Source organism: Sarcophilus harrisii, chromosome 3 (genome assembly GCF_902635505.1).
Source record: "Sarcophilus harrisii chromosome 3, mSarHar1.11, whole genome shotgun sequence".
Classification (NCBI taxonomy): domain Eukaryota; kingdom Metazoa; phylum Chordata; class Mammalia; order Dasyuromorphia; family Dasyuridae; genus Sarcophilus; species Sarcophilus harrisii.
In genome coordinates, this window is record NC_045428.1 from 285359894 (window position 1) to 285431982 (window position 72089).

Here is a 72089-nt window from a genome sequence, read left to right on the forward strand (position 1 = left end):
TTTAGATGTGTTTCTTGTAAACAACATATTGTAGGTTCTGACTTTTGATCCAGTCTGCTATCTGCCTCCTCTTTATGGGGGAGTTCATCCCATTTACATTTACGGTTAGAATTACTAAATCTGTATTTCCTGCCATCCTAATAACTCCAGATTGTGCTTTACTTATTCTTCCCCCCAACCCTCTTTCCCCTTTTAAACTTATGTACCCCTCTTGTATCACGATACTTATCCTCTTTATAATCCCTCCCTCCCCCTTTGAGTCTTTCCCTTCCTTCCCTTATTACTCTTTTCTTTTCCTTTTCCTCTCCCCTGTTTTAATGGTAGAGAGATTTTCTCTAAAACAAATGTCAATTATTTTTCTTTGAGCCAACTCTGATGAGAGTAAGATTCACACAATGTTCCTCCCCCTCTAAATTCCCCTCAGATATGATAAGTTTCCTTAGCCTCTTTGTGGGATGTGGTTTCCCTCTTTATCCCTCCTTCCCACCTTATTCTGCCATCATCCCTTTCCATATCTACTTCCCTTTTTATGTTATATCAGTACATCCAAATTATACATGCATTCTTTTTGTATATCCACAACAGAAATACATTTCTCAAGAGTTATTTTTACCTTTTCTGCATCTCTTGAGTTCTATTCTTGGAGATCAAATTTTTGTTTAGTTCTGGTTTTTCTTCAGAAACAAATGGAATTCATTTGTTTCATTAAATGTCCATCTTCTTCCCTGAAGAAAATGCTCAGCTTAGCTGGGTAGTTTATTCTTGGCTGCATCTCAAGTTCTTGTGCCTTTCGAATATCATATTCCAGGCCCTTCTTTCCTTTAATGTAGAGGCAGCCAGATCTTGGGTGATCCTTATTGTGGCACCTCGGTATTTAAATGGTTTTTTTGGCTGCTTGTAAAATTTTTTTCCTTAATCTTATAGTTCTGAAATTTTGCCACAATATTCCTTGGGGTTTTATTTTAGGGTTTCTTTCAGAAGGTGTTCGTGAATTCTTTCAATGCCTATTTTACCTTCTGATTCTATTACATCTGGGCAGTTCTCTTTGATGATTTCTTGTAAAATAATCTAGGCTCTTTTTTCATCATAGTTTTGCAGAAAGTCCAATAATCCTCAGATTATCTCTCTAGATCTATTTTCCAAGTCTGTTTTGGAGTAGATAATTCGTGGTTTTTCCAGTTTGTCATTTTTTGTTTTGCTTGACTGATTCTTGCTGTCTCAATGAATCATTAGTTTCAATTTGTTCAGTTCTAATTTTTAAAAAGAATTATTTTCTTCATTAGCTTTTTTACTTCTTTCTGTATATGTCCAATTGAGTTTTGAATGTATTGTTTTGGTCTGTGGAATTTTTTCCATTTCACTAATTTTTCTTTAGTGATTATTTTCTTTTCCAATTCACAGATCCTACTTTCTGGTGTTCTTTGTCTTTTCCAATTCACGGATCCTACTTTCTTTGAGTTCTTTGTCTTTTCCAATTCACAAATCCTACTTTCTAGTGAATTCTTTATTTTTTCAATTCACAATTCTTACTTTCCTGAGATTTTTTACTTTTTCCAATTCAGTATTTCAGGAAGTTGTTTGCCTCTTAGGCTTCTCTTCCTTTCCCCATTTATCTTCTAACTCTCTTTTGAGACTTTTAATGGTCTCTCTATGAGAGCATTATGTAAAGGAGGACAGTCTGATGCATTTTGCTGTTTGAGGTCTCTTCAGGTTTGCTGACCTGCTCTTTTCTGCATAGAAGCTGTCGATTATTCTTTTCATCTTTTATTCATGTTTGAAAGCCTTTAGGTGAGGTCTCCTAGGCAAGGGGTTACCAGCTTCCTCTGCAGAGCAGGGAAAGATGTAAACCGATTTCTGGCTCGAGGTATGGGAGTGCTCTGGGTGAGAGTTTTCCCTTCCCCCAACAGGAAGTGGATTCAGCACTGGCCGAGCTATTAAACTGCTTAGTAGGGCTGAGTGGATTATTGATTGCCCTTGGCTAGAGACTAAGTGGTGAAAGTGTCACAGCCCCAGGCCGGAGCCTCTTGTGGGACTGTGAGTATTAGCAGCTGACCGCAGAATGCAGACCGCCACAAACTCTGCCTAGCGTCTCTGCCTGATGCAAATCGGCCCTGGAAAAGCTCTATGGCCCCAAGCTGAGCTCCCCACTGAGCAGACTGGAGGCTAACCCGGGCTGCGTCCTCCTGCCGTGCAGGATCACAACTGCCCCAAGGAGAAGCCCCGTACTGCGGGTTGGGGCTGCGCGCTTGTGCTGAGATCTGTGCCTTCCCCCTCGGTTTGAGACTCTCCTCGGAACCTAATTTCTCTCCCCGTCTGCGCTGATCTCCCCCCTGGCCCCGGAACCAACCTTTTTTGGTGAGACTGCAGATTTTCTTCGGCCGGTGAGTTGTTCTACTTCTTATCTTTACGGATTGTAGCAGTCAAGACTATTTTTGAGGCTCGATATAATATTGATAAAGAGGGTAAGAGAAGAGCTTAGAAAGTCGCGTGTGACTTCGCCATCTTGGCTGCCCCCGAGTTGCTGTTTTAGAAGCATAAACCTCAGTCTCCTGATCCTGAGATTATTTTCTCCATATAGAAGGGACTTGGGGAAGCAGAAGTAGGTAAGAGAAGGGTGATTATACTTTGTTGCTTAATTTAAAACACAAAGTTGTTGCCTGAGATGTACTCTGACTTGTTTGAAGTTTAAGCATGACTTCTTGGAACTTCCATAAATATTCACTTTATTATATATTGAAGGGCAAAAAAAGACCAAAAATTCTTTGTATTTAAAAAATTCCCATTTTACATGTTAACATAAACAATCAGAGATACCATTCTATACTTATGAATTTGTTTCTGTGGAGAAGCTATGACTTTCATTGAGGATATTTAAGACAGTTATTCTGTCCTTTACATTGGGACATAATTCCATGGTAATCCTTTGTAATCCTCTATTATTTCAAATTCTATCAGCTAGCATATTCATATCAAGTTTCTGCTCTCTTTGACCTTCAGTTGTCCAAAGAGTTGGAAAAAAGTTGTCCAAAAAGAAACAAATTTCTTTTCAAACTGTAAATAAGGAAGATAAAAATAATCTCTGAGAAAATTACATTTTTCTTCATCTCAGATTTTTCATATAGTTGTCTTTCCATTGGTCATGTAAATAAGGAGAGATTTAGGAAGAAAATAGAAAGTTTTCTCACTTCTCCAAGCATGAGAAAATACATAAGTGGGACATAGAAAAGAGAAGAGAACTCTAGAACAGTGGTTCTCAAACCTTTGTTCTCAGTATCTTCATGTTTTTAAAAAAAACTATCGAGGATCTGTTCAAAGAGTTTTTGTTCACATAGGTTATATTTATAGCTATTTACTATATTAGAAATAAAAATAATTTTGAATTTGTAGACCCTCTGAAAGGGTTTCAGAGACCCCAACAATTCTTTGGACTATACTTTGAGGACCACTGCTCCATAACAATCTACTCAAGGCTCACTAAAAGATTGAATTCATCTTCACCAACAGTACCAAACTCAGTACATTTTCTGCCTTATCCATGGAAATCTAGCTACCACAGAATCACAGAATTTTATTATTGGAAGGAACCTCATCTGTCATCTAATCCAAACAACACCTGAATTTTGTGTTTCATTTTCGAAAAATGAATTTCATCCACAACATACCGGACAACCAGTCATTTGATGATAGATCTCCAATGAGGCAAAACCTGCCACATCTGGAAACAGCCCATTGCAGTTTTGGATAGCAATAATTATCAGGAAGTTTGTTTGTTTTTTCTGATGATAAACCTTAACTTGCCTCTTTGATACTGTTTCTCTTCTGCCCTTTAGGGTGAAATAAAAGTCTAATCCATCTTCTACCTGAAAGTCCCTGAGATGCTTGAAGAAAGATTATCAGTATGATTTATTTTATCACAGCTTTCTTTTACAGAAGGAAGTGGTCTTTCTCCTACTCTCCCAATTGTATGTTTCTTTTAGTCCCTGATCAGCTGATTATTTTTTCAACTGCTGTAACTGTCCAGGTATTATGAAATAACACCAGTAAGTAAATATCACTGTGTCTATACCTTTAAATGATAACGCCCCAAAGATATGAATGAAAAATATTAAATGTCAAAATCTTGCCATTAACAGGCAGCAGGTGTAAAAAGTGAAAAGTGTATGAATCACATCAATTGTCATCTCAAAAAACAGCTTGGTGCCAAAGTGGCTGAAATGGGAGCTTTGATTATCTTTGGCTTCCCTGAAGACTGATAAATCGGATTGAGACTGCTATTGTTCCATATATAGCTCAAACCTTCCTTAGGATTTTAATCATCACCAGCATTATGTAGCACATGGGAGCTATTTGGCTGCAGGGAGACTCCAATTGTCATTGGCACATCCACACTAGCTTAAAAGCAAAATAATAATATCTAATAGTATTGCATTCTTATCTTCTGAGAATTATCCCTTAAGAAACCATAGTTTTGGACATTTTCGTAGAATTCTATTGGTTGCATCATAGAAGTGCTTTAATTTTTTTTCTGAATATTCATTTGCTACTAGCACATGTTATTCACCTAGCTTCCTTGAAATCTTTTCTTGCTTCCTACCCATAATACTATTTGCAATCAAGTGGAATGAGGAGATATGGTTAATTCCTTATTCTCCAGCTCAAAGAGGTAAAGGTATGTAATTTAAAAAGTAACTTAGTCATTCTGTAGATCTTCTAGGTGAAAACCTATTATTTCAGGTCTTGAACTCTAATTTAATCTCAGCCCTTCTTGGGAGTTATTTGTTACTTCGAGATTTTTAGTATCCACTATATTGCAAAAATAAGCTTCTCTCAACAAAGCTCTGAATATTTGTTTTATGCAAGCTATTATGATCTGTGACATTGTGATTTGAAAAGCCCATAGCTCTGCTTCTCTAGTTTTAGATTCACAAGTTTCTTTCCTCCACATCAAGTAAAGGCACTGTGGAGGGTAATCAAGCCTCCCACTCAACAGCATGGAGAAAAATAGAACATGTCTCCAAACACAACCTCCATCCATTTTCTATTTTCCCCCTTTTTCACTCTTCCCTTTAAACTACTCTTGCACACCAATACATCTCTGAACCCTTCAATTTTCCTCCCTTTTCCATCATTAACTCTAAATCCTCCTGTAGGCAAAGGCAGAGATTTATAGAGTAGAACCAACTATTCATCAACACCTGGTTCCAATTCACAGCCCCACTAGCTGCTCTTCTCCTTTATTATTCCAATAGGTCATAGGATTAAAAGCTGAGAGAATGTAGAGATCAACAATTCAAAAAATCCTCAAACTTTTAGGTCTCAGTCCCCCTTTCTATGATTAAATTATTCAAATCTATCCGCAAAACTTTTTGTTTTTTTGTGGACGATATCTACTGGTTATTTACTGTATTAGGAATTAATATTTCAGTATCATTTTGAAAATATTTTTGGACCTATATACTTCTAAAAGGATCTTGGGAACACCATTGTTCCATGGTACCATACTATGATAACTACTGATCTAATAAAATTATGTGATTCTCAAAACTGTTGAGACCTAGAGAAGTAAAATGGCTTGCAAAATATTACATAACTAGTAGATAGTCACAGAATTACAGTCTGACTCAAATACAAGATAGCTCTCTCTCTCTCTTTCAAAGTTATTAGCTTAACAAAGATTTCTTAAGCCTCAATTATTTGCAATGCATTTGACTAGGTGCACAGTATACAGTAGTGGAAATCAACATGATGTTTTTAGGGTAATTTTTTATTTTATTTTTAATGTACCTTTCTTTATGAATCATTTTGGAGAGAAAAATCAAAACAAAAGGGAAAAACAACCACAGGAGAAAAAAAAAAAAAAAAAACAAGTGAACATAGCATGTTTTAATTTACATTAAATATCTATTTTCTGGATGCAGATGGCATTTTCTATTCAGAATTTATTGGAAATGGCTTAGATCCCTAAACCAGTGAGAAGAACCAACTCTTTCATAGTTGTTCTTCACACATTCTTGTTGTTATTGTTCACAGTGCATTCCTGTCTCTGCTAATCAACACAATATTTACATTGAAAGAGTTCATAATCTATTGGAAAAATGAAATAAGGTGTACCGAAAATAAGTGTGATAGAAAACAGAACTGGAAAAGGAGCAGAAAAGAATAAAAAGTACTCTAAGAAATCTGAATAGGTAAAAAGCAAGGGAAAATTCAAGGTTATTAGCATAGGTGACTGGAAGAATGATGATGCTTTATAAAAAATATAGAAGTTTGAAGAGGGATTTTACATTGTGAAGAATTTGGAGAAGAAAAAGGCTAAGTAATTTCAGTGTTATATGGGTTGGTTTTCAGTTACTAATAGGACACCAACGTGGAACTATCTATCAAGCAAGGGAAAAGAATGGGGAAAAGTAAAGAGACATAAAATTCAGAATAATAATAATAGATATTTATGTTGGGCCTAAAGGTTTTTCAAAGCATTTTCCATTCAGTGGATTCTCATTTTTTCATAACAACTCAGGGAGATAAATACTACAGGTATTGTTTTCCATAGTTTACAGAGAAAAATAAAAGAGACTTAGATTAAGTGATTTTCCCACTATTGCATAATTAATAAGCATGAAGGATGAAATTTGAAGCCAGGTCTCCCCTGAATTTCCTGAAAGAGTCTAGGACTCATTTCTCTACAGGAAAAAAATATTTTGCCATAGTAACGAATGATATCATGCAGATGAAGAAAGGAGAGCCAAAGATAAATCATATAGAAACCATATCCAGTGAAATTGTCCAAAGACTGAAGGAGAAGGACTTTTTTTCTTTTATTTGTTATTATTTTAACAACCATCATTTAACACAAAGATTTATTTTTTAATTAATTAATTAATTGTAATAGGCATTGCTTTATGAGTCATGTTGGGAGAGAAAAATCAGAACAAAAAGGAAAATAAATGGGAGAGAAAAGAAAAAAAAAACTGGAAAAAAAAGTGAATGTAGCATATGTTGATTTACATCTCCATAGTTCTTTATCTAGATGCAGAAAGTATTTTCTACCCGAAGTCTATTGGAATTCCTTTGGATCACTGAACCACTGAGGAGGACAGTCTTTCCTATTTGATTATCTCATATTCTTGCTATTACTGTGTACAATATATTCCTGGTTCTGCTTATTTTGCAAAGATCAATTCATACAGATCACTCCAGGCCTGTCTAAAATCAGCTTGTTCATCACTTTTATAGAACAATAATATTCCATTACCTTCATATACCATAGCTTATTCAACCATTCCCCAACTGATGGGGATCTACTCATTTTCAAATTCTTTATTACCACAAAAAGAGCTGCTACAAACATTTTAGCACATATGGGTCCTTTTCCCTCCTTTATTATTTACTTGGGATACCAACCTAGTAGTAACACTGCTGAATCAAAGGGTATACACAGTTTTATAGCCTTTTGGACAATGTTCCAGATTGCTCTCCAGAGTGGTTGGATCATTTCACAACTCCACCTACAATGCATTAATAATATGTACAGTTTTTCCACATCCATTCAATATTTATCATTATTTTCCTCTCATCTTAGCAAATCTAGAGGTGTGACATGGTACTTCAAAATTGTTTTAATTTGCATTTCTCTGATCAATAATGATTTAGAGAATTTTTTCATATGACTATAGATGGCTTTAATTTTGTCATCTGAAAATTGTTTGTATCTATGATCATTTATCAACTGGTAAATGACTCATATTCTTATAAATTTGGCACAGTTCTTTATATATTTTGGAAATGAAACCTTTATCAGAAACATGGGCTGTAAAGATTTTTTCCAGTTTAATACTTCCCTCTTAAACTGGGTTCTGTTGGTTTTGTTTGGGCAAAAACTTTTCATTTTAATGTAATCAAAGTTGTTCATTTTGCCTTTCATAATATTCTCTGGTTCTTCTTTGGTTGTAACCTCCTCCTTTCTTCCAAGATCTGATAGATAAATTATTCCTTGCTTTCCTAATTTGTTTATAGTATCATCCTTTATGCCAAAATCATGTACCTGTTTTGAGCTTATTTTAGTATGGGGTGTAAAATGTAGGTCTATCCTGAGTTTCTGACATATTATTTTCTAGTTTTCCCAGAAATTTTTGTCAAATAGGGAGTTCTTATTCCAGAAAGTGAGCTTGGGGAGTTAGTTTCCTGTAGACTTTAATTTTTGTGTTGTGTGTATCTAATCTATTCCACTGATTTACCTCTCCATTTCTTAGCCAGTGCCAAATGGTTTTGCTGACTGCTGCCTTATAATATAATTTTAGATTTACTACTGCTAAGCCACCATCCTTTCTAATTTTTTTTATTACTTCCCTTGATATTATTGACCTTTTCTTCTTCTAGATGAATTTAGTTATTATTTTTTTTAGTTCTATAAAGTGGCTTTTTGGTAGTTTCATTGGTATGGCACTGAACAATTAGATCGTTTAGGCAAGAATTATCATATTTATTATATTAGTTTAGCCTATCCATGAACAACTGATATTTTCTAGTTGGTTAGATCTAACTCTTTGTTTGAGAAGTATTTTGTAATTCTATCCATTTCTTGGGTTTGTCTTGGCAGGTAAGAGACACAAATATATTATTTTATCTATAGTTTGTTTTAAATAGAATTTCTCTTTATCTCTCTTGCTAATGGACTTTGTCAGTAATGTATAGAAATGTTAAAAATTTGTGCGGGTTTATTTTACATCTTTCATCTGTGCTAAAGCTGTGAATTGTTTTAAACAAGCTTTTGGATGATTTTCTAGGATTCTCTAAGTAAATCATCATATCATCTTCAAAGAGTGATAATATTATTTTGTCATAACCTATTCTAATTCATTTAATTTCTTTTTCTTTTCTTATTACTAAAGACAATATTTCTAGTACAATGTTGAATAATAGTGGTAATAAGGTGCATGCTTGTTTCACCCCTGATCTTATTGGAAATGCATCCACCTTTACTCCATTAAAAATAATACTTGCTATTGTTTTTAAATAGATACTGCTCTGTTAAGATAAAGCTCTGTTTGTCCCTATGTTCTCTAGTGTTTTTTAATAGAAATGGGTACTGCATTTTTCAAAAGCTTTTTCTGCATCTATTGAAATTATCATATGATTTCTGTTGGTTTTGTTATTGATTACGGTTATAATTTTCCTGATATTTAACCAATCCTGGGCTCAAAGAGTGAATAATTTAATAATTCAATTGGGTAAAGAAATTTACTTAACTCGGTGAAGAAGTAGGAGAAGAAAAACAAAAGAAAAGGGGAAGATCTGGATAGAAGAGAGGGCAGAAACACCAGCAAAAAAAGTTAAGAAAAGGGAGGAAGATGATAAAAGATAAGGTAATGGGTAGAGTAAGTTAAAAAACACTACTAAGAGATGTTAGGAGGTTAGAAGATAGGGTTGGTGGCTGAGATCGGTAAAAAAAAAATACTAATAAGGACAGGGTGAAAAGAGAGAACAAAAGTATATACAAGGGAGAAAATGAAGTGGAGGGAAATACAGAACTGGTAATCATAAATGTGAAGGTAAATGGGATGAACTCTTCCATAAAACAGAAGCAAACAGCAGAGTGCATTTAAAAACAGAATCATACAATATGTTGTTTAGAAGAACATATTTGACACAGAGAGACACATATAGAATAAAGAAAAAAGGCTGTAACAGAATTTACTATGCTTCAGCTAAAGTAAACAAAGCAGGGGTAGCAATTCTGATCTCAGATAAAGCAAAAGTAAAAATATATCTTTTTAAAAGAGATAAAGAAGGAAAGTACATCTTTATAAAGAGTGCCTTACCAATGAAGTAACAATACTAAATGTATGTGCACCAGATGATAAGAGCAGCCAAATTCCTAGAGAAGATTTTAAGCCAGTTAAGAGAAAGAAAAAGATAGCAAACCTATGTAGTGGGAACTTCAAGCTTCTCTCAGAATCAGACAAATCTAACCACAAAATAAACAAGACAGGAACTAGAGAAGTTAATAGAATCCTAGAAAACCTAGATATGATAGACCTCTGGAGAAAATTGAATAGAGATAGAAAGGAATGCACTTTTTTTCTTGGCAGTACATGCCACCTACACAAAAATTGATCAGTTATTAGGGAATAACAACCTTACAATCAAATGCAGAAAGGCAGAAAGAATAGATGCTTCCTCTTCAGAGCACAATGCAATAAAATTATATACATTAAAATAAAATATTACAAATCAATTTGAAATTAAATAATCTAAATGTAAAAAATGAGTGGATCAAACAACAAATCACAGAAATAATCCATAATTACACCCAGGAGAATAGCAATACTTAGATAACATAGTAAAACCTATGGGATGCAGCCAACTCAGTTCTCAGAGGAAATTTTATATCTCTATAGTCTAAATACATGAATAAAAAGTAAAAGAGGAGATCAATGAATTGGGTATAAAGGGGAGGGACTATAAGGGGAGAGGGCTGTTTGAGGGAGGTGGTGGTCAGAAGCAAAATACTGGGGATGAGGAAAATGAGGAAAAGAAAAGCAAAAACATAACTTGGGGTAAATAAGATGACCGGAAATACAGAATTAGTCATATTAACTCTGAATGTGAATGGTATAAACTCTCCCATAAAACAGAAGCAGATAGCAGACTGGATCTGCCAAAATCCTACAATATGTTGTTTACAAGAAACATATTAAAGCAGAGGCATACATACAGAGTAAAAGTAAAAGGCTAGAAAAGACTTTATTATGCTTCAGGTGAAGTGGAAAAAAAAAAAACAAAGGAGGGGTAACAATCCTGATCTCAGATCAAACAAAAGCAAAAATAGATCTAATTAAAAGAGATAAGGAAGGAAACTGCATCTTGCTAAAGAGTACCTAGATAATGAAATAATATCAATATTAAACATATATACACCTAGAGGAGAAGGTAAGAGAGCTACAAGAAGAGTTGCAAAGGAAAAAATATACAAATGGGGGATCTCTATCTTGCTCTCTCAGAACTAGGCAAATTGAACCACAAAATAAATAAGAAACAAAATGAGAAGGTAAATACAATTTTTAAAAATTAGATATGATAGACCTTTGAAGAAAATTGAATGGAGATGGATAGGAATATTCTTTTTTCTCAGCAGTATGTGCAATCTATACTAAAATCAATCATGTATTAGGGCATAAAACCTGAAAAGCAAATGCAGAAGAAAGGCAGAAATAGTAAATGCACTTTTTCAGAGCATGAGGCAATAAAAATTACATATAATAAGAGGCCATTGAAAAATAAGCCAAAAATTAATCAAAAACTAAATAATTTAATCCAAAAGAATGAGTGGTTAATATAACAAATCATAGATACAATCAATAATTTCATCCAAGAGAATGACAATGAGACAACATACCAAAATTTATGGCATGCAACCCAAAATAGTTCATAGGGGAAGTTTTATATCGTTAGATGTTTACTTGCATAAAATAGGGAAAGAAAAGATCAATGAATTGAGCATTGCAACTAAAACAGCTAGGAAAAAACAATGAAAAACCCCAATTAAATATAAAATTTTAATTTGTGAAAGTAAAATGGGAGATTAATAAAACTGAAAGAAAGAAAACTATATAACAATAAAATCTAAAAGTTGGTTTTATGAAAAAAATAGAGAAATTTTTATTTAATTTGATTAGAAAAAGGAAAGAAAAATCAAACTTATTATTAAAAATGAAAGGGAAAAAATTTCTGCCAATGAAGAGAAAATTAAAGCAATAATTAGGACTTATTTTGCCCAACTATATTTGCTGAATAGATCTGATAATTTAAGTGAAATGGAGGAATGCCTAAAAAATAATTTCCCAAATTAACAACAGAGGAAATAAATTACTTAAATAATCCTCTTTTAGAAAAAGAAATTGAACAAATTATTAATCAACTTCTTAAGAAAAATTTATATAAAAAAGTTTTGGAGCTAACCAGATTTTTTTACGATTTAGAGATGCCAGTTTGACATCAAAGTAAAATTGCCTTGGTGCTAGCTAGGGATCTAAAGTTCAGAAGAGAGAAAAGAAATGAAGAAATAGATTAGGGAACTATTTACAGAGAGTTAACGTTTGAAGTCAAGAAAGTGAATTTAGATCCCTGCAGAAGAAAATAAAGAGAATTTTGAAGACTGGGACTGAAGGAACAGCCATTTTGATGGATCCAGAAGTGTATCCAGAAGTGTATGAGCAGTAAAAGAAAAAAATCCATTTTTCTCTTCAAGACACCTTCATGAAGCTTCCCAAACTAAAACAAATAGTCAGCTGATATCCTTTGCCTTCCCTGATCCAGTTTTTACCTCTTCCCCAGAAAGAGTATCCATAATAATTCTCATTTTCCATCTGGTTACCTTGACTACACAATCTAAGAATTTTCCAGACATGGTAACCTACTAAAGAAACTGTTTGCCCTGGTGGTCAATTCTATTAACAAATTTGAAAAAAAGAAAAAATAAACCACTATCTTCAAACAAAGATGTCTTCTTGGTAATTCTCCCAAAATATTTACCCATGAAAATGAGAGGGAAGGAAGACACATTCTCACATTCACCATGTGCAAAGACATATGTCTTATTTTGTATCCTGAATCTATCTCTTCTCTATCAAGATGTGACTAACATGCTTGATCTTCAGTGCTTTGGAATTGTGATTGATTATTGTGCTGACGAGGCTTATTATTCAATATCTGTCCTTGCAATGTTTTTGATATTGTATTTTGCTTGATTTTGCACATTTGCAAAAGGCTTTTCTCTTTTTTTTTTTTCTCACTGGAGAGGTTGGAGGAAGAGCAAATATATTTTTGTAAAAATAAGATAATTTATGTTAATGAAAGGGAAGGACAATGAAGTGGTAATCCATGCAAGAAATCCCATGGTAGCTTTTATAATAACAGCAACAACCATTAGGAAGCATTTTTCCCTAGAATCAGTAAGAAGGTATTGTGTTATTATCATTGAGAAGCAGCTTGCAATCTCTGGGCCCTTTGAATTCAACTTGAAGAATGAGATCCTAATCACAGTACCTTGAACATAGTAGGCTCTTTTTTAAAAAATGTCTTTAAATCACATTAAAAAAACAACCGAGGCTTGGGGCCTTTATCTGAGATAATGAAGTAGATGAGAAATTATGTCCTCCAGGAGAAATATGATATAATTGATATTATCAAAAATTCTATAGCAAGATCACATTTTTTTCACAGAAACTTTGATTATAAGATTCTGCTATATCCAGGTATGAAGAACTTGAGAAGATACATAATTCAGCTTGGGGCTATTAGTCATAAATACCTGGTAATCACAATTAATACATATTCTGGTTAGGTGTGGGTGCTTTACAATGGTAATCCTGCTGATCCATAATTTTCACGTTAAAGATATAGTAGCAGTGAGTTGGGGTCACTGAGCAATACATAATTAGCTGTTTCTTTGTGTATGCTACAATTAGAAGAGAATATGGTACAAAGAGGTAGCAAGAGAGGTTCTATTGTTTTTCTCTTCACTACTTATTCTTCATAATGGTTCAGTTCAAATTTTATAAGACACTATGCCTACAAAATCTTTAGCCCCTTAGAGGAGCTGAAAAACAAGTTATACTCTACCTGCCTCTCACATATAACAACTATTAACTATTATTAAAATTTGGTTGAAGATATGAAATGTTGCCATTTTGTACTAACACTGGGAGTCTTAGTGATATTTATCAAAGAGTAGACCTTCATATAAACAATATTCCACATCCCCCAAATATATATTATGTGCATATATATATATATATATATATATATAATATAGTATATAAACACACACACAGCTTCCCCCATCCCACTACTATCACTACTTCACATGGATACTAGAAATTTTGGATAAAATAATATATGGAAAAATAATAAAGAAGAGTAGAAAGATAGATGGGAAAATACTATATGGAAATCATTTAGGGTTAGAGTCGGGAGTCGGGAGGCAAATTTTTCTTTACAAAAAGGCAATGGGGTAGATAGTGCAAGTATTCCCCCCATCTTACAGAAAGGGAAACTGAGATTAATGGAGTTTAAAAGACTTGTCAAGGGTCATACCAGTAGTAACTATCAGGCCAAGATTCATACTTAAATTTCCTCCATCTAAATCTAACACTCTGTCCATTATCCCATTTTTGACTACCATCCACAGGCATTTCTCAAGCAGTATATTCTGGACTAAAAAAAAAACTGTACTATAATTGATACCAAAAAACTAGAAGATATTGTATCTGCTTTCAAAAAACTCTGATTTTCTTAATCAACTTAAGTAATTTTTATTGCCTTGAGGAAAAAATATAAACTCTCTTGTTTGTATTTTAAAATCCTTATAATTATTAGATAGGAAAGTACTTCCAAGAGGTAAGTTGAAAAGTGGATAACTACAATTCTCCCATATTAACCTCTGAGAATAGAATGCCGAAACAAGTCCTAGAACAGTGTGACCAGCAAAATAATGGGGAAAATAATGGGGAAATAGTCTTGTAGTTGAAGAACTTGGAAGATCACCAAAAAGGATCTATCTCACTCAGGTGAAGCAGGAGCACAGCCCAGGATAGGAAGTAGTCCAGCAGGCTACCAGCAAACCAGGGGATATCCTGAGCCCTAGTGAAGTGAAGAAGGCAAATACCAACACCAGAAAACCCATGTGCCTCAGCATAGTCAAGAGCAAAGAGGCAATCTCCAGCAGCCAGAACTCCATTTGCTTTAGTGGAGCCCCTGGGAAATGCAGAAACACTCCACCGACCTCAGCTCATCACAGACACCAGCACAAGGACTCCTGGCTCAGGACCAAGAAAGTCACCAGACCCCTCCGCTCTCAAGAATTACCACTCAACCTTCACCTCACTCCCTCAGCATACCAGCAGTACAAGATGGTACCCTGTGAACTTCCGGGCAACATCAGTGTAGCACTTGATAAATAGCTAGCGCATGCAGTCCCTGGCCTAGAAGCCTAAGACAAGATTCTTTTCATTCCAGGAGCAGAATTCAATTTTTTTAAAAAAGCAAAAATTCCCAAAGAAAATTTAGACAAAAAATGAACAAAAATGAATGTGATCATAGAGAGTTATTATGGTAAAAGGGAAGATCTAGGTAACAAATTCAAATAAGAAGAGTGGTGTCAAAACCCCAAAGAAAAAATGTGAAGTGCTCTCAAGCCCAGAAAAAACTCATGGAAGAGCTCAAAAATCATATGAGAGTTCAAAGAAAAATTGCAAAAAGAACCAAGAACTATAAAAGAGAAATTATGGGGAAAAACTAATAGTTTGGAAAATGAAAACAACTGCTTAACAAGTATAATTGCCCAAATGGAAAAAGAGATTAAAAAATCCACTGAAAGAAAACAACTCATAAAAAAGTACAATTGGCCAAATGGAAAAGAAAGTATAAAAGCTAATTCAGGAAAACAACACATTAAAAGTTATAACTGAGCAAATATAAGCTAATGACTTTATGAGACATTAAGAATCAAACAAAATCAAAACAATGAAGAAAATGGAAGAAAATATAAAATATTTCATAGGAAAAACAATTGACATGGAAAATAGATCCAGGAGAGACAATAGCAGAATCACTGGACTACCTAAAAAACATAATAAAAAGGAGAACCTGGATAGCAACTTTCAAGAAAGTATGAAGGAAAACTGCCCTAGTGACTGGAAGATATGGCATTGAAAGAATCCATTAATTTCCTTAGGAAGAGTCCCCAAAATAAAAACTCCCAAGAAACTCTGTAGCCAAATTTAAGAACTCTCAGGCCAATGAAAAAGCTCTATAAGTGACTAGGGGGAAAATTAAATATTAGGGCCTCACAATCAGTTTTAAACAGGACTTGGCATCTACAAAATTTAAAGCTCAGAGGTCATAGAGCATAATATTCTGGAAAACAAAGAAGCTAGGACTAAAAACAAGTAAACCCTATGAAATTAAACATAACCCACTGAGAGAAAAATGATTATCGAATGAAATAGAGAATTTTATTCCTTCACAAGGAGAAGACCAAAATGAAACCAAAAATTTGATCTCCAAAGTCAAGAACTAAGAGAAATATAAACAGATAAAAGGGGAACAGAAAGCATAAGGGATTCAATAGAGCTAAACTATTTACATCTCTTCAGGGGAAGATGATATTTGTTTTAAGTAAAAATTGTATCACATACTACAGCTAGAGGGAATATACATAGACAGAGGGTATAAGTATAATATGAATTTAAGGGAATAACAAAAAATTAAGAGATGAGAAACAGGAGTATACTGAGTACAAAAGGAAAGGAGAGAGAGAAAATGGGATATTATTTCAAATGAAGAGGCACAAAAGATGGATTACATAGGAGAAAATTGAAGGGTTGGAGATGAGCATCACTTGAACCTTACTCTTAACAACATTAGCAGATAGAAGAAATCATATACACAATCAGTTGGAAATAAAAATTTTACAGGGAAATAGGAGAGGAGGATATTAAATAAAGAATGGAGGGTGGGAGGGATTGACAGAAGGGAGGACAGATCAGGGGAGGTGGTAGACAGAAGCAAAATACTGGTGATATGGGATAAAGTGAAAGAAGAGAGAGAGAGAGAGAGAAGACAAATAGGAGGAAGAATAGGATGGAGGGAAATATACAGGTAATAATCAGAAAAGTGAAAGTGATTGAAATGAACTCTCATAAAATGGAAGAAGATAGCAAAGTGAATGAAAAAAGAGCAGAATCCTACAATTTGTTGTTTACAAGAAACACTTGAAGCAGAGAGACACATACAAAGTAAAGGTACAAGACTGGAGCAGACTATAATGCTTCAGTTGAAGTAAAAAAAAAGTATAACATACAGTTTATATGTAGAAGCTATATCAAATTGCCTACCATTTTTGGAAGAGGAGAGGGAAGGGAGAGAGGAAGAAAAATGTGGAACTCAAAACCTTGTAAAAATGAATGCTAAAAATTGTCTTGACATGTAATTGAGAAGAGGGATACTATTAAGGGGTGGTGGGGCGTTCTTTATAACCTAGACCCAACATATCTTTTTAGCTTCATTGGACATTAACTCCTCCTGTATTCTGTTATCTAACAAAATTGGCCTTCTCTCTATTCCTCACTCATGATAGACTACCTCTCCTCCTCAGAATTGCAATGCATTCCCTCCTATCCTTCATCTTAGAAGTTTTATCTTCTTTCAGATAGAGTAAAATCATCATCTCCTTTGTGAAGTTTTTTCTCATTCTCCATATGTTAGGGCCATTCCTCCCAAGCAATTTAAAATTTCACTACTTTGTATATATTTGTTTTGATTTCATCTTCTAAGATTTGTAAAGAAATTTTCCTTAGTTAAGTATGGCATAATAGAGTTCTGAACTTAAGGGTCAGGAGACCTGGCTTTGAAACCCAGTTCTGCTATTTTCACTATGTGATGCTGAGCAAATCAGTTAGTACCTTTGAAACTTGGTTTCCACATCAGTAGATTAAGGAACAAAAATTAAATGATCATCTTTTCAGCTTGAATATTCTCAAAAGTAAGACAAAAGAATAATAAAAGAAAAATATAGTGTTAAGAAGATTCATCCAATAGACTAGATATCCATTACAATTTTACTCCAATGTTCCATTATGGCATAACTAATCCTGAGCTCTCAAAGACCATTCTAGAATAGCTATTTAACTAGTCACCCTGTATTGAAAAGATTCCAGTATTGGGCTTGATACTGTATTGTGTGCATACAGTCCCAAGGATTAAAAATAGTTCTTGCAACCTAAACTACAGATTAGTCTACATGGTAATGGATATTTCAGTCACAGTTGTTCTCAGAAATACTTTACTAAGTCACAGTGTTTTCAGTCTGTATAAGTGGAGAGAAGAACTTTATACCAAAGAAATATAGACTTTTAAAGTATATAAGCAATTTAGTAGCAATGTACATAATGGATTGGAATAGGGAAAATCTATGGGTTTAGTAATTAGTCATTGTCCTGTTTTAATATTCTCCCATGAAAGTATAACTTGTATTGAAAATTCTTCTCCTACAGGATTTAGACTAAATGATCTCCAAGATACCTTCTAATATTCAAATCTTCTGATTCTGTGTGAGATAATGGAGACTTGGAGAAAGACATTGTGGTAGAGGGGAAAAAATGAATTTGCATCATTTTGAAGGAAGCACAAATGAAAAGGGCTTGCCAAGATCCAAGGAAAAGGAGAAAAGTCAAAGAAAATCCTGAGGCCTCAAGTCCATTACCAATAAGAGAAATGGGAACAGTGGGTAACTAGCTGATATTTTACAGCATTTCTGAATGGAATTTTTGGTTTCCTTTCTATCATAGAGCAATGAAGGTTTCTTTGTATATCCTTTCCTTTGGTAGTAGGATTTGGGTGAGTGAATGAAATAGTGACAGATGGCATAAAAGACTGCAGTAGAGAGATACTATAGGGAGAGATGTCAGCTGAGAGGATTGGGTTATTCAGAACCATGGAAGAATAAAAGAAAGAAGACAAATAAAAAAATGTTCAGATAATTGTCTGATACCTTACAGATTTGGAGACAATTATCGGGGAATGATGTGTTGCTATTTTGCAAAATAAAAATCATCCCTTCAATATTCAGGCATAAATTTAGGCATCAACAGCATGAAAAACATTGTTCTATGTTATGGAATTACAAATATGGATTAAACAAAGTTTGTATTCTCAAGAATCTTATATTTTAGCAGAGAGGGTAAAATGCATATGAAAATAAGCATAATAAAAGAATGGACTGCTTAAGGGACTTGCAATGTGGAAAGAGAGGAAACGGGGGAGATGAAATTGAAAGAAACCTTTATGGAATATGGAGCATTTGAACAGGTTGTGACACAGAGCTGAGGCACAGAGGTAACATATAATAACTGTATTAAAGTATAAACAGGGATAATATGAGACAAATCTAGAAAGATAAACTCAGACCAGATCATAGAAGACTTTCAAATGTCAGGATATAGAATATGACAGTGGGTAGTGGAGAACTACTAGAAGTTTTTGAGTGTGGAAGTAGTATGATGAGCACCAACGCTTAGAAAATGACAGAATGGCATAATTGGTAGAGAGCTATTTTCAGAGTCCCAAAGATAGGATTCCAATCCTGCCTCTTGACACATGCAGATTGTGTATAAGCTGGCCAACTCACTTAATTTTTCAGAGCCCCAAGCAACTATCTCTCAGATGTTCCCATGTAGAGATATCAACATTGTTGGAAGAATTCCCTCAAGAGAGTTATCAATGAAATCACCAATATAGACAAAAAAAATATGGCATTAGTATAAAGGATGGATTCTAGTGACAATAATAATAACAATAGTTAGCATTTATATGGGGCTTAAAAGGTCATAATATGCCTTAAAAGTAATTTTGATCCTCACAATAACCCTATGAGGAAGTTGCTATTATTATCCCCATTTTGCACATGAGGAAATTGAGGCTAAGAGAAATGAAACGATTTGTCCAGAATCACATGACTAGTAAGTATTTAAGGCAAGATTCAAACTGAAAATTCAAAGTCTAAAACTAACTACTATTCCAAGAATGATTTGGGTAAGAGATAAAAATCTAAACTAGAATGGTGATAGAGATAATAAAAAGCAAAAAGCATCAAAAGAAGAATTGCTTAAGTGGAATAAAAGAACAAAATTGTCTCCTAGACTTGTTTGTCACTAGCCATACTAATAGCAGCTAAAACTGTTGAACTATTAAAACTTAGGTAAAATAAGCTGGAAAAATATGCTACTTTGAACTATCAAAGCTAGATTCAAATATGTGCTTGGAGTGATTTTGTAAAGATGCGATCTGCAGTCATTAGAACAGAAAATTATGTCATCTGTCTCCAACAACACCTATAACAACTAGACATATTATTCAAAAGAAGCCTAACCTTAGTCATCATTTTGATCTCATATTATAGCATTTAACTACTTGTTATTCAGTAAATTTCAAATGTTCAACATGAATGAAATTAGTTATATAAAGAAAGGTACCATTATACATTAAAAAATGCTCATTATGCATTAAAACATTCCTGTAGCATACCTTACCTTCATAGATGAGAAATTACACAGTGGACCTTTGGAAATCACTGCTCAAACCAGATCAAACTGAACTCCTTGATGATAACCTTAGCTGAATGCAAATAGGCAACATAATCTCAAATATGTCACCACCTTTGCCTTCTGTTTTGGAGTGGAGGTAAATTGTTAAGAGTATTTAGGGAATGCATGTTCTCTCCATACTGTGCCATTCCTGCAGGGGAAAACAGGCAATTTTCAGTCTCTGGGCAGTCATTCTAACATTCTACCAGAACTAAATTCACATTAAAGAGGAAAAATAAATCTATATCCTCCAGCTACATTGCTTGGTCCAAACTTTACTGAGTTACTCTCAGCCAGGCATGCTGTCTCCAAGCAACAGACAGATTTTCAATTAATTTTTCATTAATTTCTCAATAAAAACAATCATACTCTATCCTCAATGTACAAGTGAATGATGAAAATGAACTCTGTATACTGAAATTCCATTTTCTAAAGAGAGAATATAGATTGTATAAATATGAACACACACAAATTTAATATTCTCAAATTTCAAAAAAAAGTACTAATGGTTTGATGGAGCAATATGTAGCAGAAACATCCCATTATAGAAGGCTATTTCATAAATATGGAGTAATTCCTGTTTAATGAAATGTCTAGTATATACAATATGATTTACTATTTATCAGTAAACTAGCATTTATTAAAAGTCTACTGTGTCAAACACTATGCCAAACAATGCACTTCCAATGTTCCAAGCATGCCAGACTCATGTAAATCACCATCATTCTTTTTGTTACTATCATTACAAATCAGCTACAAACATTAAATGACACGAATCTCTCCCATCATATTAACCCCTTCATTGCCTCCCCCAATTTCAATCCACATACCCCGCTAAAAGTGAGTGAAAGGAAAGTGGAAAAATGGGAAGAAAAGATGAAGCAACAGAGAAGGGATAAAAAGAGAGGCTAAAAAATGGTGAGTAAAAATAAGATGGAGGGAAATTCACAAATAGTAATTATAGGGTTGAGTGTGAATAGGGGTTTTTTCATGGTGACAAAGAACTGGAAATTATGGGATCCCCATAAGTTGGAGAAAGGCTGAACTTGAAATTTTTGATGTCTTGAGATGTGACATGTTTTTCTTCAATTTTATTTCATTTATCACATAAAAACAAGGTGCCAATACTACCGCCTCACACTCCAGAATTATTCATGAAAGACATAAGAATCAGAAGAAAAGGATTCTCCAAATGTCAGGAACAAAGGAAGAAAAAGTAGCACTGAGAGTTTGCCAACCAAAAATGAGACAAGAGAAATTTCAAAGACGAAAAGAAAAATATATAAGGAAAATCTAGGTGCCAATACTGTAGATAAAGTATGATCCAATGAAAAGCGATTCAACTTGGTTGCCCCCATGGGTAGGATTTACATATGTTAAGGCTAAACCAACCCAGAGGGCTTTCCCTACTCTCCTACCACATCCACTACCAGTCATTTGTTTATTGTGACACAGAATTAAATGCATAATCTGACTCCCTGACCCTCATTCCTCATTCTGTATTAGGCAAGTCAAGACTATCCTCATCCCAATGGTCTACATTGCTCTACTGCCTTGTTTTTTGTTGTTTTTGTTGTGTTTTTTGTTGTTTTTTTTTTTTAGTAACAGTGCTTTCTCCCATTAAGTATCACATCAGCTCTCTGACTAAAAATTCTGCATGAAGTTTGAACTTCAAGTTGCTTTGGTCTTCAATTGCAGTACACATCCAATTACACAACACAGCCCTTAAGTTGTCTGAGGGCAATGGGAGTGACACACTAACACCACAGTCCATTGCCATCTATTCTCACATCTTTGTGAGTAATAATAAAGCTTTATTAACTCATATTCTTTTGTGACATTAATTCTTCATTAGAAACCTTCCCTAGCCTTCTGTCCTCTTAAAGAAATAAAGACAAAAGACAGAAAGGAATATCTAAAATTAATTAAATGGTTATAATTGGCTCAGACTCTTACACAAGCAAAGTGACTATGGAAGTTAGAGTTAATAAACCTCACAGCTACAGTTCTTAGGCAAAAAAGTTATGATTTTAGGGTCCCAGAACTGGAAAAGTTATCCCAGAGATCAACCACATTGTCTGGGCCAGGAAAATAATTTCTAATTTGCTTAACAGTTATCATAGTTGAAGAAAGACTAATCAGAGTGGTAAAAGGGACATTTAAAGTGTTAATAAAGTATTAGGGTGTCCAATAAACATCTGTAGGTGATTTGTGATGATAATTCCAAAGATAACAATGACGATTCACTTGATTCTAGTGATTTTTTTCCTTGGCTAGGCTAATTTGAAAGCCAACCTCCTACTAAAAAGAAAAGAAAAGAAAAGAAAAAAGATTGAGCTTCACATTCTTTGAGAACCGATCCAACTAGATGGTGAAATGGATGTAGTATCAGACCTAGAGTAAGAAAACTCATCTTCCAGAATTTAAATCATGCTTCAGACACTTAGCCATGACCTAAGAAAGTCATTTAACCCGGTTTGCCTCAGTTTTATCATCTCTAAATGAGCTAGAGAAGAAAATGGAAAACTACCCCAGTATATTTGCCAAGAAAACCCCATTGAGATCATGAAGAGTCAGACACAAGTGAAAACAACTGAATAAGTACAAGCTCTAATCTTTGCAACAATAAAAGGTATAAAAGATTCTTATCTGCTTTAGTGCATTAGGACCCATACTAAAGAAATCATACATGAAACATTTGACAAGCATTTATTGCTGAATTGATAAATTATTTACTGTTTCTTTGCATCACATATTATGTAAAAGGAACTGTGATCTGTTCTAGATATGTAACAACAAAATTGAAACAATCCTTATATATTAATAAATAAGGAATTACAAAATATATTCAAAATAAATAAGAAGGGGGGCCTAGTAGGTGGTAGAAGGTAGCCCTTGCAATTTAGGAGAATCAGATTAAGTGCATTGTGGGAAGTATAAATTGAGTTGAGTCTTGAAGGAAACTAGTACCTCCTAAGGTGTGGAGGTGAGAGCAAAATGCATCCTACACATGAGCTTATATAATGCTATAGAGATAAAAGTTGAAGATCATGTACAGAGCACAGCAAGTAATGATTATATCTAATCACAAAGGGGAATAATGTACAATTATCTTGGAAAGGCGCCTGTGAGGCAAATGGTAAAAGGCTTTAAACACCAAATAGAGAAATTAGAATTTCATTGTGTACATGATGGGAAGCCACTGCACTTCTTGAGCAGTATGCTTCAGGAATATCTACTTGGCAACTATAAGGAGCCTATATTACAGAGGGGGAGAGATGTAAGGCAATATAATCAATTGGAAACCTACTGATGAGGTTTCTGAACTGTGACAGGGACCAGAATCACTTTCTTGATTTATTGACATGATTCCTACTGTTCATGAGCAGCTGAGTGGCACAGTAGACAGAGCTTTAGTTTTGGAATCAGGAAAACTAATTTGCATTAGTTCAATGGAGTTAATATCCATTAGTTAAGATATTTACTATCTGTGTGACACTGGCTAAGTCAATTTATCCTGTTTTCTTTTGTTCCTTATCTATAAAATAATCTGGAGAAGGAAATGGCAAACCACTCCAGCATCTCTGCCAAGAAAACCCCAAAATGGGATAATGATGAGTCAGATATGATTGAAATGGTTCAACAACATTCAAGTTCATAATTGAGACCCTCAGGAAGACTCTGTCTCAAGCCCAATATCATTTAGCATCTCTTTTCCCATTTGATTTCTGTTTTGTTTGTAGAAATAAAAAGAACACAATTTATGTTCCACTAGCATAGAACGTGAAATTATTTAAAACTATAATCTAGGATCACTAATATTCCTTGACTTCCATTTATATATTGTATACTTTAATGAAGGGTTGCTCATGTGTACTTGTCTCCTCAGAACTCCTACTTTTGGCAAAGACAAGGTTCACTTTGAGTAAATATAGAAAAGCAGAAATAATAAACCCAGACTAGACACCCTATTGTCATGCATTTCCTCCTTCAGCTCCTCAGGGAACAGCACTCCAGTGAATCATAGACTACTCAACAACTTGTTCAAAGAAATTTACTGATTTAAAGTTTCTGACACAGCGTGATGTGACTGATTGTGCCAATGAACTTTTTTTCCCTCAAGTCAAGAAAAACTGCACAACAATAATTACCTAATTAAGATTTGCATAATTATGATTACTAAATTCTGAAAGAACTGTTGTAGTAACAGTTTAACAACTTCTCCAAGGCCAATTAAGTTATGTTTCCTTTCTACTCTAATTTATTTTAATCCGAAGGAGCAATAAACAGGATATGTCTAGTTGATGACTTAATTAACTACAGTATATTAAGAACCTAGGAGATAGTATGATGCTAAAAAGCTGAGTACTCTTCAGGCCATAGTCTTCACTTTCTAGTCACCTAAGAATGTTGGGATGTTCCCACTAGCTTTGTAACTAAGACAGACTGAAATTTCCATTTAGTTGAATCAGGTATGTTTATTCAATGATTGAGAAATGAAAGGAAATAAGAGGAAAGAAATTTGAGGCAAAATGAAAAAGGAAAAATCAATTCTATATTCTTAAAGTCACAAGAAACAACAGTGGAAACCCATTCAAAACTCCATCTCTTTCTATAATATATAAAAGCAACCAGGGATATAAAGTTGAATCAAATAGAAGGTATAAAATAGATCTTATTACAAAACTTATTAAGTTTTGATTTATTTGTTTACAAAGCATAAACAAGGTTCTTAAAGTAAAAGACAAGAAAATATACAAATGTTTTGAACCAATTCCACAGTTCTTTATCAAAAGTGCTCAATGCAAGCAGAAAATAGAAATTAAAGAAATCAAAAATCAAACTATAGCTGATCTATTTCAAAATTATATTTAAAAGTCTTTCATGTTTCAACCTTGACTTCAGGTTACAAAAATGATTATACTCATTATTCTCAGCTATGACATCAAACAATCATTTCTGCTTCTAAAGAGGTCCTCCTGAAAAACAGGAAAACAAAGAGGTAGAAATTGGACAGTATAAAGAGTCCAGGATAAGTGTCAAGGGAGCCAAGATTGGCTCTGACACTTGCCATCCCTCTGTCCTTGTACAAGTCCTGTCTTCATCAGTTTTATTACCTGTTAAAATGATAGGGTTGGCTATAGATAGCCTTTAAGATCTCTTTCAGCTCATTCTCTCAATCCTTAAGGCCTGGCAAATAGTTGATAAACCAAAAACATTCTTGCTATTAGAGATAAATCACCAATTCTGCCTTTCCCCAGACTCATATCTGTTCTTCTTTGGGTTTTCATTAATTCATCTTTTTGGAGATATTTTAGCACAATTTCCCTTTAAGGCTTTTGACCTCAGAGTAGTAACCCATTTTTTTTTAAAGGACATCACCTAAAATTTCCTATTAACTTCAAATGAATTTTATTTACTTTCTTTAAAGACACCAACATTTAACATTTTGTTAGGAAGATGGGTTCACATATTTTTACAAAGCTGTCATCCATGACATTTTAAAGAGATTTATCCTGTCCCTTTCAATATATGAAAAGGCTCTGGTATTTAATTTAAATATTGTGAAATGGTGCTTGCTTTCAAATTACTTTTTAAATTAAAATTTTTTATGATTGTTTAGCCTCTGAGGGCTTTCTGAGCATCTTTTTTTTTTCTTTCCTATCAATAATAGTAATAAACAACTTCTCTTGGGATAATATTTTAACACATGACTTAGCATATAGTTCAACTCCCAGAGTTCTAGATAAGAAAATGGAGGACAGAAAAAGGTTAGAAGACTTGTTCAAGGTCACACATTTTCAAATAGCTCAGCCAGAATTCAGAATCATGTCATTTGACTCCCAATGTTCAAAGAGCATTCTTTTAAAAAAAATATTATGTTGTAATAGAAAGAACACTGGAATTTTGGGCTGAGAAAGCAGCATTTGAGTATTCACTATGGAACTAGATGTGGGATGATTGGCTGGTAGCTTCATATCTGAATCTTAATTTCTTCAATTATAAAATAAGGATGAAAAAGGATCATGGGAGAATGAATAGAGGACCAACCTCAGGTGGGGAAAGACATGCATTTGTCCTGCTTTTAACATAAACTATTTCTCTGAGTGATGTACCCTTTTACAACTCTCAAGCAATACTCTAAGCCTAAAAATGGGAATAAGAGTATAGTAATACTTATAAAGCCCATCTTGGCTTGGTTGTTTCCAAGTGTCACAGTGAACAGAGCACTGGATCTGCAGTTAGAAAGACCTAAGTTCAGATCTAGTGTCAGATACTTACTGGCTATGTGACCCTGGGCAAGTAACCTAACCTCTGCTTACTTCAGTTTTCTTATTTTTAAAATACAGACAATAATAGCACCTACCTTCTAAGATAGTTAAACTCTCTGCAAACTTTAAAGTGCTATGTCAATATTATCAAATATTACTATTTTAATGTATGTGAAACACTGTGAAATTTCACATGAGTATGTACAATAAGGTATAATTGGTTGAATTTTCACAAGGCTTCAAAATGTGCTTCACTATTAGTTTACAAAGTACATTTAAGCACATTATGTCTTTTGATCTTACATAACCCTGTAAAGTAGTCTGGGAAAATACCATCTCCATTTTACATATCAGGAGATTGAGAGTCAAAAAAGGAAAATGATTTCTTGGTAGGCATGAAGTTAATAAGAAATTTGAACCTAGGTTTTTCTGATTTCTCTCCTGACATCAAAAAAAGTGTTTTTTCAGCATGTAAAAATGAAAAGATTGCATCATATTTCTAATTTCAATTCCAACTCAAATTATGATGTATTTACCCATAGAATGCATATCAACTTTTTACTATATTCATTCCCTAACCTATTACTTTCTTTCCTGGGAATTTTTGTTTTGGATTATAATGAGAAATGGAAAGTAAAACCCAGGGAACAAAAAGGACAATGTTCATCATCATCTGCTCATTGTTTAAGGCATTGGCTCTCAAAATGTGATCTTTGGGCCCCTGGAAATCCCAGAGACCACTTGTGGGGATTCAAAAGGTCAAAATTATTTTCATAAAAATGATATGAGCTTAATTCTCCTTTTAAATATTCCAGATATGTCCATTATATGTCTGTATAAAATTTGTGTGAGCTTGGATTTTCTTCAAATAACATTTCAATAAATTGAAAGCAGAAGCAGATATGATAATCCAACTGTTTTCTATTAAGCCAGATGTTGCAGAGATTCACAAAAATATGTAAAAACAATGTCACCCTTCTCACTATTTTTCCTTTTGGAAAATATACTTATCTTTCATAAACATATGCAATTTAAATTAATATGTAATGAGTTTATTATTGTTTTAAATTAATGATAAATATTTTTAAACTGTTATTTTGTAATATATTAAATATTGATAGATATAAGCTATGTTTAAAAAACTTGATTGGGGGTCCTCAATAATTTTATTTATTATTTTATTTATTTATAAATTATTTTATTTATACCTGTATTTATTTTTATTATTATATTTATATTTATTCCTGTATTTCTAGTTTTCATCACCCTGTCACATGGCAGACATTACTTCCAAAGATGTTTTATTCTGATCTCCCTATATTCTGTTGTTCTGGTTCTTCATTATTTGTTACATTAACTGAGTGATATCTGAGTCTTCCATGACCATGAATAGTTGCTTAATTTAATAATTTAAAAAACATAAATATTTAGACTAGCTATTATTAGACAATTAATTGCCATTAAGAGCTCTCATTAGCTGAGAAAGATTTTTAAGGCCCTGTTATCAAAAACTTTAAAGGATCCTTTAAGAATCACTGAGCTAAAGCACTGGATTGACAACTGCTGGTAGTTTAGGTATGGAGGCTGAAAACTCACTTCACTAGACAAACTGATTCTTTTTTTTTATTATTTGAACTTTTAAAGACTGCCTTAGTGAAGAAAGAAGCTGAGTATTTTTGAAGAGTTTTGTTCCTAAGGAAACCAATTCTTTTTTTTATACAATGAAGGTACATTTCTCTCTTGCCTTGAATCTGTGACTCAGAGAAATAATATAACGGTGTAACAGCATAGAAAAAATGTGTAATTAGAAAAGCCAAGAGAAGTAGACTTCAAAATGGTTTTTGTTCCAGGAATTGATATTTCCAAACCAAATTACAGCTTTTGATGAATTTTGATGCTGAAACACCCATTCTTATCCCTATGTTTTCCAATTCTTAGTTGGAAACTGAAAGCTTATTATTTTTCTTTCCACACTCTAAGTCCAAAGGGGGAAAAATAAGAATGCATGGATATTTAGTATGTGAATTGAATTTCAGTATTTTCAATCTGCAGTTAATTCTTCTGATAATTTAGGACAGATGTGTTTAGATAAAACCTTATAGATGTCTTAAATGTTATTAAGTTTTTAAATTATCCTAGAGATAAAAATCTGAAACAAAATCCTAACTGCTCACCAATATTAATAATGGCATGTTATTTGACTATCACTAAGTATAGCAATCAAGTTGGAGCATAATGCCCATTTTACATTGTCATTCTTGTTGTTCTTTTAATTGTAAAGTCCCAATTAGGGCAGTTAAGAATTTTATTTTATGTCTGCTGAGCCTTGTAAGATGGGAAGAATCTTGGTACAGAAATTCTTTAATTCAGTCAGGGAAATAGGAGGAAAATGGAAGAAGAGAAATTAGAGGAAGATTTTAGATTAAGGGAAAAATTGGTTCTAAGGAAAATAAATTCCAACAGAAAGGGCACCAAAATAATATTTATAGCATTTCTTTTGAAGTAGTAAAGAATTAGAAATTTAGAGGTGGTCAAATTTTGAAATGTATATATGATGTAATACTATCATGTCATAAAACATAATGAAGGGGTTTCAGAGAAACCTGGCAAGACTTTTATAAATTGATGCATAATAAAGTAAGTAGAACCAAGAGAGCAATTAATATAATGGTAACAATAACGTTATGACTAACAACTCTAAAAGATTTAAGAACTCTGATTAACTTAATCACCAATCATGTGTCAAGAGAAATAGTAATGAAATAAGCTAATAACCTCCTAATGAACAAGATTCAGACAGCTGAATGAGACTTTTTTGTTTTTGTTGTTGTTGTTGGACATAGTCAACACAGAAACTTTTTGTTGTTTGATTATAGATGTTGGTAACAATGTTTTTTTTTTCATCTTAATTGAGAGATAATGATGGGAAGGAGAAAATGAGGACTTTTGCCAATAAAAATTAATTTTTAAAAATCAGTATATATTTTGGATCCATTTACTTTGGAATCCTATAATAAATCTTTTTCCTCTTTTTATGGACTCAAAGTGAGGTTTGATACAAAAAGAAGCTTAAGGGATGAACATGAGCCTTAGAGTTGATTTTCCTCTTTTATAGCTGAAGCCCAGCATGAGTGACTTCTAAGTATACAAGTCCTTTTTGCCCAGGACTGTTCTAAGCAATGTCCTTAGGTAATTACTTTCTGTATTATTTCATTCTGCATCATGGCTAGCAGTTACTGATAATATAAGTTTATTTTCTTTTTATGTTTTTCATTAAAACAAAAACTAACAAGTATTCAGTCAGAAATATATTACAACAATGAAGGAACTCTTCAGAGCTCTGATCAAGTTCAAGCCCAAATTTATTTCAAGAAAAGCCACGAAAAATTGGAACAAAAGGTTTGGCAATTGTCAGTGCTGTAAAATTACCCATACATATAACTTGTAAATAAAAAGCTATTTAAAAAAAAAGAAAAAGAAAAGCCACATAACCTTAAAACCTACCTGACAAACCCTAGTTACTCTTTTTTGTAACAATGCAACTCTGCTAACACTTCTAGCACCACTTTACATGACAATACAATGGGAAGATTCTAATGTTGTATGCAATCATTTTTGACTTTTTAATAAAATTTCATTTTCTATATAGATTTGATTTGTGTCACGTGTAAATGCTTAAATAGACTTTAGAGCTAGTGAAAGTTCCCCTTCTGCTTTTCTAAGCTAATATCAAGACATAATGAATTCTTTATATTTTAGATGCCCCAAATCACTGAAATAAAGGAAATCCAAAGCTGGGATAAAATGAGTGAGAACTGACTTTGAACAGAAGTAGGAACAGGAAGAACATCAATGAACAAGTAAGACAGCCTGCCCATGAATCTTCCCAGATTATATTAACAAATCAATAAGTCTAAAAGAATTCAGTGCACAGAAAAGTAAAAAATAGTCCCTGTCCTCAATGATTTCAGATTCTAAGGAAGAAAGAATAACTTGCAAACATCCATTAACATAAGAAATATATACAGAAAAGCTAGGATGTGGAGAGATGTGAGAACTATAAATAAGAAAATCTTGTCCAAAGTTTTCAATATATTTTTATGTTTTTTTTTCATTCAAGCAGCATTCTTTATTGTTTTTCATTTTGATTATCCTTTGTTCTCAAAGAGGTCCAATGACATCAGAAAAGTGATTAATCACTTGACTTGAAAGCGAATTGAATTTAAGTAATGTAGTACTGTGCAAAGTCACCAGCCTCAGTCTCCCACAAAAGCCACCTGGGACCAGTGACAAGACACAGTATTACTAAACATGACTCTGGATACAGTGAAAGATCTTTTCAAGCTCAGGTCCTTCCCACATGTCAATTTGTCTATGGAACTGGAGAGAATACAGAAGTCATTGATTTAGAATTGGTCTGATTGATCTAATCTTTGGTCACATAATGAGACAGGATTCTTTAGGAAAGACCCAAATGTTTGGAAAGATTGTAGGCAAAAAGAAAAGAATATGGAAGAGGATAAAATGTATGTATAGATGTATAGATAATGTCATAGGAATAATGAATATGAGCTTGGACAGACTTCAAGAGATAGAAGTAGCTGGCAGGGTCATGCAGAGTGTGATATACCGGAATGACTAAACAAGAAGTCCAGTCTTCTCATTTATAGATGAAAAGACTAATAAAATAAGCAACTGAAACTGCCATCAAGAATCATCACCTAATTAATTTCTAAAGCTGAAAAATATACTTTCTTTTTTAAAATATAGTTTGTAATTTTACATTCAAACGTGTGGAAAATGAATGTATAAGATAAAATGAATCTCTGACTAAAACTCAAACATTACATAAATAATACATAAAGATGTATGTGGTAAGTTTATCTGATGCTTCTTCATATTTAAATTATCTCTTTACGTACTCTGTGCACTTCTAATCTGTAATCATACTGCACCTAAAAGTTAGCAGCATTTCAAACCAAAACATTCCTTGTTCACCTTCTCTAAAAGTAGTTTGACAGTTACTGTCACTCAAACAAAATTTACTCTGTAAAATGTCAAGCTAGATAAACCACTGGGAAAAATGTGATGTTTCAGGGACATGACACATCTACACCAACTACAATGAAGTCAGATGGGAAATTAGCACTGCCCTGAGCTGACTAGGTGCATTAATTTGTCAAGCGCATGTTGCTACAGGACCCAAGACTCACAAGGGCTGTGTTTAGACTGAGATTGAAGAGTAATGTGAGAGCAGATTAGTTTGCATGGCTGCCACATAGTAACATTGCTTTGTTCTTTTTTTTTAAAAGAAACAAGTTATAATTTCCAGTAGCAAAAATACTTTAATAATTACATTATTAAGAAGAGTCATGGGAACATCAGCACTTTGTTTCATCTAAAAGCTGGGTGCCATTTCCACAATTCTTAAAACTATATGTTCTTAAAGTCTTAGCAGATGCTTCATATTTCTGTTTAAGATTATTTTATTATATTTTTCTTTTGTTTCAAGTTAATCTCTTTTCCCTCTATTATTAGCTTAGGAAAGTGGAGTTATTCATAGGATTAAAGATAGATTTAATGCTAAAAGGGAATTTTAAGAAGACTTTCTTAATGACACTGAATGTTAATTCCCTCATCTATAAATTATATTCAATTTATCCTATATAATCTTATTTATACATAATTGTTTGCATGTTGTCTCCTTCACTAGATCATGAAATCCTTAAGAAAAGACATTTGTCTTTTTATCTTTCTTTGTATCTCCAGTGTTTAGTACAGTATGTGGCATATAGTAAAGGCTTTATAAATATTTATTTCCTGACCAATTAGAGGCCACTTACTTTACTTCTTTTATTTTACAAATAAGGAAACTGAGGAACAGAGGTTAAGCGACTAGCTAGAGGACAACAGGTAATGAATGTCAGGTCAGAGAACCAAGTCACAAACTCAAGACAGCCAAACCTAATACATTTTCCCTTTTACCATTTAATCAATTCAATCCAATCAATATTTATTCAGACAAGAGTTCATTCACCATTCAAAATAGCTAGAGCAGCAAAATGGTGGAGAAAAGACAAAAAATTTGCCTGAATTCCCTCTAGTTTCCTTCAGAAATAACATTAAATCAAGCCCCTACACAGATTCAGGAATGACAGAACCTACAGAAAGAGTGAAACAATTTTCTAGCTTAAGATAACTTAGAAGTAGTTCTGAAAAGTTCTGTCTCACTTAGATAAAAGAGGACCACATGTGGCTCAGTGCAGACAGAGACCAGGCAAGCCAATGAGAGGTTCTGAGTCATAGTTCTTATCAGCCACCAAAGTCTTGGCTCAGCATGTTAGTGACACAGTAGATTAGTAGGGGGGTCCAACCCCGACATAGAAAGCAAAATGCTGGCATAGGATCCTCTGACATAATATATGCAACTAAGATAGATCACAAAATAGTCTCAAAGTGAAGTTAAAAAAAAAAACAGAAAAAAGAGCCCTGACCATAGAATGATATTATGGTGACAGGGAAGATCAAAACAGAAATGCAGAAGAGGAAAACAGTGTCAAAATACTCACATGTGAAACCTCAAAGAGGAATATAAATTGTTCTCAAGTTGAAAAGGCCTTCTTCAAAGAGCTCAAAAAGGATTTTAAAAATCAGATGAGAGCAATAAAATAAAAATTGGGAAAGAAATGAGTTCTACAACAGAGAGTCAAAAGCTTAGAAAAAAAGACAAAAATTGAATAAAGGAAACAATCTTTCTTTTTAAAAAAAGAAAGAATTGACCAAATGGGAGAAAAATGCTCTACAGAAAACAGCTTCTTCAAAAGTAGAAGTGACCAAATGGAAAAATGGACAAAAACTAACAGAAGAAAATTAATTTCTTAAAAATTACAATTGGGTAAGTAGAAGTTTATGACTCTATGACACATCAAGAATCAATCAAACAAAATAAAAATAATGAAAAAATAAGAGAAAATGTAAAATTTCTCATTGGCAAAGTAACTGACTTGGAAAATAGATCCAGGAGAGATAAATTTAGAATTATTTGAGTGCGTGAAAGCCATCATCAAAAACAAAAAAATAAAAAAGAAAGAAAGAAAGAAAGAGAAAAAAAAGTCTGGTTCACATCATTAAAGAAATTACCAAGAAAAACTGCCCTTATATCCAAAAACCACAAGATGAAATGTCATTGAAAAAAATCCATTGATCACCTCCCGAAAGTGATCCTAAAATGAAAACTACAAATAATATTGTAACCAAATTTCAGAACTATCAAATTAAGGAGAAAATACTACAAGCAATCAGGCAAAATAATTTACATATCAGGAAGCCACAGTCAGGATTACACAGAATACAGCAGTTGCTACTTTAAAGGGTAAGAGTGCTTGTAATATGATATTCCTAGAAGCAAAAGAGCTTGGACTACAACCAAAAATCAACTACCCAGCAAAATTTAGCATAATAATTTAGGAGGAAAGATAGACATTCAATGAAACATGGAACCTTCAAACTTTCCTGATGCAAGATCAGAGATGAATAGAAAAATTAATATTCAATAGACATGACTCAAGAAAAGCATAAAAATGTAAACAGTAAAGAAAAAAAACATGTTATTCAATAAGATTAAACTATTTGCATCTTTACATGGGAAGGTGATACTTGTAACTTGAAAACTATATTTTTATTAGGATGTCTAAGAATTTATAGAAACAAAAGGTGTATGTATTTGTCCTTTGGTCCAGACATAAAATCCAAAATATTTAATGGTAGCATTAATATTCTACCCAAAGGGAAAAAAAGTACATCTAAATTTTATCATAAATGGCAACCAAAATCACATCTCAGAGTTGAAAAGGACTGCAGAGTTTATCTAGTCAACCCCATACCTAAATAGGAATCCTCTCTACAATATGTAATGCACAGATTCTGCTTGAAAAACTATGATCTAGGGAACCCAGTTCTACCCAAATGAGACCATTCTACTATTGGAATGCTGTAATTTTAAGGAAGAGTTAACTTCCCCTAATTTTCCCCTCTGAATCCTTGCTGAAAAAAAAATCTAGTTCTTCCTCTAAATCAGTGGTACTGAAAGTGTGGTCCAGAGAATCCTGGGAGTCTCTGAAATCCTATCAGAGAGTCTACAATTTCAAAATTAGTTATTACTTCTGATTCAGGAAATATCTATCTATAAACATAACCAATATAGAAAAAAAACCTTTTGGATAAATTCAATAATTTTTACTAGCATAAAGATACTGAGAACTAAAGTTTGAGAACTGCTCTAGTTGACAGACTTTAAAATGCTTGAAAAGAATTCTTACGTTCCCATATGTCATTTCTCCTCCAAGTTTAACAATGCTCAGTTTCTTCAACCAGTCTTCATAGGGCCTTCACAAGCTAGGGTTGCTTTCCTATGAATGTCAATGTCCAACTTGTCCTTGCCTTTCCTAAAATGTGGTTCCCAAAGCTGAACATAATGCTCTGTTATCTGAATAAAATTGAATACAGACAATGATCCTGTAACAGTCCTCATTCTGGATACTCCCTCATTAAGTTAAAATAAAACATTACCCCTCTCTACCTCTACATTCACCACAGCTGCTCAGTAGCAAAATTAGGTCAGAAAGGCACTCCATAGGGAAATGATTATTCCACTAAACTTTGGACACTAATTCCCTAGAGGATGGGCCTTTTATATCTTAAGAGGTAAGAAAGCAAAACCACCACTTTCGTAAAATTATCAGCCCACCCTAAAAAGACAAAAGTTTAAGAACACTTCAAAAGATCAAGCTAAATCAATTTATACACTGCATTTTTTATCCATAAGAAAAAGAAAATAGGAAGAATATGAACATTTTTATTTCAAAGTAAAATTATAATATCTATATTTGTTGAAATAAATTTGCAAAGATAGGAAAATGAGCATATGATTATTTATTATCAAATTCTACCTTAAATACATGATAGCTGTTAAAGTTAGGCAAGTTACATGACTTTTATCTGCCTCAGTTTTCTCAAATATAATATAAGGGTAATAATGGCATCCACCTCCAAGGGTTGTTTTGAGAAAAAATGAAAATGTATTTGTAAAGTTCTTTACAAAACATAAAGCCTTTTGGAAATGATAGTTATTATTGTTGTTGTTGTTGTTATTGCAGAATGCCTGATTCTTGTAGTGCTACACACACACACACACACACACACACACACACACACACACACACACTACTATTCCTACTAGTGTTTCTCATCATGTGGCTAAAAGCACATTCATTTTTCTGACTTCCATATCAGATTGTTATCTTGAACTTGCCGTATATAAAAAGTTTTGTTACATGAAGTATTTTCTAGCACCCTACTTTCTCTATTGTACTTTTGGAGCTGCTTTTTAAGTAAAAAGAAGGTTTAACATCTATTAAATTTTAGCTTATTCAATCTGGTTTTTAGCCTATTGAGACAATTTTGGTGATGTTAAAGTAAACTATATTCCAAACTAGTAAAGAGTGAGGGAAAAAATTTTCTCAAGTAAGAAGCACAATTTACTGGCAAATTTCAGAACATTACCCTATACATCTCTGAGGTAAATGTTCTAGCCTATTCCAGTGCTCTCAAGAGATTCCCTGATGAGAAGGGAGAGTGACCTCTCCAGCAACTACCATAACTATCTCTTGTTCTATTCACCATGTAGTTTCATGTACCATGCACTCATAATCCCTTTAGTTCCATCTGTTAATTAACTTATTATAGCCAATATTTAATCATAGAAAACCTGGTACAATAGCATCACTACGCTTATAAAAGGACTGAACAAAAGTATATTGCAATATATCAAGAACTCAAGCCTTCATATGTGTAGAAAAATTGTGTGAAACTCTGTCCATGCATGAAGAGCATAGCCCATCTCAAAATTACACTTTTATAGAACTGCCTGTGGATCAGTAGTAAGTCATAAGTTATGTGCCCATGGTCACCCTGTAGTAAGTGTCAGAAACAAAATTTAAAGCTACATCTTCCTGATGCAAATCCATCACTGTCTCTGCTGCCCCACACTAACTTGACAATCTACATTTCAAATGGAAACTATAGTTCTGGCAGGTATTTCTTGAAATAAATAGTGATTAGGTGGGTCTTGGAAGTACTTTTGATTTACAGTAATTCCCGGTTGAGCCTAGTAGGGATTCATTGTAGACCTCTGATTTTTAAAACTACATGTCAGATACAAGAAGCTCTTGGTCTCACAGACCCACAAGCATGTATCTGCCACAATGCAACTTCAATGACACCTGCATTACAGGATTTAATTAGTGAAAAAGACAGGCTTAATCTCATTCCTAGGAAGTTCCATCAGTTACAAAGGACACGGTAAAAACTGAACAAAATATTTGGAAATACTCCAAGTCATTCACTTCCTTTCTTACCCACAATTATCACATCTCAAGATTATTTAAGGACTGAAACAGGTGCAAAAAAAAGCATATTACCAAATATGATTCAAAACTGATAACTGATAACTCACATTTCAGTTATTGTAACTACTATAGAATATATTTGATATAGATATAAACCTAAAATATTTCATTTTAGAGAATATTAATATGCTGATAAGATGAATGACAATTATTACTTTTACATATTAATATCTGTTACAGGTAAATTATTTCTAATAATAACCTGAGAATAATGATTTTTCAATCTCATAAGTTTAGGAACTTAAAGTTCAGGAGAATTTTGTAGCTTTTGACTTAAACTGAATTTAGTTAAATGTTTTTCTTTTTAAAAAGATACCAAAGTCATAAATTCATTTTATATCAGCAAATGATATTTTTCAAATATACACACACACACACACACACATATATATATATATATATATATATAGTCTTTAAAAGGCATTCAAGCCAGACTTGGTGGAGCACCCTTGCAGTACCCTTTACTATGGTGGCCAAAGGATCCTTGGAGCTCTGGAGCTCTGAAGTATAGTAGGACTAATGTCAGTTGGGTGCCTGTATTGTCTGACATAAATATGGTAAATTCCCAAGTGGATGTGAGAGGAGCAGGCACCAAACTGCTGCCAAAATAGGGTAGGTCAAAGCTTTGGGACTGATCAGCAAGAAAATGACACCTAAGAGTGACTCCTGTACATCTAGCCTTGGCAAAATAAGTAGACTCAAGTTCACTAGATACATTAGATAGATAGATATGCACATACATACATATATACATAGGAAGAAAGAAAGATAAATAAATTTAGTGAATGAATAAATAGATTAATGAATGAATGAGTCAGTAAAAAATAGACTCCTACACTAGAAACTGGACATATAGAATGATTTACTGGCTAAATTTCTTTCTTAAGGCCCAGGTCTTAAACCAAAACCATTCTGGTTCTTATTGATTGTCCACCAGTAGATTCCAGATCGAGCCTGATTTGGTCATTATTTGGGTACTGCTTGACTCAGATCAATATAAATAGCAATAATTTCTACTTTGACCAGAAACCCTGAGAGTCCTCCCCTTCCAGATTTATTTTTTTTTTGACTAAATGAAAGAGGAGATTCTTTGCTCTATTGATACCTAGTCTTCATCATTGAATGGGTGGGAACCAAGTCAAACTGAGACCTGTTGAAGACCTTAGCTTAAAAAGGCTGAGGTCTCTCATTGCATCCAGGGCCATCTCTAGTCATCTTGATCTATATTTGGTCACTGGACCCAGATGGCTTTGGAGGAGAAAGTGAGGCAGGTGACCTTACACAGCCTCCCTCAGGTAAATCTAATTCACTTGCATGCCATGGATTTACCTTCCTGATGCCATGGTCCTCTTCAAGACTGAACAACAGACAACAATAAGAACCAACAATCCCTGTTCTTAAGGAAGTCTTAAAAGAAATAAGAATATAAGCATATTCAGAGATAAAGTTGTAAACTAAAAAGATATTTACATGTGTAATCAAAGACCCTGTTTTTATATCTCTGCTCTGTTCCTCTCCAATTGTGTGACTGGAAAAGCCACATCACTTCTCTTGATCTCAAATTTTCACTTAAGCAGACTATATAAATTAATATCTAAAACCCTTTCCACTTCTAAATCCTGTCAAATCCTATAAAACTCAGACTTAATATGCAGGATGTCCCAGAAGTCTCAGCAACATTTAAAACTTTAGTAGCTGGCTTTTGTAGTTTAAAACAACACTAAAACTTCTGGGATGCCCTGTTTGTCTAATACCATCTCTCATGGATAGTCTTTCTTCTTGTAAAATCAAATTCATTTTTTCATCTGGTCATATTCTTGTTTATGAATTTCCAAAAATTATGCATGCTAGATCTACCTAGAACAGTGGAGGTTTTCTTCCAATACTTTGGGAATAACAATGAAACTATTCAACTGTTACTCCTTATTCTCGTTTTAGAACTGGCTCACCACCTTTTTGGACATTCATGTCTTATGATTTTTATTGATATGTTTTATTTTCATATCACCTAAATCTCTCATCAGATCTCTCCTTTCCATCTTCTAGAAAGTAGAGTGAAAAAAAATCATAGCAAGAACAGAAAAATATTGGTGTTAAAAACATATACTTTGGCAACTGAGAAGTTTGAAAGTATTGTGCAATTTCACAATGAAGTACCAAAGCTTTGACCTACTCTGTTTTCGAGATCTGTTCTCCCGATTCACTCATCTATGGGTTCACCATATTGATGTCAGAATTCCAATTTGACTTTAGAACTCAAATGCTCTAACAAAATGACAGTTTTAGTCATTGTTAATGCTGTGCAAGATGCATATTCCATGAACTAATTCAAATGGCTGCCCTGTCCAAATCATGTCAAAATGAGGAAAGGTTTTTCAACAATTCTGGTATTCTTTTGTTGTTGTTGTTTTATTTGTTTATTTTTGGTTTTGTTTTTCCACTGTGACTGGCTAGGGTTATGTCTTTTGAGTAGCAATGGATCTCCCAGTCTGAACCCAAATTATCCTGATGAATTAGAACCTATTACAAACTAACTCACCCCAGACTCCTAACCATTATTGACCCATCTATATTCCTGCTATTACACTAATATTGTTCCTTTCATAACCTCTTAGATAAATTATCAGAGACTATGACATTGAGCTAAACTACTAAGTTTGGAAATCCTATCTTTAGCTGATACTATCCTAAAAAGTGAGAAACCATTATATCTAGTCAGCCTCAGCACCATAACCAACCACACTTCTCAACTCATCAATTTTGTGACTTGCTAAATCAAAATAACTTTAATCTTTCATACGTATTTTATCATTCCCTTTGAAAATATCTGCTCCTTCAGGTTATGTGGAAGCCCCTCTACCAACATTGAAAATACTCTCCTCATAGCTTCCTATCTGCTTACCTAAAAAAAAAGCATATAGCTATAGCCACTAAGATTAAAAAACGTTTTGGGATAATTCAATGATAAGAATATAAAATGAACCTGTGCTTTCATTAACATAAGGAACTCCTAGCTGGGGAAATTCAATACAGGTTGCATTTTCTCTGCATTGTGTAATCTTAAAGAGTTTCCTGAGTATTGAGTAATTAAGTGACCTTCAGAGAGCAATACAGTGTATGTCAGAAGGGGATGTGAACTTGGGTCTTTTTGGTTCTAAGAGCAGCAGTCAATATTCCATCTTGTCTTTGAGATTTACAAATTCAACTACAGTTGATTCCAAACAGTTCTTGAAAACTTTAGTAGTTCATGATACTGTGTCTGGTGAGAACAATTTGGATTGGGTAAATAGGGAGCATTCTTTGAAAATTTTGACTGCAGAATGTAGAATTTTTATTTTTATTACTGAGTGCCAAAAAACCTCATGTTTGATTCACAATTTCATTCAACATAAGTTCCATTAGGATTAGAAATACTGGTTAAGGCAAGTGAAATTATAGAGTAGGTAATAAAAAGAGAGAAATAAAACACTATAAAACATTGCTTGCTGTAAATGTCCTAAACTTTACTGCAAATCCTATGCAAATTTAAAACTCCTCAAAGTTAATTCAAACATTTTGTAGAGTTTAGGTATGAAAGTTCAGAATTAAATGATGATCATAGGATCTTAAATCCTAAATCATAGGATCTTAAAAGTGGAAAGTACCTTTGAAATCCCTCATCCAACCCTCTAAAACATATCCTACAATTATCTCTTTTGTTTGAAAGCCTCTGGTGTTAGAGAACACACTATTTCCCAAGGTAGTCTACTCTGCTTTTAAATAGTTCATTTTTTTTATCAATTCCCCTTTTTACATCAAGGTTAGTCTTTTTAATACCTCTATCTTTTGTAGCTAATTTCATCTTCTTGGACCAAGCAGAACCAGTCATTTTTCTCTTCCATGTCACAGTCCTTCAGCTGTTTTTAAAAATAGCTAACATTCCTTCCTCCATCCACATTCATCTCCAAGTTAATAATTCCAAGGTATTTCAAGTATTCCTCATGGAAGAATCTTCAGGATATTTCCCTATTCCCAGGATATATTCCCTATTCCCTATGCCCCCTTGACCTCTCACTATATTATTGATATCATGTCATCAAGGAAGTGCCCAGAATTGATCACAATATTCTAGGTGATGAGGGTAGAGTACAGAGAAGCAATCATTTCTGTCAAAGTTATGAAACATTTTACCTTTCATGTAATGGGGACAGACTGAGGTACAAATATAATTATATCTGTCATGGCAAGTAATCCCTAAACACTCTGTTTTGTGTTATTCCAACAAATGATCACATAATTGAAGTCTCTCATCTCGACTGTATCATGTCTCTATACTAGGATTTTGATCTCTTTACCAAATGCCTCATCTATTTCCATTTTTCTATTCTTATAGATTCCATTTTACTATGTTGACAATATCATATCTTTTTTTCCCATTAACCTTCAATAGACTGCTTTCCAAAATGCTTTCCCCCATCTAAGTCCTGGATTTGTTCACATGAGAAAAGGGTAAGGCACATATTCAGCTCCACTCCAGGAGATCAGTCAGATATTCCCCTAACTGCTCCTGATACACTAGTATAATTAAAGGAATTCTGGGAAAGAATCATGAGAATTAAGTTGTACTGTGAATGAATCAAACAATCCTGGAGAGCAATTTGGAACTATGCTCAAAAAGTTATCAAACTGTACATACCCTTTAATTCATCAGTGTTAGGTTACTACTGGGCTTATCTCCCAAAGAGATCTTAAAGGAGTGAAAGGGACCCACATGTGAAAAAATATTGTGGCAGCCATTTTTGTAGTGGCAAGAAACTGGAAACTGAATGGATGCCCATTAATTGGAGAATGGTTTAATCAGTTATGGTATATGAATGTTATGGAATATTATTGTTCTGTAAGAAATGACCAACAGGATGATTTCAGAGAAGCCTGGAGAGACTTATATAAACTAAAGCTAAGTGACATGAGCTGAACCAGGAGATTATTGTACATGGCAATAACAAGACTACATAATGATCAATTCTGATGGACATGGCTCTCTTCAATAATGAATTGATGCGATTACAATTGTTCAGTAATGAAGAGAGCCATCTACACCCAGAGAGCGCTGTGGGAACTAAGTGTAAACCACAACATAGCATTTCCACTCTTTCTGTTGTTGTTTGCTTGCATTTTTGTCAGATCAGGTCAAGATATGGGTCCAAGGAGAAATTAAGAAAGGAGGCAAGACCAGGATCCAGATTATTTTCTAGTGTCTGATAAAGGAGGCAAGACCAGGAAGACTTTTTTACATCATCTAAAATTGCAGTAGGCATAGGCTTTCAAAGTATAATATACTGTGTCAGGACCTGGGCCAAATACTCCATCCAAGAATGTTGTAGAGGAGATAACTAAACCCTGACACAAAGTCCCAAGATGAAGCCAAAGGCATACATAAAGAGAAGAAAAGTCTGAATATTATTAAATTATAATAAATATTAAGGAAATCTCAGAATAATAATGTAAAATCTAAAATCCCAGAATAAGAAGAGACTTGCATAAAAAACAAGGTAAACATCCCCCTCACCCCATCCCCAAAGCATGGATTAGACTATAGGGATTCCAAGATTATATGGGGAAACAATTTAAAAAGACCTGAAACTAGAGAAATGAGTTCATTAGGACATTCACAAGGAATCTATAAAGCTTGAAAATATAATTTTAAAAAAATCTCATTCAGTAGATAATCCCCAAAACGAATGGAACAAATAGAATTCTAAAGTTCAATGATACAACTAGAAATATTAGAATGAAAACAAAATGAAAACATGAAGTATCTATTACCAACTCCTCCCAAAAAATTAATCTGGAAAAAAGACAAAGATTAATAATTTAATAATCACTAGAAGCCCTGAAAACTATAATCCAAAAAATGTAGCAGACAAAACAAAAATACATACCTCATCTCCCCAATGAAACCCAAATTAAACACATCCAAAAATGTCATGGCCTTGCATAGAATAGGTATTGCTACTCTGTCAGAATGTAAAACTTGTTTCTTGTGGGAAAATTCCTCCTACACAAATTTCTGAAACCATATTCTGTTCACATGTTACTTGCTCCAAGAATGTTCCATCTTCATCTTACTCTGTACATCACTCATGTATATTTACTTCACATTTGTCTTCTAACACTTCTACTTCTTTCCTATTTTTTGTCTTATCAATCCAGTGTAAAAGAATAGAAACCCTTTTCTTTTTAGAGAGTTCAAAAAAGAGATTGTTTTTAAACTTGGTCACATTGAAAAAGTAAAATCAAGCCTATGGATTCATTAGTTCATGTGCTTGTAAACTAAGGCAAGAAAAAAACTTGAAAAAATAAGACATTTTACTGGCAAACAAATGAATAATAGAGCAAAAGATAACAGCCCAAGCCCCATTCAAAGACAATGCAATTTCATTTGTTTTTCCCCACAAACAGTCATGAAAATAGGCTCCAGCTAATAAAAATGATTCTGATAAAGCCAGGAAATTTTCTCTGTGCAAATGGAGGAAGATAAGCTGGATGACACTGCCCCTGCTGGTATCTGATGTCTACAACTCATAACTCATGTAATTATTCCCCAACTTTACTGTAATTCCTGTTTTAGCAAGTCTCATACACTTCTTTTTCCTCTAGTTGTAATCATGTCCATGTTGCTATCCTGATTTCTCTCTTCCTCATAGTAGTCATGAATCTCAGTATATGCCATTATCAAACTTCTTTCTTCAGATTTGTTTCTTCATAGTAATTCCCTGAGCTGCAGGCACACATAGTGCAGTCCTTATTTTCATCATGAATATTCACACTTTTCACAGGCATAATGGAAAATAGTTTAATCCCTTTCCCATTTTGTTATTAAACAGATAATTAGTGTAAGAGAGAAGGGAAATATCACAGTGGTTTGGAATTGTCAGAGAAGGTCTCATGTGAAATGCATTCGTTTCTCTTTCTGTTTGCTTATTGTAACCCTAGGCTAAAGATAGAAGATTTCGAGCAAAAAGAGATATACTATTAGTTACAGTGGTATAAAATCTAGTCATTGGGGAAGTTCTTTGTCTGACAGTTTTCCTGCAGGTAGAGTGCTTTTAATTGACTGATTCTGTGCAAGAAATGGTGTCAACCCTCAATATGTCCAAAAAGTTGCTTTCTAGAAACTTTTCCAATCCCAAAACTCAAAAAAACAGAAAAAGGAATTGTGTTCCAGCTATAGAATAATTACAGCTGAATCTACAAGATAAAAAGATACCCTTCATATACAGCAAAAACACCATGCATGAATAAACATTAGAGAAATGTAATACTTAAAAAGTTCTCATATAGCAACTCTATGCCCAAATGACTCTTTTATGCAGAGTAGTAAGCATAAGCAAATGTTTGAACTGGTCACTCCAGGTTCACTTATGAGAATCCCCCCATGGCAATGATTTTTTCACAATAAGCATAAGCCACTAATTTCCCCCAATCCTGCAAAGAAAAAGAGGAAAGGTAAGGGCTTAGGAAAGATAAAGCCTAAAGAAAAATAGAACTGCAAGGCTCAAGAGCAGGGGATTGGAGGCTCACCTGGAAACAAGAAAAGACAGAATAAGGATCAACTCTCATAAGACTCCCATTTGACATACTTTCATGTATTCTAAAGTTAGAGAGAATTAGGTGGCACAGTGGGTAAAGGGCTGGGCCTGGAGTTAAGAAAACCTGTGTAGAGGGCCAGGAGGTAAGACTCCATTCCAGGTTTTGAGTCTTGCAGCAACTTGGCTCACCAAAACCTTTATTGAAAAAGCAGAGACTGATTGTCAATATAATAAATTAATAATCCAGTGACTGAAACAAAATGCAAACACTACTCTTTGGATTAAAAGCTAAACCTTTGAATTTAGGACAGGAAAGTATGTCCAGGAAACTAAATGTATTTGGGAGAAAGATACATGAGATAATGGTATAATAAACTTTACTCTGATGTGTATCTCAACTATTTACATCTCTGTCTAAGTAACCAAGATCTGGGGCTTAAGGGGTTTAATCATTTACATCATAGTAGAATTTTGTTAGGCTATAGGAATTTTAAAAGAGTGTATTTGTATCAAGCCTATGAGCATTTGAGATATATATATATATACATATATATGTATATATATTTGTGTCTCTGATCAATAAACTTCAAAAATCCATAAACAGGACTTCTCCACCTGGTCCCGGTATGTCACATCCTTCATCACACTAAAGGAGCTGGACTGGAACAATCTGAATTCAAATCTACCCTCAGATTCTTACCAGCAATGGGAACTTGGCAAAAACAACTTCAATTTACTTCAGTTTCATCAGTAGTAAAATGAGGATAATAACAACATTTAGGAGCAGCTCTATAGTGCAAAAGACAGAGTGTGTGGCCTGGAGACAGAAAGACTCATCTTTCAGAGTTCAAATCTGGCTTCAGACATTTACTGTGTGACCCTTGGCAAGTCATTTAACCCTGCTTGCCTCAGTTTCTTCATCTGTCAAGTGAGTAAAAAGTACTCTAGTATTTTTGCTAATAAAATCCCAAATAGGATCACAAAAAGTCAGAAGCGATTAAAACAACTTAACAACTCCTCCCAGGGTTGTGAGGATCACATGAGACCATATTTATTGAAGTGTTCAGTAAAGGAGATGCTTAGTAAAAGTTTGTTTCCTTCCCTAGACAACTAGTCTCTGTAGATTATACAGAGTAGAAATCAAGAGATTGAGGGATATGCCCAAAGTTAAATGAGGGAGGAAGCAAAAAAGAAGGAAAAAAAACTGCAAGTCTTAAAGATCTAGAGATAAATCCCAGCTCAGGCAGAGATAAACCAATAGAGAATTATAAAGACAGAAGGAAAAATAAATAAGATCTCAAAAAGAAAATTAAAATTCATTGAATAAATATTAGCTAATGAAGGAAAATTAACTTATAGTACCCAGGGAAAGAATGAATCCTGGGACTCTCCAGATATCATGGGGATAGTAGCAAGAAATTTCAAAATGGTTCCCAAAATAATAGGAATAAATTTAGCTCAGAAATAGGGATCTTAACATAGAATTAAAAATGCACACAGCAGAAGAGGAAATAAATGGATCCCTCATGGCAGTGGGTGGTAGAAGGGAGATATATGATATAAATAAGGGGCATAATAGAAACAAGTGCCTGGTATAGCTAAAGAAGAAATCAAGAAAAAAAAAGTCTGAAAAGATTTGAGGAAAAAGAGAATGCAACTTCCTGTTAAAAATAAGAGATATATTCTAGGCCTGGAAATTTTAAGAATTGAGATTAAAGAACAGCTAGGTGATGTAGTGGATAGAGCACGAGCCCTGAATTCAGGAGGACTTGAATTCAAATTTAGCCTCAGACACTTAATACTTCCTAGCTGTGTGACCCTAGGATTAATCCTGATTGTCTCAGGAAAAAAAAAATAACATTAAGGAGTAACATTTAGTTTGGGACAGGGCAGTACGAATTACTTTTATAAATATTTCTAATTACTTTAGCCTTCTATTGCTGGTTGTATCTGTATATTTTTCTTCTTTTGCATTTCAAACTGCAAAAAGGTATCCAAATAATGCTCAGATCCCTCCCACAGCATCTTTGGGGGAGTCACTTAGATCTAGTTTGGGGTAGATCAATTTAGCTATTGATAGGGCCATAAAGGCTTGGAAATGACTGAAAGAACTGAAACTACAAACCTGCTGATATATATCTCAAACTACCCTTCCCTACTGACTACATGAGACCCATGAGGCAAATGTCCTTATGTCATTGTCTAAATTCTATGTAATCTTCTTTCTGATTCTCTCCCCACCAAACAACCTAATAAATGTCTTTCTTTTGGGGGATTTGGGTGTTGCCCTTATGACTAACACTCTAACTAAAGGAAATTCATTTAAATACCAGGAGGGTTAAGGAAACAACTGTTGTAAATTGTATTTCAGCAATTAGTAAAGATATAGAGAATAGCAAAAGAGAAACATTCTGGGGCTAAAGATATAGTCCCCTGGACTGATTCCAAAAAGAGGATCTAACACCTAGACAAAACCAGATCCTTATAACAGAATTTCTTAACTTTTATGCGTGAGTTATGAACCCCCTTTGGCATTATGATGTGGAACTCAATGGAACCCTTCTCAGAATCGTGTTTTAAATGCACAAAATAAAATATATAAACTGTAAAGAAAACCATTTATGTGGAAATATAGTTATCAAAAAAAATTAACTCCACAAATGCCAGGTTAAGATCCTGAGTTCTCTACCATATATGTGTATGTATGTATGTATGTATATATATATATATATATATATATATATATATATATATATGTGTGTGTGTGTGTGTGTGTGTGTGTGTATGTATGTGTGTGCAATATACACATATTCTATATAATATATAACACATATATGTATATGTGTATATAGATATATAACAACAATATCTATATACACATATATAACTGCAGTATTTCTAACTACATAGTATATACATATACATATGTACTACATAGTATATAGCACATATGTATGTATTTATGTGTGTATATGTACAGAAACTACTCTTAGTCGATATTGTTTTACAATGACCTCAAGAAAGACTCAAGTTGAATTGGACCTCAAATATTTACTAGAAATATGTCATCCTGGATAAGTCATTTAATCTACCTCTGTTTTCTTAATTGCAAAAGGGAGATAATATAGCATCTTTCTCACAAATTTCTTCTAAAGATCAAATGAGATAGTATAGTAAAGCACTTTACAAATCTTAAAGTTTTGCATAAATGTTGGTCATAATGATGATGATATGAATAATATTGCTGGATGTTATTTTTATTGAGTGCTAAGGATTTAAGCAAAATTCATAAGGACAATATACGATGTTTCTATTTCACTAAGAATTAATTATGCACCTGCTTTGTACCCAGTACTATATATATGCAACCTGTAGTATTACATATGTGGTTTGACTTACTTGAATTGTCATTGCAAAGATTGTACATCTACCTACTATCAAATGCATTTTGTTCTACATGGCGCTATGTTAGCTCTGATAAGAAAAGATAACAGAGAATTTCTGCCAGTTTAAGAAGACGATGACCTATCTATTCCAGTCTATGAAATTATATTTTAATGAGCAAAAGAAGAAAGCAAGGGGGAAAAATTCCACGCAAAATGGAAATAAATTAAGTTGAATTTGAAAAATAAAAAAATGAAGCTGAGTCACTTAAAAACCAAATCAATTCATCTACACCTCTTTTCCCCTTAGTTTTCTACTTTTGGGGCATTTTACAAAAGTGGTAAGATGATCATAAATATGGTAATATAAATAATTCTCTTTACTAGGCTTAAGTAGGTAAAAAATAAATACATAAAAAAAGTTTGTGCTTATTTCTAGAAGCAAGGTTTCCAAGTAATTTCCCAGCTTTTATAAAATTTAACTAATATTGGATATACCATTAAAATTATATGACCTCATAGTTCTTCATAAAAAAAATTCAACGAAAAGAATGCAAAAATGCAATACCAATCTGTTCTGATAACTATGTTGACAGATACATTAAATAAGCAAAGGTGCAGAATCAGAACTATAAAAATCAATGCAGGTTATTTCAAGACTCTATCTATTACAAGAACCATAACTGCCATTTGGTTAACAACTTTCCAATCATTTATTGTAAAGAATCCTTTCCATAATAATAACATTGACTTTTCTACAGTGGAGATAGGATTAGAGATTGCTGTGGCAGGGAGCTATTTCTTTAAATGGCATAGGTTGTAACTGCATTAAAATTCCATCTCTCCTAATCATTAACTTACAAAGTCATTCTGTTTAAATTCCTCTACAAGTTAATTAAGCCTTCTGAGCCTCATTTTTCTCACCTTTAAAATGGACTTAATAAGAGTATTTATATTCCCTTTTCTATAGGGTTGTTTTTGGAAGAGGAATTTGTAAACCTTAAAATGCTAAGTAAATGTTATTCATTATTATCATCATCATTTAAAAAATAAGTACTGGAATTAGTTATTTGGTGGTTAAGGAACCTCAGAAAACATTTAAAGGAAAGGGAGCAAAAGTAATGGATATATAGCTGACCTTGAATCATGAAAATCTGGGTTCACATGCTAACTCTAATATTTACTAACCATATGACTGAGCAAATCATTTAATCTCTCAGTGACTTAGCTAACTCTCTAAGACTATATAAATTGCAGGGTAGTTTTAGATCTGCTTTCATACTTCTATACAAAAAAAAAAAAACACACACACAGCAATAAGAACAACAAAAACACTATAGTATCCAGGATTATTGAATGAGCATTTATAAAGCACTAGGCACTGGTCTGGATGCTAAAGAAATAAAGATAAAATCTGTCCCAGAACATAAAGAATTTATATTTTAAACAATTTAGCCATTCACTTGAATAGAACCTAGATTCAGGGACACAGCTTATGGACCTGTTGATTACCTAAAGAGTACCTGGAAATAATTATGTCATTATGTATTGTCTTCTTATCTTCTTAATTAGATTATAAACTTAAGAACAAGAGTTTGATTTCTTATTCTTTTCACTCCTCAGTAACCAGTACCATGTTGAATATACAGTATATGGTATTAAAATGTGGGTTAATTTTTTAATTGAAAAAAGGAAAGAGTTAACAAAATCTAAAAGCCAGAGATAACTTTGCAAATACTCTCCTTAACTTGAAGCACCTCCTAGGTACCATATTCTACTCAATGCACAGGGAGTTGAATCAAAAAACTGAAAAATATTTCTCTCTAGACATTTTTGATTGTTGCATATATATGAGTATCTCCCTTTTGTCCTAATTTAAAATTTTGAGTCAATGATTCTGTTTAGACCCAATCAGTACCTCTTTAAACCTCAGGTTCATCACCTGTAAAATGAGTGGGTTGGATCAAATGAGATATGACATTCTCCTTTCTACTGATGGAACTCTAATCCTACCATCTTGGCTTGAAAGGAATAAAATTTTAGATTTCATATTTTCTTGAATACAAGACTGTTTTGGTAGCCAGGTGGCACTGTAAATGGAGCCCTCAGTTGAAATCCTGCCTCAAATACCAATTATGTGACCAGGAGAAAGCTATCTAACCTCTTTTTGTCTCAGTCTCCTCAATTGTAAAAAATGAGATGAGATGCAATGTCCTCTAAAGTCCCATCCAAGATCTAAATCTACAATCTTGTGCTTAGATCTCATTCTCTCTGTCAAATAAAAAAATTCAGGAAGGGGGGAGGCTAAATTAAATTTGGCTCCATGTCCTATAGGAGAATTTTCAATTGTTAACATATTGAACCTCTTTCTCTAGAAGTAAATGTCACTCTTATTCACAGCAAGGCAACATGCTACCTCTTTCCCTGAAAATAATCCTGCATTAGTATTAGCTTATATAATAAATGCCTCTCATTTCTAATTTCTAATGTTGGTCAAGGAACTACAGGAATAGAGCCTAAAGCTTGTGCTGTTCTGAGAGATAGAGACTTTGCCAGCCTGACTTAATCAAATCTTGTGTATTCTATAGACTTCCCTGCAACAATGGCTTAAAAAATATCCCTCCATGAAATGAGATGACAGTGGAAGTCATCCTGTTCCTAGAATTGCTTGGCATAAAATGCATTAGATTCTTTCAGTTTCATACAGTTATAGGGAGGAAAATCCTACAGTTCTTCCTATAGTAAAGAAATGAGCAGTGTCACACAACTCATCTGGAGGGTATTAGGTGGGGACGAGCTTCCATTTCATCTAATGAAATTTGTGACAAAAAGCTATTACCATTCTAAGTTTTTACCCCTTAAAACACTGTTGGCTGGCTTAGGCTAAGAGCTTACCTTTTTTCACAGGCACATCCTTGAGACAATTTTTATTTACTTCTCTGATTCGGAGTGTCTCTCATTTTTCTTATGATCCTTGAGTTAGTTCATATACTGACAGCTACAATGTGGAGAGAAATAAGCCATAATTAACTGCTTCATAAATAACAAATTAAGTTTTCTCAAACACAGGATTCTTAAGTAAGACTATTGAGTAAAAACTAATTTTGAAATGATTTGATATAAATTTTTCATGTTACAGACAAGAAAACTGAACCCATGAGAGGTGAAATGTTTTGTCCAAACCTATTTGAAAAAAACCCAGCAGGATCAGAAATCCAGGCCAAATCCTCTGACTCCAAATTTCATGCTCTTTCATAGACATATGGACCTAAAACTATAAAGGACTCTGGATATTATCTAGTCCAACCACCACATTTGGCAATTGAGGAAACTGAAACCTGTGAGTAATTTGGCCAACTTAGTAAATTTTAGAGGTGAGATTTGAACCCAGGTCCTTTGATACCAAAAACCTTTCTATTTCCTATTTGTAGTATGTTATGTCCTCATCTATATTCTTTTAGCTTATAATTATTAATATTAGCACTCAAATTTTCAATTAATCTCAAGTAAAACCTGACACAATTGCATTTTTATAAAATTCACACAATCCAGTATTAAACCTGTGCAAAGACATGCTGTTTTGATTGAAGTATATTCAATAAGATTAATGGTTTATATTCCTAAGTATCAATGATAGCAGAACTTTCAGCATAATAACCTACTTTAATTCAATGAGAAAAAAAAATGGCCTGGAAACTTTACCTTTGCATCACCTTTTTTTTTAAGGATAACAATGGATGAGGAATTTTAAAGATTTGTGATTATGGAAACAGGAGGAAATATTCTGCTCATAAGTAACTGAAAAAAAGACTGACTGTTCTAGCTTCACTTGTTATTCAGCCTTCATTTTTAAATAGAAACAATGACATTACAAAGTGATGTCTTGACTCCAACATAAATTGGGTGTAAGTGATGCAGAATTGCACATGCAAAGTGATGCAAAGTCATCAGTCTCATACTCTTTTCCTGAGTCATCAATCCAGTGGTTAGACGAAAGTCAGATGACTGGCTGTAGCCCAGGATCCAGTGGATGACCTTGGTGTTTTTGATGTCTGACTAAGCTCTAGGCTCTCCACACTGCCTGCTTCAGCTGCCTTTATGGCTGTTGGAACAATTGTTCTACCAGAGAAAGTCTTAGACTTCCTGCTTATTCACTAATGAGTTTGAAATCATTTGATTATCCTCAAAGTGGCTTAGCCCATCTGCAGGGATGATTTTACCTGGTGAGGCTACTGCACATGCTCTGAAAAACTGGAGCTACAAGAGAGAGATGAGTGAGAGATGGATGGATAGCAAAGGTAGATGAGTAGCTCTGAAAAGAACTCAGCAAGGTCTCACATCAGAAACGCTTGTCCTCCTGAATACCTAATACACTTCACTTAAAAGTCCTTGAAATGAGAAGCATTATGAGGAGTCTTAAAGTCATGATTGTGCATGCCCAACTTGGAACTTACAAGACCAGAATCCCACCTCTGATAAATACTGGCTATGTGACACTAGTCAAATTATTTAACTTCCCAGTGCTCCAGGCAGCTCAAACATAAGTATAAATGGCAGAGAAGGTACTCACCTGCACTGATAAAGGGAATTTCCTGTTTATGCAAATAAAGTCACATGTCCACTCCCTTTCCTATAAAGCAGCACAGAAATATTTTCATCAAACATTCTGCTCCTAAATGAGAAATTCCCAAGTTACCCCAAAATTTTATTTTCTTTAAGAAAAGATCATTCAGGAGAAAGATAAGATAGTGCAGTGGTTATCACTTTGCTATGGAGCTGCTTCATTACTTTCAGAAATTTCAGATAGATTAGCAGGTAACTAATTCACATTATAAAAGATTTCTTCAAATTTAGAAAAGGATTATCACCAGGGTTCCTTTAAATAGAAAACCTCCTATGGCAAGAAGTATTTATTTACAGATCATTAACTGTTGGGGCAGGGGGTACAGAAAATTTGAAAGAGTTACAAGTAACTGACAGCTTAATCAGAATTGAAGATAAGCCATACCTGCAGCCAGATTTAGAGGTCTGGAAAGTAGATTCATAAATACCCGAGTGAGAAGAAACCTAAAACATCAGCTAATCCAAGCAACTCATTTTATCAATGAAAAATATGAGATATAGAGAGCAGAAATCCTCAAGATTACAGAATTTAGTTAAATGTCCCTGCAGGATTACAATCTAAATTCTTTGGCTCCAAAAAAATGTACTTTCTACTATCATCTATAATTCATTCAGATCTAATTTGCAAATATATGATTTACTTATTTTTAGGAAAATAATGTATCTTTATTAATCATCCACTTTGTAGGGAACCCTGGATTAGACACTAGGGAAAATCCGAAGTTTGGAAGAGATACTTCCTCTACCCACAAAGAATTTACATTCCTAGAGTATATGGGGTATGGAAGCAAGAGTAGTTGAGGGCAGTGAATACCATTCATTAAGCTTTAATACCTCATTAAATTTAACAAATATTTATTCAAGTCCTTCTAAGGAATCTAGGTATCATTGACAGAGTGACTTGCCAAGAGTCACTTGAGCCTATTTGCCTTAATTTCCTCATCTATAAAATGAAGTGAAGAAAGAAATGGCAAATCACTCCATTATCTTTTCCAAGAAAGCACCAAACTTAAAGAGTAGGAGATGACTGAAAAACAGCTGAACAACAAAGGCACTACTATATGATGAAGATACAAAGAGAGAGAGTTATAAACCAGTGCTATGTGGAATTTTTGAAAAAGGTGTGTGTGTGTGTGTGTGTGTGTGTGTGTGTGTATAAACAAATAAATTAATAGGATGATAAATCTGGATATAGCAAACCTGGAAGTAAGAAAGGATGAGCATAACATGTCACAGAAAGTCTGCAAATGGAAGTGAAAAGAAAAAAAGAGATTTACTTCTCCAGGCCCAGGTATGAGGAACATCCAGTAATGGAAAGAGTGAAAAGGATTGCAATACATTCTCGGGAAAGTCAAGTTTATGTAATTGCAAGGATATAACAAAGCATAAAAGGGAGTGATACAATGGGAACAATAGTTTTGGGGTTATTTTTTAACTTTAGAATGGCAGTTGCAGCAAGCATAATGAAAGAAGACAGAATAGGACAGATAAATAACAAGAGTAAAGCTAAAGTGAATGGGGGAGTGAGGGAGTTTGCACCCAGACGCTCTTACTTCAAACCACAGGAATTATGAAAATTTGTTAGTTATAGGACAAAAAGAACATCTCCAGGAGCTTAGATTTAGAGTTATAAGGGACCCTTTGCTTAATTGTATATGAGGAAACCAGTGGGTGTTCATACCTTTGTATCTATATGAAGTGTGAGACAAGGATTTGACTGAATCAGAAGTGTTGAGTTCCCTAAAGCAGGGATTCTCAAACATTTGGACCTCAGGACTTCTTTATACTCAACAACCATTAAGCCTAACCCTGCCCCAAGAACTTTTGTTCTATGGATTATGTATATTAATATTTATCATATTACAAATTAAAACAACTTAAAATTATAATGAAAACAACTTTGGCCTTCAGAATCCCCTAAAAGGTCTTAGAAATCTAAGGAATTTTTTTAAAAAAATTAGAACCATGGTCCTCAGGAAACAGAAAATACCTTACTGTAGGAAGGAACCTTTTAAGTCAGGAAGGCTTATCCAATCAGATAGCATAATCATTTATTTTCTACCTGAAGATGACAAACAGCAACTGAGCTAACGTTCGGAATGTCTCAAAGAGAAAAAGCTTCTACCCATCCTAAGCTAACTATTGTTGTGCTAACAAAAAGATCACTGTTGAAATGTTGCTGAAATGAATATTGTTGCAGTCCAGCTGAAGTTAGTACAGTATCACCCAGATAACTCAATAGTTGAAGGCAAACAAGGATGTCAACTGCCAAAAGAGGAGTGAATCCAGGAAATCCAGTGGATGAACCTATCCAATGGAAACATCATGCCCTAGGAAGAACTTGGTGGCTAAGCAAACTTGCTTAGCCTGTCCAGCTGCAGAGAAACTGCAATCCAGTTTGACCAATCCAGCAGTGAATCAATGCAGTAGCCACTAAGTCTTGCAAATACAAAGAAATCATTCATCTCAGAAGTGAACTGGTTGGGGCAGTGATTTGTGGTCACTATGATTACATCCAAAATATACTTTCCTCAGAAATCAAAAAGGTAGGGTAAAGTAGTCCCTAGTTTCCAAGGTGGTTGTGTTTTGGTTCTTACTATACTTTCTCTGTAAATTTTATTTTGTGAAATCTAATGGATGTTACTTGGATAATAGATATTGGGGAGATGGTAATTATTGAAACAATATTAGAGAGATGTTGACTGGTAGGGACAATATTTAATAGCAACTCGAGAGTAGTAGAATTAGTACAAAGACACTCTTCAAATACTTAATTATTAGAATGCTGAGCAAATAAGTACTCTTGTTTTGGGGCCCTAACCTGCTAGTCTGAATGAGGTCTAGAACCTATGTGCTATATTAGGATACAATTTTATCCAAATACAGATACTTAATTAGAGCTAAAAAAGTAGGAATTTAAAAGAAACATATTCCAGAATTCTAACTTTTTTTAACTTTAAAAAGAAAAGATCAGACTGGTAGTTTGATACTTAACTTTTTACTTTCTAACAGAAAGAAGGAAAATAGAATTTTCCTATTCCATAAATGTGTTCTGCAAATAGCCATATAAAATCCCCACAGCCAAAAGCAAGTACTAGCCTATCAAATGAAATGGAATAAGCAAAGAAGTTGCATGCACCAGTATGAAGGAGGCTCTGACTTTGATACTACTCTTTTCCAGAATGTAAAATAGAACTGATTCACATACAAAGCAGAGATAGAGGGTACATATACCATGTTCATCATAGACATCTAATAAATGTCTGTTGAATTAAATGTGTTAAATTAATGACAGGGACAGGCACCTGGAAGACACTTCATTATATTTTTCAAAAATAAAGAGAGAGAAAATGGGATAATAATAAGAAATCAAGAGCAAGGGAAATGTTTTACTTTTTTGTAAGCAAATTATAATGGGTTGCCAGGAAAGGAAAATAGTTTGGTGTATCTTTGTAAAATAAAGTTATGTGTTTCAATGATGTTTGATCAAGAGAAATGAATGTTTGAGTAAAAAGTCAGTGTGGATTTTAGCACCAAATCTTCTAGAAAGTTTCAAAAAGGATGGTAGTTTCCTATTAACTAGTTTGCCTAATTGAATTTAAATTGTATGAATGTGTGTGTGTGTGTGTGTGTGTGTGTGTGTGTGTGTGTGAATGTTATGAGAAGCCCAGTTCAGAGAAGAGAAGAAAGAATTGCTTGAAAAATCCTAAACTACCCACACAACTTTCAAATGATCAGAAAGGTCAGGGACAAGGGGAAAGACCAAACAAGAGACAGTAGATTTAGAGGGCTTGGTGAAGAGAGATGAATTTAGATAGAGTGCTGAAAAACAGAAACAGAAAAGTCTACAGCTTCACACCAGTAATGAGTGAGAAGGGGTCATTTTAGCGAACCTAAATGCTAAATTAGTAAGAGGAGAGACAGAGTTTCTTAGAAGCTAGCTGTAAAATAAGCCTTGACACTAGCCTCTCAGAGAAAGGGCAGAAAGAGTGGCACAGGAGAAATCACCAAGAAAAGAAGTATCTGTTTTAAATTAAAGCCTTATCTTTAAGAAAATCTAGGGAAATATTTGGTACTTGTTGCAAATTTAATTGCTGTTGTTTGAGCAGAGGCTTGGATGATTATTTTAACTTGATTCAAATGGTTGTCTATTATATGAATTGCAAAGGTATATTTAGAAGCAGCCTAGGAAATTGATAGAAGGCTAGACCTCAAGTCAGAAACCTGAGTTTGAATCATACCTCTCACATTTACTAGCTAAGTATGTAATCCTGAATCTCCGTTTATAGGACTTTGTTTCTAAGTATTAGACTATTGGAGATCTAGGTTGAAGGAAGGAGTTTATTTACCAAGGACAAAATCATTCTAGTATTTATGTAAAAATAAAGGACATATGAAGAAAGATACAAATATATATAGAATAATTTTACACATATATATGTCCATAGACCTATTTATGTCTAAGGGTAGCCATCTCTAGGAAGGAGGGGAGAAGGAAAAAGAAATTTACATGATAAATTTATTATATATTTGAAAGGAATAGCAAATTATGCATAATAGTTTCATGTGTAATTTTTTTAATTATACCATGTTATGAGGGGAAATTATATTGTTACTTTCTTTATGCTGTTTCATTAAATGCTTGTATGTCAAAATAATAAAACTAATAAACACACAAAAAATTAGAAAGATAAAGAAGCTTTTGGTCTATGATAGCTAGTTGTATTTCTAAATTTCTTTACAGCCCCTTCCAAAAAGAAAAGCATAGCAGAAAGGAGTACTAATTCAGATTCTACTGCTAATTAGATTTGTCTTCTTTCCAACAACTTTGGAATATATTTTCGTTTGTCTTCATGACATGAACATCTTCTGCATTATAAGCTACTATTTCAACTAGTACTTAATTTCTTCATCTCTAAAAATGAACTATTTAGATTATTTGAACTCTAGGATATTCCAGCACTCTGGGTCATGTCTGATTCTATAAGCTATCAAGACTGCCATCTAATGGTAAAATTTATAAAGTGCAAATACATAATACAGGAACCCACAAGAGATGCCAAAGGTAATTTGTAGTGTGTAATGACACAATGTTATTTCCAGAAGGAAAATATCTTAGACAAAGTATCTTTATTTTTTTGTCTTGAGAACATCCTCTGCATCAAAAGCTACTGTGAAAACTAAGATAAGACAAATCAGTCGGCATCAATCAATTTCTAGATTCTGATCTAAATAGTATGAGTCAAACCTAACAGTAAAGAAATCAAGGTGAATGAAGGGGAAAAGCAAAATCCAGCAAAAGACTATACGGAAGGGATTTCATTTATAACACCACACTTTAAAATAAAATAAAAAACAAAATAGATTTAATCTTGATTGTTTTTTTCCTTTCTAGTTGTTCAATTGATGAAAGAGGAACACTCATTAAAACCATTTTGTTTCTTAAAAATAAAAACTTACTCTTAATTTAATGGGGGCAAATGAGAAATAGTGGATAATTACGAAGTTACATGTTACTTATTGCAGAAGATGAGGAAGATGAAAAGGGGTGATAATTTAATGGTCCATGATAATTCAATTCCACCAATATTTATAACATGCCTATTATGTGTCATACACTATATACACTCTATAGAACACTGGGGATACAAAGATGAAAACAAAACAGTCTCTGTCTTTAGAGATCTTTCATTTTGTTTGGGAAAAAATATGTAGAGAAGTAAGTAAAAAGAGTTTTTCAGTGTATATGATGATTTGCTTTCTACCTGCTCATCTCATCTCAGAGCAACTAAGTGGCACAGTATTTTGAGTACCAAGTCTAAAGTCAGGAAGACTCACTTTTCTAACTTCAAATATGCTCTCAGGTGCTTACTAAATATGTGACCCTGAACAACTTACTTAACCCTATTTGCCTCAGCTTCCTCATTTATAAAATGAGCTAGATAAGCTAAAAGAGTATTTTTGCCAAGAAAACTAGTCATAATGAGTTGGAAATGATTATAAAATAACTCATGCAACAAAAAAAAAAAAAAGATCATCTAAAATGAAAGGAACCACTTGGGAAATTCCAGGACCCTGATTCTTAGAGAATACATCCAGTGATTTTCTGCCACATGGATGGGAATAACAGTCTCCTTTCATTGGCTGTCTGACTGGAATAGACTGTTCTTTAAAACTGTCAGATTAATAGGCTCTTGCTCTTTTTCCTTGCTGTATCCAGAGACTGCATATAGCTCATCCATATTGCAGGCACCATGAACTACACCAGGAAAGAGGGATACATACCTCTTCCTTTCCACCTCTTCTTTTGGCTTTGTTTCTTGGTTTACTTCTATTTATGTTTTGTTCGTCTTTAATTTATCAGGTACAAGCATTAATATCCCTCTGACTAGAATTTAAAGCCTTGGTGAGGTAGATAAAGGGATTCCACATGGGCTATTTTAGACAACCAGACTATAGCAAGTCTGTGAATACAAGGTGTCTGAGAATCAAAATCAAAGAAGGCTATGTATGTTAGAATTGGGATTGAGACATGAGCACACACTCCTTCTACTACCCAAAGTATGGAGCGATATTAGAGGTGAGGGAAATCAAGTATCAAGTGTTTGGAATATAGTTATATATTTATTATACCTTTTGAAATACATATGCCTTTGTAAAAAAAATCTGTTAGTGGTCAAGTGGAAATGAGGTGCAAGGGACTCCCCTCTACAACTGGGGTAGCACACTACAACTTAAGAACACCAGAGAACCCTGAAGAAGGGCAAAATGTATATATCTGACTTCAGGCAGTGGAGCCCTGGGAAGTTGTGTTACATAAAGAAATTGGGGAAGGAGAGACAGAAATACACTAATTGTGTTAACAGCTATGAATATCAGGAAAGATTCATGGAAGAAGTGACATTTAAAGTGAGAATTCAAGGAAGCTAGTAATTTTAAAAGGGAAAGGTGAAAAGACAGAGAATTCTAGGCAAGCTAATAAGAAGCCAGGAAATGAAGTGCCTTGAACAGCAAAGCTATTACCTCTTTTTGCCCAAGAAACTTTTACGTGACCCCAAGTTTATAAGTATATAAAATAGATCTACAAATTAAGCATTTACTGATAATAAATCATAAAGAAATTTATTCTGAAACAATTATATCCATATAATTTTACTATTTATTAAAGTCAAAACAAATTTACATACTGAGATGAATATGCTTGTTTATTTTTACATGAAGAATTAAATCTTGTAATGACTAATGTGGAAGGAATGTGAGAAAACTTGGATACTAACACATTTTTGGTGGAGTTGGGAACTGATTCAAGAACAATATGGAACTATGCCCAAAGGGCTATATCAAACTGTGCGTACCATTTAATCCAGCAGTGTCTTTACTGGCCTTGTATCCCAAAGAGATCATAAAGGAGGCAGTTTGTGGCAGCTCTTTTTGTAGTGGCAAGAAATAGGAAATTGAGTGGATGCCCATCAATTGGGGAATGGCTGAATAAGATATAGTACATGAATGTTATAGAAGACTACTATTCTATAAGAAATGAATGGCAGGATGATTTCAGAGAGGCCTGGAGAGACTCACATAAACTGATGCTAAGTGAAATGAGTAGAACCAAGAGAACATCATATACAGCAATAGAAAGATTATACAATGATCAATTCTGCTGAATGTGACTCTTTCCAACAATGAGATGATTCAAGCCAATTCCAATGATCTTGTGATGGAAGAACCATCTATACCCAGAAAGAGAACTGTGGGAATTGAGTATGGATCACAACACAGTATTTTCACTCTTTTTGTTGCTGTTTGATTGCATTTTGTTCTCTTTCTCCTTTTTTCCTTTTTGATCTGATTTTCTTGTGCAGCATGATAATTGTGGAAATAAATATGGAAAAATTGCACATGTTAAATATATATTGTGCCAACTGAGGAAGGAAAAGAGGAAAAAAAATTGGAACAGGAATTTTTGCAAGGTGAATGTTGAAAATCATCTATGCATATGTTTTGAAAATAAAAAAAAACCTTAACAATAAAAAATTAAAGAAAATTAAATCTTGGCTGAATATTTGAAATTGTTTACTGTTACCAAATTTTCTGTGATCCACACATTCAATTACATAACCCCATATAGGATTGCAATGCAACATTTAAGAAGCTTTATTATACAGGATACAGTACAGGAAACAGTGAGTTTCATTGGAATATGAACTCTGTCATGTGAAGTAATGTGGAATCAATCTGGAAAGAAAGGTTAGTTGTGTTGTAATGGGTTGTTAAATGTCAATCAGGATTTTATGTCACACTTGAGAAACAACAAGGAATCACTGCAGCTTCTTGATCAGAAAAGTGAGAGAATCAGACTTATGTTTTAGAATTATAAATCTGCTAGGAGTGTGCTTGACCAATTAAAAATGGAAAATAAATAGCAGGGAGATTAATTAGTAGAATATAGCAACATCTAAATAAAAGTTGTGGCCATGTGGGTAGAGAGAAGACAAATGAAAAAAGATATTATGGACCAATAAAATTTGATAACCAATTGGATATGTTGGGTAAAGAATAAAAAAACAGGGGGAACTAGGTGGCACAGTGGATAGAGTTTGATCTTTGAATCAGAAGACTTACCTTCCTAAATTCAAATCCAGCCTTAGACGTTGATTAGTTTTATGACCCTGAGCAAATTACTTAATTCTATTTGCCTCAGTTTCTCTTTCATCTACAAAATGCTAAGAAAACCACAAAACAGGGTCACAAAGAGTTAGACATGACTGAACAACAACAACATGGCATTAAACATTGAAGATCACTGACAACTATAAACCAGTGTTACTGGGAGAATGGTGGTATCCTTGTCAGAACCAAAAGAATAGGTTTCAATGCGAAGAAAGATGAGTTCTGTTTTGGCTATGTTACATTAAAAAGCCTATGGAATATCTGGGGGGATGTCTAAGAGCACATAGTATATAGTTTTGTAGCTTAGGAAAGAGATAAGGAATCACAAATGTGTGTGTGCATACATGCATGTATGTGTAGGTGTGTGTGTGTGTGTGTGTGTGTGTTCACTTACATGTCATGGTATCACCTCCCTGATGTCATGGTCCTCTTCAAGAATGAAAGACAAACAGCAATCAAAAGAATAATTTTATCCATGGGAGCTGAAGAGAGAACAAGATAAAGAGAACAAGAGAAAGGAGTCCAATGCAGAGAACTGGGGTACATTCATGAATAAAGGGTAGGATATGAATGAGCAGGAAGAGGAAAATAAAGAGTAATAGAGTGGTTCAACAGGAGAGAGCAGGGTCATGAAAACCTAGAGAGAAAAGAGTAACAAGGGGAAGTGAATTATTGACTTTGTAAAAAAAAATCAAGAAGGATAAGAATTGCAAAAAGGCCATAAGATTTAGCAAAGAAAACATCAATTTAATTAAGAGATTATTTAGGAAAATTAACCATGAAGATTATTTAAATCATTATTTTGCTATGTCAAAACTGTTTAATGCATATTTCTCTTGCTCTCAGTTCCTTAGATGGTCACTGAGAGTGTTATAACAAAAATTTCAACAACCTGCACCTTTCTTGGTGAAGAATCACTTGTAATTTAGCTAAGCTAATCCTATACTCCATCATCAAGCCATATGAAAGATGTTTTAGGCTGGTAAAATCTGCCAGAAATCGCCATGTGTAAAAAAGAATCAGTTCTTCAAAAGCCTATGTTTGTGCCATACCATTGAAGCATCAGAATACCTTAAGGAAGTCTTTCCTGTGAAGAATAGGAGAGAACCATTATCCCTTAGACATCTGAAATAAGAGGAGCCAACTTTGTACTGGCCTGAAATGGCCTTGATCATGTATTCTTTTAAAATTCATATGACTGGCAGATTTCCATTTATCCAAACTTAATGTTTGCTCCCAAAGCAAATTTTCCTATTTTTACTTCCTTGCCCCAAGTAAATTTTGTGCAGTTTCACAGTCTTCCCTTCCCTTCCTTTCCCTTTCTTTTCCTTTTTTTCCAAGTGAAGATAAATGTATATCACTTTCCCTGGAGCCCTTGCTTGTTGGTATATTAGTTTGCCCTGTTCTGGTTACTGCATTGTAATTTATACAGAGTACCATACATTTTCATTTCAAACAAAGTATGTGTTTATCCTTTGGAGGAAAGGAATTTAATTTTCTGCCTCACCCAGCAATATCATTTTAACTATGTGTTGGTAGAGTAAATGTAATATTATTCATAAAAGGGCAAAGGGAAAGAGAAAGATTTAGGAAAAAACAGTAGGCTAAATTTTTGAATACACATTTTCTCCACAAACAGGTCAAAATTCTATGGTTTCGCTGATGATAATAACAAAATAGACATGACAAAGTGTTTTAAAAGTCTGTAGGTCACTTGAAGCTATCATTTTTTTAACTCAGTCCAAAAAACTACAACTTCAAGTCAGCAAGTAATTTCTGTATATTTACTATAAGTTGAGCACACTATATGAGACATTTCACAGTGTCTAAAGTCTCTCACAGCTTAAAGATAGGCTTCCATTTGGACAATAATTCTAGAACTAGTGGAAATGAGGAAGGCATTAGAATTTTAGATGTCTCCAACAATTCTCAGCTTAATGTAATTTTTTTATTTCATTGTCTATGTCCTTTGTCATTTGCCCAGCGTGAAATTCTTTTATTTACATGTACTTCACTTCCCCAGACGCAAAATGAGGGGGTGGAAATAAATGATCTTGGAGATCTTGTCTAAATCAAAGTCTAAAGTCCTTAGAATCCTATGATGACTCAAAGCAGAGCTGATGTGGAAATGTGGAAATGTGGAAAAGGCACTCTCATGGGAGTTAAGAGACCTGGTCCCAGTCAGAGAATCTTCAGAACTTATTGTACTATAATAATTAACATTTATAAAATGACTCCTAATAATAGGAGTAATTTAATACTGTAATAAACAATGTCAATGTTATCACATTTGATCATCACAACCACCCTTGGAGATAGGTGCTATAAAATGGAGACATTTTATAAGTAAGGAGATTGAAGCAAACAGAGGTTGAGCTACTTGGCCAAGATCAGCTAGATTTTCTTCTTTCTTCAGTTTCTATGGGCATCAGTCTAATAGAAGTACCACTCAGAAATTAGGATCAAAAAGTTTGCAAATTTTAATTAACCCTTTACAACATTTCTTGCATTTGTCTATTCATGCTACCCTTTTGAATCTTCTTCTTTCATGGCCTTTATCAGGTACTAGCTCCTCTATAAAGTCTTTGCACTGCAACAACTACCCCTTTTCCTCCCTTCCCCCCAGCATAAAAATGATCATTAATTTCTCATATTTCTTGTGATACTTTATGTTCATGCCTACTATGCCTTTATCACATTCTACCACCTATAATATAGGGAAGATAAATAAATAGATAATCCCCCTATTAAATTATAAACTCCTAAAATAGAAGGATTGTGCTGATTTTTCACTTCAATATCTCCAGGATCTGAACTGCACATAGTAAGGACCTAATACCTATTTATTGAACAAATAAATTTTATTTGCTGTTCAATGGATAGAATGATTTCATTGGTACAGTCATGACAACACTTTGTTCAAAATTTTTCAATTACTATTTACAAACTACATGCATGGTACCCATCATAAAAGATTGCCCGCACACTAGATTTGGAAAAAAAAATAAATTATCTCCAGGGTATTATGCCTAAGGTAATTTCCCAGTTCCTTGCTTCCTGAACTATAACCATAGAGATCATTTTCTTCCCAAAGATGACTTACTTTCATGGATCACCCTACTATTTATTTCTAGGTTTCTTAAATCTCTGCTTAGGGATGCCCAAACACCAATTCTGCCACCACATGTGCCAAATGTGGTAGCACTTGGCTCATGATAAACATCATAAAATGAAAAAGGAAGACATGAGAAACATTATAAAATTTATTTCAGTCTCATTTCCAGGTCTTTCGGGCATGCTTTATTTCGTTTATTCTTTTTATATATTTCTTTTAGATCTTTTAGCTGTCAGGCAGCCATTATAGTTTCTGAAAGAGAAAATAAATTCTCCTTCAGAAATCTATCTTCCTTCATAATAATATTTTATAAGATATAAAAAAGTTATATTTCTTAGTTGGGCAGTAATTTTGACCTTGAAAAGGTAGCAGGTAACCTAAGGAATACATAATATTTTAAGCTTAACAGACTCTTTGTCCTAACTCTATAAGACCTTCTGATAACAAGACTATGAAATAGTTCCAGGAGATAAAGGCAAGTACATTTTCTTTGATGATTTTTCTTTTGAACATGCCCTGTTCCTAGTCCATCTGCAAGTTGTAAAATGTCTCGACACTGCTTCCTTTTTGTGGCTTTATAATGATTAGTATTTCTATATTATTTTAAATTCACAATACACTTTACACATGTTATCTTATTTGACCCTTGTAACAACCTTTTGAAGTAGGTGCCATTGTTATTGTCATTTTATAGAAGAGGAAAGGAGTCTTATAGATGTCAAATTACTTGTCCAGAGTTACACAAAAAGTATCAGCAACAGGAACTTGTTTCCCTCCACATTGCTTCTACTACGCCTATTTTTTCAGCTGAGGATCTGACTTCATGCTTCACTCAAAATTGAGGCCATTCACCAATGCCTCAGAGCCCTTATCCCTCCCTCTCATCACACATCACTCAGATGTCTTCCTCCACCATCTCCTCGTTCACTCTTGTCTCAGATGCAAAGGTGGTTCTTTTCCATGACCAAGCTACACTTCACATGTGCCTTTGATCCCATCCACTCCAAACTCCTCCAGCACATTACCCACACTATTATTTCGACTTATCTCTATTATCTTCAAACTCTCCCTATCAAAACTGATTTGTTCCATCTTCTGTACACCCTATTATCCTGTATTGCTCCATCCCTTCATTGCTAAACCCCATGAGAAAGCCATCTATAATTAAATCCTCAACTTCTGTCTCATACTTTCAAACTCTCAAAAAACTGATTGTTTAACTTAAACAGTCTTCTCCAAAGCTACCAACAATCTTCTAATTGCTAAATCTGATGGCCTTTTCTCAATTTTGAATTTTTTTGTCTTCTCTGCAATATCTGACCTTGGCAATAACAGTCTTATTCTAGAAACTCTTTACTCTCTAGATTTTCAAGACATTGCTCTTTTTTTTAATCTTCTCCTGTTTCACTGATATTTCTCAAATCCTTTTATGGATTTTTTGTCTATGCCTTCTAATGAGTGCTCCCTAAAACCCTATCTGGGATCCTTTCTTATTATTCAATGTAATATCACTTAATATTCTTTTCTCTGTACAGATGAATCCCAGACATATACATATATATGCACACATACACATGCATATGTGTTCATATATTAAGGTTAGAAATAAAGATATAGATAAATATTAGTTTTGGATATTCCAAGTTTGAAATGCATTTGAATTACAGAGATACAGAGATAGAAAAAAAGATTCATTCATATTGATATATATATATATATATAGGTATGGATAGAGATTGATTTAGATATATATATAGATATCTATCTATCTATGAGTATAATCTCTAACCCTTACCTTTCTGCTGTTCTACAGTCACAAATATTCAATTACTCTTAGTCATTTCAAATTGAATATCTCATAGATATCTTAAATCTGCCATGTCCAAAACAATACTCATGATATTTCCCCACTGCCCCCAAAAAACCTTTCCCATCTGAATTTCTTTATTTTTATTAAGATCAGTACCAATCACTCCTAGTCAGCCATACTCACAAATTCAGTGTTTCCCATCTTACTTTTATTTGGCTCACATAGCCAGTCTATCATGTAATCTTGTCAATTTTACTTTCACAAGATCTTACAATGTGCATCTACTTCTCTCCATTCATATAACCACAATCTTAGCTCCTGCCTGGACTATTGCAATTTCGTTCTAACTGCTCTCCATTCATCATCTCTTCCCATTCCAAACTATTGCCCATATCGCTTTTAAGGTGATTTTTCTAAAACATAGATCTGACTTTATCAACCCTCATGAGCTCAAATGATTCTCTATCATCTTCTGGGTCAAATATTATCTCTTCTGTTTGGCACTTAAAACTCTTTATAATTTGACACAGACCTACATTTCCAGCTTTCTTACATCTTAATCCCCTCCAGGAACTCTATAATCCATTCACATTAGCTTACTTGAAGTTCTTTGAATTGAACACTTTTGCACTGATTTTGCCCATGCTTAAAATGCTCTAGCCCACATCTTCATTTCTTCTCTTCTCTGACTTCTTTTCAGACTCAGTACAAACACCACCTCTGTACGAAGTTTAACACATATTGGACTACCTGCCATCTAGGGGAGGGAGTGAGGGGAAGGAGGGGATAATTTGGAACAGAAGGCTTTGCAAGGCTCAATATTGAAAAATTATCCATGATTATATTTTGTAATTTAAAAGCTTTAATAAAAAAAGAAAGTCAGGAAAAGAATGACAACAGTAAGGTAGCATACCATAATTTGTGGAATGCAATCAAAGTAGTTCTTATGGGAAATTTTATATTTCTAAATGCATATATCAGTAAAAGGAATAAAGAGCAAATCAACAAACTGGGTATGCAACTGGCGGGAAAAAAACTAGAAAAAGAACAAATTCAAAATCCTGAAGTAAACATCAAAATGTAAATTTAAAAATCAAATGATAGATAACAAAATCAAAAATTAAAAAAAGAAAAGAAAAATCAAACTAGTAAATATATGTAGAGGCTGGTTTTATTTTAAAAATTCATAAAATAGATAAATGATTGATTTGACTTTAAAAAAGAATCGGGATACAGAAGTGTGAGTTTAAATCTTCCTCAGAAACTAATGATGAGCTTGTCACTTTAACTCTGTCTGCCTTAGTTTTGCTCATTTGCAAAATAGAGATAACCTGCCTATATTCTTTGTGAGGAGAAAATTAGATGATAATGTAAAGAGATGATATTTTAAAGTACTTTCCAAACCTTAATGTGTTATATAATTGTTATTATTATTATTCACTTATGAGACTCTTTTATTAAGCCTACCCTATATTCTGTATCTAGGATGTGCTCAATAAACAAATTAATGAACACATTAAAAACAACAACAACAACAACAAAAACAAAACATTTAACCCTTACCTTAGTCTGAATTCTTTTATACTGTGATCATCAAATGCATACTCAATTTTTAAAGGAAAACTAAGTCAAAGTTAAAGGACACTTGTATATGTTTTTGGAAAATCTTTACCACATAAAGGCCATCTCCTATAGTCTTGATCTACATCTTGTCACTGGACCCAGATGGCTCTGGAAGGGAAAGTGAGGCAGGTGTCCTTGCACACCGCTCCATCACTTAAATTTAATTCACTTGCATATCACTGCATCACCTCTTCTGATGTCAGAGTACTCTTCAAGAACAAAGGACAAACAACAGCCACAACCATCCCACCTACATGTGATGAAATATAACATCTTTCATATCAGTATATGTGACAATCTATATCCAGCTCAGAGTTGGGAGGTATGATTTGTCTTTTAGCCTCCAGTTTCCAGTTTATAGTATTTCATAAATAACAATTATTATAAAATTGCAAGAGTTCTTGAAAGTCATCTAGTTCAACCCTCTTATTTTGCAGATGGATAAGGAAACTGAGGTGCAGAGAAGGACAGTGATTTGTTCCAGACACTACATTTAGTAACTGACAGATCTGGGAAATGATCTTGGTTCCCATGATTTGAAGTTCAACTCTCCAAATTCATTAAACATCATTAAAACCCTTAATCTGAGGTTAATGCCAATATAATTGCTTGAATTTACATGATTCTTGTATACCATACATTATTTTCCTGGATTTGCTTTCTAACATTTAATGTGAAGTCAGTAATAATTTAATGATATTCCCATTTACATTATTATAATAATAGTGCTTATGTTTCTGGTCCTCCTTTCTTTATATAGCTATCAAAGTCAGCTAAATAGAAGAGTGAATAAAGCCCTGGGTGTGTAGTCAAGAAAATCTGAGTTATATGATCCTGAGAAAGATGATCTCTGCTTGCTTTCATTTCCTCAATGGTAAAATGGGAGTAATAATAATTCCTCTTTTACAATGTTGTTGTGAGGATCAAATGAAACATTTGTAAAGTGCTTAGAATAGTGCCTGAAACATCATAAGCACGATATAACAACTTATTTCCTTTCCTCCTGCTCCCCATTAATTTATGTTTCCCCATACTTTTTTCTTCATTTCTTATGGCACATTAAAATCCCCTTACATTCATATGCCACAGTTTGTTCAGCTATTTCTCCATCAAACATCCATTTGTTGTTCAGGTTTGGTTTTTAAAAATGGTTTGTATTTGTTTGTCTTTTTCTATCATGAATATGTTATGAATATTTTGATCTTTATAGGACTTTTATTTTTGTCTTTGACCTCCTTGAGGTACATGCCCAGCATTAAAAGATATAAACAATTTAATAACTTCGAACAGCTAAAAGTATTATTGGGGAAGATGTTTTCCCATGGTCTCTCCAATATCTCTGTCAATTTAACATGCATAGTGTAAAAGCTCAAGGTTGTTTTAATTTGCATTTCTGAATACTTGTGATTATAAATTTTTTTTATAAAAGTGTTGATTGTTTTTATTTCTTTATATTAAAAAAATTACAAAAATAGAGCGCTTTGGAACTATCATCAATAGGTTTGGCCTTGGAAAGGAACAAAAAGTGAATCTCATTCCTATATTTATAGAAATAAAAGATTGTGGATGTGTAATATTGTTGATTGATAGTTTGTTTGAACTGACTTTTTTTTTTCTTTTTCTCCTTTGTTACATAAGATGACAGGGAATAGAGGGAAATGGATGTATTTAAAAAATGAAGACATATAAAAACTAAAGATACTAATAAATAGTTTAAAAACAGAAAGCTTCATATGTCCAGAGTATTTAAGTATTATGAAATTGGTTTCATATATTTATATAAATATATTGATCTTGATATTAGACTTTTTCAAAGATATTTACTGAAAAATGTTTTTCCTACTTCTTCTTTTTCATTCTATCTGGGAGTGTTTTTTTCCTATGAAAAAGCTCTTTATTTGCATATAATTAAATCAATTATTTTCATTTGTGATTATTCTCCTCTCCATCTCTTTTTTAGTATTGATTATTCCCTTTTAATTGAGAAAATTATCTCCTTCCTTTCGCCTCTAATTTTGCACATGACTTTGTATTTAGGATACATTTCCATTTAGAGTTGAGCCATATGTATATGACATAAGATGGAAATCTATACTTATTTTCCAACAAACTACTTTCCAGTGTTTCAGCAGTCCTCAAATATGAATCTTTTCCCTAATCATTTCTGTCCTTGAGTTTATTGAAAATGTGACTTTTGTATATATTTGCTTTTAAGTCTTGCTCCCTCAAACATTTCTGCCAATATACTTTTCAACTTTTTTTTTAAAGTTCTTCTCCTTTTAATTTTTTAATCAACAAGAATGGATGGGTTGAAATCAGTATTAATGTAGAGAATACAACTTTCATGACATGACAAATCTATTTGGAATATTGAAGTATTCATTTCTGGATAATGGAATAAAAGAAGCACTGAGCCCAGCTCTCCCAACATTCTTCTCCAAACTTCTTCAAAATAATACCTCAAATCAAATTCTAGAGTGCCAGAGCAAAAAAATAATAATAATAAGTTGAGACACTCTTCCAACCCACAAAAACCTAGATCAGAAGGAGAGATCTGTGACACAGAACTGACCCAAAGACCATATAACTCCTGTTCCCAATAGAGCAGGAGCCCTAGGGCTCCTGTAAATAAATAAAGAACCCACCAGTCACCATCTGAAAGAGATCCCCAAATTAAAATGTCCAAGATTGTCATAATCAAATTCCAAAAATCCTAATTCAAAAAGAAAGCTATTTCAAGCTGTCAAGAAGAAACTATTCAAATGTTGTAGAACCAGATTTAGAACCACACAAAATTTACTACTTGCCATCCTAAAGCAGTAGGGGGCTTAAAATGTAATATACTGGAAGGCAAAAGCACAAATAAGCTATCTAGAAAAACTCAGGATAATCCTTCAAGGGAAAAAACAATATTTCATGACAGAGATGAAAAGATCAAAGATGAGTAGAAAATCTTATATTCAAACATAAGATTCAAGAGAAGCATAAAAAAGATGAAAGAAATCATAAGGAACTCAATAAGTTTAAATTGCTTATTTTCAGAAAAATACTTGTAACTCCTAAGAACATTATCATTATTAGAACAGTTAGGAGTATAAATAGAGAAGGAAGGAATGAGCTATTTTTGATAGGATGAGGAAAAAATGTACAGAAAGAGAAATCCACCAGGAAGGAGAAGGCAGACAAAGAAGGGAGGAAATTATCTCACAAAAAGGCATGCATTGAAGAAATTTTACACTGTTGTCAGGGATAATTGGGTGGGATAGGCAACAATTAAACCTCTTATCTAAATTGATTCAAAAAAGGGGCAATATACACACTCAATTGGGTATCTAAGTTGCTTACCCAACAGAGAAGTAGAAGGAGAAGGGAATAAGAAAAAGGGGGGGGGGATAATAAAAGGGAGGGCAGATTAAAGAAGATAGCAGTCAGAAGTAACACAGACTTTAGAGCAGGAACAAGAGAAAGAGGAGAGAGAGAAAGAGAGAGAGAGAGAGAGAGAGAGAGAGAGAGAGAGAGAGAGAGAGAGAGAACAGGATGGAGGTGAATATGTACTAATCATAGCTGAATGTGAATGGGATGAACTCACACATGGAATAACATTGGATAGCAGAAGATAGCAGAATAGATTAGAAACCAGTCTCTAAGAATATGTTGTTTACAAAAAAAAAAAAAGTATACTTAAAATAGGGAAAACAACAAAAGATTAAAAATAAGATACTTGGATTGGATTTATTATTTTGTAAAGCGGGACAGCCCATTAGCACCAGACTTCAAAATTATATTCCTTAGAAATGTTCATGAAAACAATTAGGTACCAGAGTGGTGGATCAGTGGAATAAATTTCATGCACAAAGCATAACAATAAATAATTATAATAATCTAGTATTTGATAAACTCAGAAATCTAGGATTTTGTCACTATTTGACAAAAATTGTTTGGAAAAACAGGAAGCAGGTTGGACCCCATCTTGTACTGTATACAAAGATAAGATCAAAATGTATAAATGATTTAGATAAAATGGGTGATAGCATAATAAATTAGGAGATCATAGAAAAATGTACCTGTCAGATATATATGTCTATATCCCACAGAAATCAGAGAAAAAGGAAAAGACTTTATTTGTACAAAGACAATTATAATAGCTCTTTTCGTAGTGGCAGAAAATTAAAAATTGAGGAAATGATTATTAATTGAGATACAACTAAAAAAAATGCAGCATATGATTGAAGGAATACTATTGTATTATAGTATTATAGTATAGTGTAGTATTATAAGAAATGTCAAGCAAGACGGTTTTCAGAAAAACCTGGGAAGACATATATGAACTGATACAAAGTGAAATAACAGAATCAGGAGAATTATGACAAATTTAACTACTTCTAGATGATGATCAGAGGCAATTCCAAAGGATC

At 33.6% G+C, this 72089-nt stretch overlaps 1 long non-coding RNA gene across 1 annotated transcript; it reads right to left on the reverse strand.

Annotated features, from left to right (window-relative positions):
• Positions 1-20092: 20092 nt before the first annotated feature.
• Positions 20093-52459, reverse strand: LOC116422064. The gene is made up of 3 exons (XR_004232651.1): positions 52404-52459; positions 50729-50831; positions 20093-20292 (listed from the first exon to the last, which is right to left on the reverse strand). It is a non-coding gene; the product is annotated as an uncharacterized LOC116422064 (long non-coding RNA).
• Between the last annotated feature and the right edge of the window lie 19630 nt (positions 52460-72089).